At 35.8% G+C, this 72089-nt stretch overlaps 4 protein-coding genes and 1 non-coding gene across 5 annotated transcripts; 3 read left to right on the forward strand and 2 right to left on the reverse strand.

Annotated features, from left to right (window-relative positions):
* The first annotated feature begins 22783 nt into the window (after positions 1-22783).
* LOC131630528 (autophagy-related protein 8i) lies at positions 22784-24066 on the forward strand. The gene is made up of 5 exons (XM_058901311.1): positions 22784-23005; positions 23099-23154; positions 23239-23291; positions 23553-23671; positions 23793-24066. Exons 1-5 carry the CDS (start codon positions 22966-22968, stop codon positions 23879-23881), a joined length of 357 nt encoding a protein of 118 aa, XP_058757294.1. The 5' UTR covers positions 22784-22965; the 3' UTR covers positions 23882-24066.
* A 131-nt stretch (positions 24067-24197) lies between these two features.
* On the reverse strand, positions 24198-25795 carry LOC131602132 (MATH domain and coiled-coil domain-containing protein At3g58220). Its single transcript, XM_058874143.1, has 6 exons — positions 25743-25795; positions 25456-25585; positions 25202-25371; positions 24795-25086; positions 24540-24706; positions 24198-24422 (listed from the first exon to the last, which is right to left on the reverse strand). The coding sequence occupies exons 1-6, from the start codon at positions 25759-25761 to the stop codon at positions 24265-24267; spliced, it is 936 nt and encodes a 311-aa protein (XP_058730126.1). The 5' UTR covers positions 25762-25795; the 3' UTR covers positions 24198-24264.
* Positions 25796-26189: 394 nt separating this feature from the next.
* On the forward strand, positions 26190-28548 carry LOC131630544 (signal recognition particle 19 kDa protein). Its single transcript, XM_058901324.1, has 3 exons — positions 26190-26423; positions 26529-26628; positions 28230-28548. The coding sequence occupies exons 1-3, from the start codon at positions 26247-26249 to the stop codon at positions 28367-28369; spliced, it is 417 nt and encodes a 138-aa protein (XP_058757307.1). The 5' UTR covers positions 26190-26246; the 3' UTR covers positions 28370-28548.
* Positions 28549-29003: 455 nt separating this feature from the next.
* LOC131630537 (kinesin-like protein KIN-12C) lies at positions 29004-41234 on the reverse strand. The gene is made up of 33 exons (XM_058901320.1): positions 40693-41234; positions 40456-40611; positions 40029-40112; positions 39808-39927; positions 39588-39701; positions 39406-39498; positions 39130-39290; positions 38981-39055; positions 38760-38847; positions 38609-38667; positions 38456-38519; positions 38300-38365; positions 38049-38210; positions 37774-37878; positions 37368-37603; positions 37213-37282; positions 37064-37117; positions 36916-36974; positions 36137-36203; positions 34063-35776; positions 33863-33936; positions 32493-33782; positions 32296-32403; positions 31987-32147; positions 31607-31694; positions 31437-31511; positions 31041-31280; positions 30604-30702; positions 30441-30515; positions 30299-30357; positions 29936-30047; positions 29746-29853; positions 29004-29647 (listed from the first exon to the last, which is right to left on the reverse strand). Exons 1-33 carry the CDS (start codon positions 41158-41160, stop codon positions 29516-29518), a joined length of 6636 nt encoding a protein of 2211 aa, XP_058757303.1. The 5' UTR covers positions 41161-41234; the 3' UTR covers positions 29004-29515.
* Positions 41235-44475: 3241 nt separating this feature from the next.
* Positions 44476-44548, forward strand: TRNAA-UGC (transfer RNA alanine (anticodon UGC)). The gene has a single exon. It is a non-coding gene; the product is annotated as a tRNA-Ala (tRNA).
* Positions 44549-72089: the final 27541 nt, after the last annotated feature.

The following is a 72089-nucleotide window of genomic DNA, read 5'->3' on the forward strand; positions in this document are numbered from 1 at the left end:
TTATGAAGTAATTATTAAATAGTATGAAATAATATGAAATAAAAATGAGTTTATTAAATAATATTCAAATATTTGATTTATTAAATATTTAAACTATCTAATGTTTCAACCATAAATTTAAACAAAATTTTTTGATTCAAAATTATTTAGTTATTTAATCATTTGAAACTTTTTCTTTAAGATTTAAATTTTTTATAATAAATAAATATTTGTTGCTAATCCAATAACAGTAAATATATAATTTGCTACTATTATAATCATTTTAAAAAAATGTTTCAATATTTTAAAAAAATTCGTGTAAAAAAATTTAACACAATTTTTTTCAACACAAAATATTTTGATTATTATTTATTATATTTAGATTTTAAAACAAAACTTAACTTTACTTTATAAAAGACAATTTACTCTTTTAAACTAAACTTTTGTGTTATTATCCATTATATACATAAGTATTGCAAATTATAACAAAAGAATAGAACTGGTTTAGTGGACAGCAATGCATGTAATGGGTATAAGGTCATGGATTCTAACCCTCTTGGCCATTTAAGCGATAGCCATCTAAGCGTTTTTGTAACATAATTTTAACGTTAGGGACTAACGCCAACAAGAACCTAAGATATAGGGACTCATACAAAGGAACTATTTAAGCCTTTATTTTAAAATCCAATAGTTCAGATTCACTATCCTGTTCTCACATAAAAATGTCATTCTCATAAGATACGTCATATATATATATATACACACACACACACGTACACATCAAGGTCTTCATCCGTAACAGCTAACAATGTGATTGAAGGAACTATGTTTGTGTGGACTGAGTAAAGGTGTTGTTCTTTATTCAATAATTTGTTTCTATCGCTGATCATGCATCATTTGTAAGGACCGACTTAAGGGAAAAAAATTTGCTACATTTTACAATGTGATTCCTTTCACTGGATTCTAATGGTAGGAATCCTTATCGCCTTTTAATTATATTACAAATAATGGATTCCTATGCGGAAACCTTTTCTTGCCCCAAAGCAACGCGTGGAATCCTGGACCTCTACGTTAACAGTGAATATAAAACTTGGGCAAGCAAATTCCCCGATAGTTTGTAACATAAATAATAACATATAAGCTAGATCAAATATAAGAGGAGCCCTCAGGGGAAATATTCAATAGTAAATAATATTCCCTAGAGCTAACCACTAAGGGCATGGTTATAAATAATGAAAGAAAAAGAAAGGATATGAGGAATCTGCAGTTCATTAACCTTCTTCAGAAGCTAGTTTTAACTCTAGGATGCCCTTGGGTGAGTCTCCTCCTGATTAGCATCCTTTGTCACATTGTTGCCTTCATTCTCAACTTGAGTATTCTTTGCAAGAGAGGAGATAGACTCAACGACTGGGGATCGCCCGTGTTATCCACGAGTTGGTCGCTACAAACAACTTTGAACACATCCATAAGACTTAGATGCAGCCTAGGACGGAGGAAGGTCATATAATTCATTTCCCTCGCAAAAGTAGATGTCATAGGTCTATACCAATTTATCCTTGAGTACAAACACTCATCCTTTAGCATCTTTTGAATGTTAGAGGATTGGTCTAACGATTATTTCAATTTATGCTCCTTGATAGCAAACTCTTTGATTTTGATAACAAACTTTGTTTCTAGATTAGGAAAGAGGTTGGTGAATGAACTATAATGTAAGTAAAGGTGGATTTCACACTACAACATCTATCTTACTTCTTCATCTCATTTTTCTTTTTAAAAATTCAAAACTTTTTTTGAGCTTACATATTCGGTGACGCACTGGAGAGAAACTAACTCATGGGAGAGATACTCGCAACATGCATCACTTATCGAGCATACCTTTTCCATGAAGATCTAGATTCACCGCCGCCCGCAAATCCACCTGTTATCTTATTCAGCGTATGACATGTGGTACTCTGTCATCGTTCTTCATGCACGCTGTGAGCCCTCTTGGCTATTTCTTAAGAAGGCCTCTCTATATCAGCTTCCCGGTATCCTATTTCAAATGGAAATAATCATCAGTGTGATGACCTTGCACCTTGTGGTATTTGTATCGTTTGTCATTATCTATTATTATCATGTCCCCCCATGGGCGGGTTAGGTTGAAGCATGATCTTTGTATGACAACCCTCTTGTAGAATTCTTACTTGTTTTATGTTCCACAATGTGAAAACGAGGTTGTGGATCGATCGGGTATTCCAAGTCATCATCCTCTGGTTGAGGATGATGTTGATTTTGCTGCAGGGTGTGCATGTTGCGTTGTAACAAATCATTTTGGTAGCGCGAGTTTTCCCCAGCAGCGAGTAGTCATTCCTAGGCAACTTGCGGGTCTTGATTACTACCTATTGCCCTTGTAATGTAAGGATGACGAGCTCGTTGCTTCGCAATTTTGTGCGGCCCATACAAGTTTCATGAGAGCCTTATGGTGGACGCCAAATGTTTACGCAAAGAATACTAGTTGAACAACTTCTCCAGTGTTGGTCCGAAAGAGCCACACTAGGTGACTTTTTCGTATGAATTGAGTATCTCTTTTAGGTTTGAAGTATGCTCCTATTAGTACTTATTTCCCTAGCCTGAGATGAGACAAAAAGTCATAAATACGATTAATCCTCGTGAAGAGTCGTAATAACCAATTATTTGATCATTAATTATTACATTTAAGAGACATGTCTTGGCACGCTGATGTCACATGACAAATGCCCATAAAGGCTTATCTTAGATACCCCGACCATAGGGCAGTCTACATCGCAGCTAGACTTGGTTATATGACATGCCTGACTCACACCTATACTTTGTCCATTATCCTTGTGTTTACCCGCCATTGCAAGATGTATACGCAGTTTACACTCATTTAACCCAATTAAGACATATTAGTTGAGCTACTTCATCCACCCCATAAATATTTTTAGATTTTTACTTTTTTTAAAAATATTAATTTTTTTTGTCTATTTAATATGCCTTTTTATAAATAAAAAAAATCTTTTTAATCGGGTCTTAGCATAATCTCTCCATTTTTGAGTAACTACCTTTTCTCTTTAATATATTGTCTTATTAAAAAATATATATATATTTGAAGGGAAGGGATTAAGTGCCTTTTAAATTTTATATGTAACTTTGACAACATGCATGTGTCTCTTAATTTATTTTTCTATCGTCTAAGTATTTTTTTAATTATTTTTTTTTAAAATACACTAAAGACACCAAATATTTAGTTAAGACATTTTTTTTTCCACTCAAATTTTGACCGAAAGTTTGTGAGTATATATTTTCAAATTTCTGTTATAAAAGACATCGTATCAGTATATACTAGTAGTGCGTTTGGATTAATCTAAAACTAAATAAATAACGCGTTTGGATTGATTTGGAAAGAGGCCAGAGTTTCGTGAGCACACCAATTACTTCTTTCTACGCCATTTGACGTGTGTTAAAATGCTGCCAAAGTTAGACCAAATGCACAAATATGGGTCATATTTGAATTTTATGAACCATTTAGACTAAAAAGTAAGAACTAACTCGGAAGTTTAGTGCTACCAAACGCACGAGGTAAGTAAGAAGTTTTGAAAAGTTGGTCATATAATTTAAAATTGACATCAAATTTGACTATTGATTATTTTGTAGTGCGTATAAGATGGGGTGGGTGGGTTATTGTGACACATCTTTCTCAACCGATGACACCAAGTGAAAATGACCGATTTTGCATTATTTTAAGTAAGATGTGTATTAGTAAAAATCTTTTTTGGTTTTGTCAACTAATTAGAAAAACGTGTGCAGCAATGTGTTTTGTTATAATAATTTCATGCCACTTCAAGTCCTTTAAGTAGGTGGGAATGGCAACATGGCAACACGAAGACCATTTAGTGGATCCGTTTGCTATAGAATTTTTCTTCTTTATTAGGAGGTTAACTAGTAATAAAAAATCTATTTTGTTATAATAATCGCATGCCACTCCAACTCCAACTTAAGTAGGTAGGCATGATAACACGAAGACCATTTAGTGGATCTGTTTGCTATAGATTTTTTCTTCTTTAGTAGGAGATTAACTAGTAATAAAAAAATTATAATTAATGAACATAATATTTTTATATACAATTCAGTCAAGCATGTCTATTTTTTTACTACAATTTATTATGAAAATATCTCATTACACCTCTTAATTCTCTTAATTATTTGTTGAAATTTTAATTATACATCTGTTTTCGTAGATGCACCTTTGGAAGTTTTTTTTTTTTTTAAATTTGTTTCTTTTTTTGTAGGTACATCTACGGAAGCGTTAAAAAACACAATAAATGTTAGCTTAATTCGAATTATTTCAGTTCAACAATTGCTCCGTAAATACATCTACGAAACGTGTTAAAAACATAGTATTCCGTAGATGTACCTACGAAACATTCTGCAATCTTTTTAAATCATATACATTTTACTCAAAAACTCAAATTTTATAACAAAAAGGAAAAATCTAATTATAGTAAATTAAAGTAATGCAATTTAAAGGCAATAGTAAATAGTACACAAAAAAATACATCGTATAAATCGCCAGCCTACATGTTGAATACATAATCAAAATAAATTACATAAATGAAATCAATATACAGATATAAAAAAATCATAGGCATCACTACTATGTGTGTCAGACATCATCCTACGCCTCTCATCTGCCTCTAACCTCGCCTCCGCCTATGCGTCCACCACGCCGTTTGCTGGCTACTCTGCCTTTACTGTCAAGTGTCCCACCTATCTTGGCATGATGTTGATGGTACAAAAATGACTCATCTGCTAGTCTAATCATACCATACACCACACGTCTGACATCAGACCCCTCTGGAAAGAAACCATCTACAACGTTTGTCCGCCCCATGTCAGCTATCTGACGACACCGAGGAAGAACATCCTGAGTGTGGTCCAACCGAGCTTGATGAGTCCGCAAAATCTCCTTATGAGCTAGTCTGGGTGTTGATCCCGGTGCAGTGGAAATCATGTATGGATGTGACTCTCTGTAGTACCGAGTGATGTACCCGTCAGCGCATCTCTAGTCTACCTCTGATCTGGTCGCCTGAGCCTCGTCAAGAACCATGTGATGCTCCATGTTTGCAAAGGCATCATTTAGCTGTCGATAGGTCATGACAATAGGAGCAGAGTTAGAAGGGTGACGAGGTATCGTCTACTGGTAGCCAAACTGACGCATGACGCGCTCTGAAAGATAAGGAACAATAATGATCAAACTGGCAGCTAACCACCCAGAATATAAAGTGATGTCATCCCACGGAATAGTCTCATGGTGATCATCATAGCAGTCATATCGGACGTCCTCTGCGGCCATGCGGTCAAGACAATGCTTGTAAGAATCCGACACCTAGTTCCCTCTGAGGGGGACGAAGGCTCTAGCACGCAACATGGCCTTAGTGTAACCTAACACCTCTCCTCAACCAATAATGTCCGGGAAGTGTTGTAGTATCCAACCCTGAAAAATAAAACACGGGGATCAAACTTATTATCACAAATATATAACAAACTTTGAGAAAAAGTATAAGGGTATAAGATTGTTATCACTATAAGGGTACAACTGTCTGCCATAGTCCTTGCCTTCCAAAGGCATCCCTCTCCGATTCTGTGGTAGGTGTACGTCAATGTAGCCGCTCCCAAGTTGTACTCCTAGACACGTGCAGTATCTGATAATTACGTCAGGTAAACGACGTCTGTGTGTGACGAGCTCGTGTCCACAAACACCTAGGTGCCTAACAAATATAGAAAGTAACATCTGAATGCCCGCTGCCTGGGTATATCCGCCTCATCATCGTCACCAGCAGCTAGAGATGGAAATAGGTTGGGCCTAACTAAGCTTTGGCAAGCCTAAGTCTGACTTGTCAAAAAAAACTGAAGCCTAAGCCTGACCTGTAGCCTATCGTACGCTTAATTTTAGGCCTGAGTCTGGCCTTTTCGAAGGCCTGGTTAGCCTGTTAGCCTACATAAAAGCCTATTTGTTTTAGACATATGTAAATAAACAATTAAAATAATATTTAAATAGACTAACTAACTAACTAAAAGACCCAGGGAATAAAAATTTATTTGCATTGACTTATTTTAACTTATTTATTAGCATAAGTTCTGGAAGACTATTTGTTTATGAGAACTTATGAAGACAATGTCCATCAGGTGTTTTCATCTTATTTTCACAAGTTCTTCAAAATAACCAAGTTTTATTTATGTATTTTAATTCAAAGTATAAAACATAACTTAATGATAATAAAAAATTATTCATATTTATTTTAATAGGTCGGCCTGATAGGCTTAAAGTGTTTTTTTTGGCGTGAGGCCTAGCCTTTTTAACTAAATAGGCTTATAAAAAAGCCTATGCCTTTTATATTTAAAAAATGTGTGGCCTGGCCTGAGCATGTATAGGCTAGTTTGTAGGCCTCTATTATCGGCCTGACCTATTTCCACCCATACCAGCAGCAGCCTGTGTCGTAAGGAGCTCGGCATCGTACTGTCGCCTCAAGAAGTGAAACATAATGTGCACCCTACGGGTCCTCTCAACCTCCTCAAGCACGTCCTCAAGATCAGCCCCAGCTCCTCAATCAGCATCTCCCCCGCTTCCTCCTTTGTCAACCTACTGTGACTAAGGAGGATACCCCTGATAGATATATGCAGGACGCATGCAATATCGTCAATAGTGATGGTAATCACATCGTGAGGAAGATGAAATGACGATGTCTTTGGATGCCACCTCTCTGCAAACGCCATCAACATCCCATTATGTATCATCTGGAATCCGGCCTGATAGAGGTCTCTCGACCCAAAAGTTGTGAGGACATCCTGGAACCATGCCTCGTCAGGCTACGCGAGAAAGACAATCTTCCGGCCGTGGTTGTACCCTATCCTGAAATTTTCCAAAAAAAACACGGTTAATAATAAGCAAAGTTAGAAATAATTAATCAGAAACCGAAGAAAAAAAGTAATAAGTAATAACCAAAGAAAATTTACCTCCCTCTCCCAGATATGCCTGGATGAATGATCTGCATACCCTGTCAACAGGGATGCATCTATAGAACCCCCCAGATACCAGACAGGCTCCGACACCTTATCATCCTCGTACAACTCAGGAGGTGGCACTAGAGATCATGCATCGACCGTCACTAGCACAAGCACAAGTATAGAAGAATTGCCACGTCGACGCCTGTGGGCAGAGGGCATCTGTGAGGAACCCTCAGCATCATCCTGAGGCCTTCATGATGAAGTAGTAGATGGAGAAGGCCCCACAACTAGAACGGATGGAGAAGACTCCTCAATTGGAGCGAATGGAAAATGCCCCTTAACTGGAACAAATGGAAAAGGCCTTGTTGGAATGGGTGTAGCAGGTACATCTGTTGGAGCCGCAGCTCCGCCAGTAACCCGTGATACTACATGCATCCATTCACACCACATTGATGCATGTTGTGCAGTCCTCCCATGTAAAATGTGTTTTGGATGATCGACCATAATGTTTGCATTGTGATACAAATAAAATCGAGTTAGATACTCTTTAGTCATAACAAGAAAAGAAAAATATATATATTTTCTCTTCCGTAGATGCATCTACGGTAGTACCTTACGTTTTAAAACACTGAGTTTCTTCCGTTGGTGCATCTACGAAATGACCCAACGTTCCATTCTTCCGTAGATGAATCTACGGAAGGTTCTGAAACCTCAAAAACGCAACAATGGCATCTGATCACTGTTGCAGAAGGTTAAAAACCCCATTTTGGTGGCTTGGTCGTCCATTTTACACATCAAAAAGTACCTACATTGTCTCTGAACTATATTTCTAAAACTATCCAATCATTTCTACACCTAAAAATTGAATTCTAACTCTATTACAAATACTCTAAAATAACTCGGAAAGTCCAAAATTTACCGATTAAATTAAGTTTTGAAATTGTTGGAATGTGTTGATAGTTGATGTTGACGTTATCGGTCGAACTCGAGAGAAAGAAAACAAGTTTTATGGAAGTTTGATTTTTGACGTTTGGAGAGTTTGAGTGTTTGGAAATGAGAAAATTGAAGAATGGGAGAGGAGAAGAGTTTGCCGTAAATATAACATCAAATGCTTCCGTAGATGCATCTATGGAAGCTTCTGTTTGTACATCTACGCAACAAAACAATGTTAAACAAAATAAAATGATGCTTCCAAAAGTACATGTACGGAAGTTAAGAACATTTTAGGAAACTCGCATGGTGCAAAAGAGACCCAAAGGATAAGATAAGATATTCTCTTTATTATTTGAATTAAGCAAATATCCGTGCGATAGCACGAATTTGTCTATATAACTCAAAATATCATTCATATCCATGCGAGGGTATGTCTATATAACTAAAAAAAATATAGAATGATTCACATCTTTACTTAATTTAGTTAAAATTAAACAACATATAAATAATATAAAAAAATATTTTTTATGGAATCATTCTAAACTTTCAACATAATTGAATAAAATGATCATGATTAAAGTTATTTTATTTTGAATGTCTATATTAAATTGTTAAAATTAATTTTAGAAATTTAAAATGAAATTTTTTTCATGGTTCAAATATTTATCTCATATTTCTTTATATAACAGTGACACAAAAATTCACATATTTTTTCTTATTTAAGGGTGCGTTTGATTTGCAAAATATGAAGTACTTGACAGAATAGTACTAAACATTACAGAACAGTACAAAACAACTTGTTGTATTATACTGTGTTTGATGGTTAATGCACTGGACAATTTTTCACGATTTTGTAATCTTGAAGTTGGATCGATGGAAAAGGACGGAATTTTACAATTCGTATTCAAGAGTGACTAGAAAGAGAATAAATATTGAGGGTTTTATACCTTGTACATACCACAGTCATATAAACAACTACCTGGGTTGGTATCAGTCCACACCCTCATCAACGGAACATCGAGCCCACAATGGCATTCGTTCCCCAAAACATTGACGTTATTTGTGGGAATCAATATATTATTCCCTCGATTCTCTACTAGAAATCGTCGTTTTTCTATCGCAACTTAGCAACAGCCGATCTTTTTCTTATTTAAATAATCAATCGATTTTGTGAAAGTCGTAGTATCGAAATCTACTCGATTATCCGCTCAACTCAGCGTTGCAACATCGACGACACTAAACACTCTTGATCCCGATATCAAGGTTCCAAACCCTCCTACAGTCGAAGATATTTTCAAACATATTATGCGTTGTTTTTAATCCATACGAAACATGACATGATTTCCATTGCATCATGAAATAAGTTCACTATCAAATATAAAAGTTGGCATTTGGCATCGAAAATTTGGGAATGAATTAGAAAGCTTAACAAATAAAACACAACAATAATAATAAAAAATTACAATACATATAAATTAACATGTTTCACACGTCAAACACATCAAAACTAATTTGTAACAAGGCTAAAATGAATGTTGTTGAAGAAGGAAAAAAAGGTTTAAAAAATATGAAAACTAACGAAGAGAACTTGAACACAAAGAATGTGATCATAACATACTAGAACGACGTTACGACGGTAGAGAGCAACAGTGGTGGCGGACGGCAGGAGCATATTTTGGTGAAATCAAATTTTTGTAACTGATGGTTTCTAGTTTCTATGTTTTTGGAATTCGGTTCTAAATGCATGTTTTGCTGAAAGTAAGGAAATGTAAACAAAGATGGGAATGGTTGGACCAAGATAAAATTTGGGCTAAATGATTGGTATGATAAAAGTTTGAGAGCGTAATTATAGTCATTGATTCAGTTCGTCGATTTGACGTTTCTTAAAAATTAGTATCGATAATTGAACCAAATCACATCGGTTCTCATTGATTCAGTTTGATTTTAAAATGAACTAAAAATAGTCGATTTTTTTATTTGGTTTGATTTGAACTATCAATTTAATTGATTTTTCTGATCCGATTACACCCCAATAAATTATAAAGCAATGAGAATTTTACATCGACGACAAGAGTTGAACTCAAAGAAAGGAGTTGAACTCAAAGAAATGAGCCAACTTTCATTAGTCCATTTGCAATATATATATATATATATATATATATATATATATATATATATATATATATATATATATATATATATATATATATATATATATATATATATATTGTTTGAATAATATAAATTGCTTCAAACTCTTTAATTATATATTAAAATAGTAATTTTAACTTTCACTAACTTAATTATTATTAAAATAATTAACTTAATGAAAATCACATAGTTTAAAAATATATATGTATCTCAAAATTAGTCGAGTAAATTTCCATATAGTACTCATAAACAAATTTTTATTTCAGTTACAGATTAATTCATTTGACTTTTTTACGCAAAGATAATTAACAGAAATCAAATTTAAAAATATTTAATATTAACTGTCGTTTTTATAATTCTCATCATGCGATCAACACAATTTTATATTTGTTACTTTTTTAAAGGGGGTAGAATTAGAAAAATACCACGTGCTGATTTAGAAGCAGCCATTTTGTTTTTGAGGAAGAATGACAATAATGAGAGATATATAAAAGTGAATAAGACAATATTAGAAAAGAAAAACTTAAACAATTTGCATTTTCTACACATTCTTAAGCTAATTATCCAAGTATCCTTTAAGCGAGTGATTTGTACATTCTATAAGATTCTTCCATTCTATTCCAAACCCAAGGACAAAGACTCAATTACGGTTATAGCAACAAGTAAGAACATGTATGACTCAGCACAAAATATACGATTCTCAAATCTAACATATCTTTTACCGTTATAGCTAATCAAACAATGATCCCCATAATGCAGGTGCTTCAATAGAAGCGGTTAAATCATCCACCCTATATAAACTCCATATGCGTTGGATTCAGATATTTTTTCATTTTTATTCTAAATTATCTCTATAATATTTCACTAATTTGGACATCAGAGTGCTAATTGTAACACCCGTATAATTTTAATATTAATTTAATTGGAATATTGAATTAATAATTAGAATTATTGGGATTTTGTGAAGATAATAAATAAATAATGGTTTATGGCATTTGGGCCATGTGAGTAAATAGTAAAAGAAGGAGGGTGACTTTATAATCCTTTTACTAAATTATTATTATTATTATTTTCATAAAGCATTTGGGATTTGGGAAAGGAAGAAAGAACGTGAGAGAACAAAGGGTGGGGAACACGAAGAACGTGAAGGAGAACTGTAGAGGGAGAGACCAAGGATCAAGAACTCTTGTCTAAGGTAAGGGGAGACTCTCCATTTAATCTCTATTATCGTGTTATGGATAGTGATGTTGATTAGGAGTATTGTTTGGATAATAGATTCTATATTCTGAATTTTACTCTGTGTTCATCATTAAAATTGAGCTGTTAATCCCTAATAACTGATAGATTTAGGGTATGATGAACGAAATTGATTATGGAATCATGTACTATGGTTATGGACGAAATTGTATGCTGTTTAGATGCAATTTTTCTGGTTTTTATACTCAAATTCGTGGATTGGTATGAGTAAAAACGAATGGGTTTTGGACTGTTACGAATTCTGCAGGTTCTGGGCATTTTCTGGTGTTTCGCGTATGAAACAGTGCCATACGCGTATGGGATGAGGTCATACGCGTATGGGGGACACTCCCAATGGGCTATACGCGTATGATACGCAGTTGCCCTGTCCCAAATACCACGTACTGGTGTTTTGCGTATGGGAGCGTATGAGGATGTCGTACGCGTATGGAAATTTTGAAAGAGGAAAATATTTCTGGTGATACGCGTATGGCAAGGCTGATACGCGTATGAGTTGGTTTCTAGGCTATTTTGAGTTCTGGTGAATTGCGTATGATACGCGTATGAGGCAAGGTGATACGCGTATGGGCGCGTATGGGTCATATGATACGCGTATGACGTTCTGTGTGTGAAAAATTCTGTTTTGTGATTTTTTTCTGGAAAGTTCAATGATGTGTAACTTTCGATTGGTATGCCTGTTTTGTATACTGTTTGGTACTGTGTAAACCTTGTGATGTGGTTCTATGGTTTACTGATGCTTTAATTGTATTGGATGATGTGATGTATATATGAACATGCTTAGTATTGATGATGATGATGAAATGAGTATAGATGATGCTACTCATAGTATGATGATGAAGTATGTTATATATATGTTGCATGCATTCATAAACATGGGCTGAATCCTATATGATGAGAGGATTCAGCGAGGGGCAGAATTCCCATTGTGTGGAATTTGTGCTGGCAGGGCCGTATCTGGATGATGATAGATCGGTCGGTGGATGATTTCCACTGGTGATGATTGGTACCACATGCATAGTGTCAGTTTCATACATGTGCATGATTTGTTTGTAGCATGATTGTATATGTTATGTGTTGACTAGCTGTTATCTGTGGATATATGAATGGTGATTTGTCTGAATATGAAACAATTGGGTGAATGATATGACTATGATATGTTATTGTTTATGATGTGATAACATTGGTTAACTGTGATGAGACTCACCCTTACTTGTTGTCATTTTCAGATTGAGGATAGCGGCGCGACTTGGTGAGGATTAGCTCATAAGTCGGTTTTTAGTTATAGTGTCGGTGTCATGCTCTGGTAGATGTAACACTGGGAACACGTCTGTTTTGAGTTGGTTATAACTCTATTTGGTTTTGTTGATTGAGTCGGATATATTAATGATAAATGTTGACTCTGTGTTTTTAATTCCGCTGTGTAAAACATGATTTTATTTAATGAGTTATAATTTCAGTTGTTTTCAGTGTATGCATGACTTATACCGATGCGTGTTTTATTATTTATGAAATTGTGATGCCTCTCTACATGTTACTCTGATTTAATAATTATTATTTGCCGCGGGTTATTAGAGGGGTGTTACAATAGTGGTATCAGAGCATAGTCGGTCGTTGTGACCAGAGTCTTAGTGTCAGTCCTTCTGTGTATGCGACTAATACGAGCTATTTGTCGATACTTTTGTTCTGATTAGGTTGTTTGTGTTAAGCAGAACAATGGCTGGAAGAGGAGGAAGAAACGATGATGCGATCGCTGAGGCTCTGGGCATGATTGCTGGTGTGCTAGGAGGGAATGCCAATGGAGCTGCGATTGGTGCTGACAGACAACTGAACAGTTTCCAGAGGAACAATCCTCCATTGTTCAAGGGCACGCATAATCCTGAAGGTGCTCAGAAATGGCTTAAGGAGATCGAGAGGATTTTCAGAGTCATTGACTGTGCTGAGGATCTCAAGGTGAGATATGGCACCCACATGTTATCTGAGGAGGCTGATGACTGGTGGATGTCAACCAGAACTGAGCTGGATGCTAGTGGCACAGCAATTACTTGGACTGTATTCAGGAGGGAATTTCTGAGGAGGTATTTTCCTGAAGATGTCAGGGGAAGAAAGGAAGTTGAATTTTTGGCACTAGTTCAAGGCAATATGTCGGTACCAGAGTATGCTGCCAAGTTTGTGGAACTGGCAAGGTACTATGTACATTACAATGATGATGAAGCCAGTGAGTTCTCGAAATGTGTCAAATTTGAGAATGGTCTTCGTGATGAGATCAAGCAGGGCATCATGTACCAGAGAATCCGGAGGTTTGTTGATCTGGTAGATTGTAGCAGGATTTTTGAGGAAGATAACATCAAGCTGAGGTCATCTCACTCTCGCGAGTTGGTTGACAGAAAAGGAAAGAAACATATGGATCGAGGTAAGCCATATGGTAGAGGTAAACATGTTGATTGGAAGAAACCCAGTGGGGGAGATTCCAGTGCTCGTATCAGATGTTACAATTGTGGTGAGATGGGACATCGTAGGAATGAATGCAAGGTTGATCAGAAGAAGTGCTACAGGTGTGACCAAGTGGGTCATATTGCTGCTGACTGCAAGAAGAGGATTGTGACTTGTTACAATTGTGGAGAAGAAGGCCACATCAGTCCTAATTGCCCTAAGCCGAAGAAGAACCAATCGGGAGGAAAGGTTTTTGCCTTGACAGGATCAGAGACTACTCCAGAGGACAGGTTGATTAAAGGTACGTGTTTCATTCATGGCACACCTTTAGTTGCAATTATTGATACTGGAGCAACTCATTCTTTTATTTCTTTGGATTGTGCTATGAGGTTGAATCTTGAGATATCTGATATAAATGGAAGTATGGTTATTGACACTCCTGCGTCGGGTTCAGTAACTACTTCGTCTGCATGCTTGAATTTTCCGGTTGACATTTTTGGTAGGGAATTCGGGATGGACTTAGTGTGCCTTCCGTTGAAACAACTCGATGTAATCCTGGGAATGAACTGGTTGGAATTCAACCGTGTTCATATCAACTGTTTTGCGAAGACGGTGATTTTTCCTGAAGAGGTTAGTAATGATAATCTGGAGATGACAGCTAGACAGGTGAATGAAGCTATCGGAGATGGTGCAACAGTGTTTATGTTGTTCGCATTGATGAATATAAAAGAAAAAGTGGCGAGTAGCGAACTACCAGTAGTGTGTGAATTTCCAGAAGTTTTTCCAGAAGATGTGAATGAATTGCCACCGGAAAGAGAAGTGGAGTTTTCTATTGATTTGGTTCCAGGAACTAGTCCAGTGTCAATGGCGCCGTACCGTATGTCGCCTTCTGAATTGGCTGAACTGAAGAAGCAGTTAGAGGAATTGCTTGAGAAGAAGTTTATTCGTCCTAGTGTTTCGCCGTGGGGTGCGCCTGTATTGCTGGTAAAGAAGAAAGAAGGTTCAATGAGGCTGTGTGTAGATTACAGACAATTGAACAAGGTTACTATCAAGAATCGGTATCCATTACCGAGGATCGATGATTTGATGGATCAACTGGTTGGAGCACGTGTATTTAGTAAAATTGATCTGAGGTCTGGGTATCATCAGATACGTGTGAAAGATGACGATATTCAGAAGACTGCTTTTAGAACGAGGTATGGACATTATGAGTATTCTGTAATGCCGTTTGGGGTTACTAATGCACCTGGTGTTTTTATGGAATATATGAACAGGATCTTTCATCCTTATCTCGATAAGTTCGTGGTGGTGTTTATAGATGATATCCTGATATATTCTAAGAATGAGGAGGAACATGCAGAGCATCTCAGAACTGTGTTAGAATTGTTGAAAGAGAAGCGACTTTTTGCCAAACTGTCGAAGTGTGAATTTTGGTTAGAAGAAGTCAGTTTTCTTGGACATGTGATTTCTAAGGATGGTATTGCTGTTGATCCTACAAAGATAGAAGCTGTGTCTCAGTGGGAAGCTCCGAAGTCAGTATCTGAGATTCGTAGTTTTCTAGGCCTTGCAGGTTACTACAGAAAGTTCATTGAGGGATTTTCAAAGTTAGCATTGCCGTTAACTAAATTAACCAGGAAGGGACAAGCCTTTATTTGGGATGCAAAGTGTGAAGAAGGATTCCAAGAGCTTAAGAGGAGATTGACTAGTGCTCCTATTTTGATTTTGCCGAATCCGACAGAATCATTTGTGGTTTATTGTGACGCATCACTGATGGGTTTAGGTGGTGTATTGATGCAGAATCAACAAGTGGTCACTTATGCGTCGAGACAACTCAAAGTGCATGAAAGGAATTATCCGACTCATGATTTGGAGTTGGCAGCTGTAGTGTTTGTTCTGAAGTTGTGGCGACACTATTTGTATGGTTCGAGATTTGAGGTGTTCAGTGACCATAAAAGCCTGAAGTATCTCTTTGATCAGAAAGAGCTGAATATGAGGCAGAGAAGGTGGTTAGAATTTCTGAAGGATTACGATTTTGGTTTGAATTACCATCCGGGTAAGGCAAACGTCGTGGCTGATGCGTTGAGTAGGAAGACTTTGCATATGTCTATGCTAATGGTAAAGGAATTGGATTTGATTGAACAATTCAGAGATTTGAGTTTAGTGTGTGAAGGTACTCCTACTAGTGTTATATTGGGTATGCTGAAGCTGACTAGTGGTATTCTTGAAGAAATCAGAGAAGGTCAAAAGGCTGATGTTGGATTGATTGATAAGTTGACTTTGATTAATCAAGGCAAGAGTAGTGAATTCAGAGTCGACGAGAATGGTGTACTGAGGTTTGGTGACAGAGTTTGTGTTCCTGATATTGATGAACTCCGAAAGCGTATTTTGGAAGAAGGACACCGTAGTGGATTGAGTATTCATCCTGGTGCTACCAAGATGTATCATGATTTGAAAAAGTTGTTTTGGTGGCCTGGAATGAAGAAGGAAATTGCTGAGTTTGTATATTCTTGTTTGACTTGCCAGAAGTCAAAGATTGAGCATCAGAAACCATCTGGGTTTATGCAACCGATGTTTATTCCTGAGTGGAAGTGGGACAGCATCTCAATGGATTTTGTGTCGGGTTTGCCGAGAACTGTCAGAAATTGTGAAGCTATCTGGGTTGTGGTAGACAGGTTGACGAAGTCTGCACATTTTATACCGGTGAGAATGGATTATCCGATGGAGAAGCTAGCTCAATTGTATATTGAGAAGATAGTTAGTCTACATGGTATTCCTTCAAGTATCGTGTCAGACAGAGATCCGAGGTTTACGTCTAAGTTCTGGGAAGGTTTGCAGAAAGCTTTGGGTACTAAGCTGAGATTGAGTTCTGCTTATCATCCGCAGACTGATGGACAGACTGAGAGGACGATTCAGTCATTAGAGGATTTGTTACGTGCTTGTGCGTTAGAAAAAGGAGGTACTTGGGATAGTTATCTGCCTTTGATTGAGTTTACCTACAACAACAGTTATCATTCGAGTATCGGTATGGCTCCGTTTGAGGCTTTGTATGGTAGGAGATGTAGGACACCGTTGTGTTGGTACGAATCTGGTGAGAGTGCTGTGATTGGTCCTGAAATTGTACAACAAACTACAGAGAAGATTAAAATGATTCAGGAGAAGATGAAGACTTCTCAGAGTCGTTAGAAGAGTTATCACGACAAAAGGAGGAAAACACTTGAGTTTCAAGAGGGAGATCATGTGTTTATGAGAGTTACTCCTATGACAGGGATTGGTCGGGCATTGAAGTCGAAGAAGTTGACTCCGCGTTTTATCGGACCGTTCCAAATTTCTGAAAGAGTGGGGGAAGTGGCTTATCGTATCGCTTTACCGCCGATGCTTGCAAATTTGCATGATGTATTTCATGTGTCTTAGTTGAGGAAATACATTTCAGATCTGTCCCATGTGATCCAAGTAGATGATATACAGGTGAAAGATAACTTGACGGTTGAGACTTTACCTGTAAGGATTGAGGATCGAAGGCTGAAGCAATTGCGTGGCAAGGAAATAGCTTTGGTCAGAGTAGCTTGGGGAGGACCTGCTGAGGGGAATGTTACCTGGGAGCTAGAGAGTCAGATGAAGGACTCTTATCCAGAACTTTTTACCTAAGGTATGTTTTCGAGGACGAAAACTCTTTTAGTGGGGGAGAGTTGTAACACCCGTATAATTTTAATATTAATTTAATTGGAATATTGAATTAATAATTAGAATTATTGGGATTTTGTGAAGATAATAAATAAATAATGGTTTATGGCATTTGGGCCATGTGAGTAAATAGTAAAAGAAGGAGGGTGACTTTATAATCCTTTTACTAAATTATTATTATTATTATTATTATTTTCATAAAGCATTTGGGATTTGGGAAAGGAAGAAAGAACGTGAGAGAACAAAGGGTGGGGAACACGAAGAACGTGAAGGAGAACTGTAGAGGGAGAGACCAAGGATCAAGAACTCTTGTCTAAGGTAAGGGGAGACTCTCCATTTAATCTCTATTATCGTGTTATGGATAGTGATGTTGATTAGGAGTATTGTTTGGATAATAGATTCTATATTCTGAATTTTACTCTGTGTTCATCATTAAAATTGAGCTGTTAATCCCTAATAACTGATAGATTTAGGGTATGATGAACGAAATTGATTATGGAATCATGTACTATGGTTATGGACGAAATTGTATGCTGTTTAGATGCAATTTTTCTGGTTTTTAGACTCAAATTCGTGGACTGGTATGAGTAAAAACGAATGGGTTTTGGACTGTTACGAATTCTGCAGGTTCTGGGCATTTTCTGGTGTTTCGCGTATGAAACAGTGCCATACGCGTATGGGATGAGGTCATACGCGTATGGGGGACACTCCCAATGGGCTATACGCGTATGATACGCAGTTGCCCTGTCCCAAATACCACGTACTGGTGTTTTGCGTATGGGAGCGTATGAGGATGTCGTACGCGTATGGAAATTTTGAAAGAGGAAAATATTTCTGGTGATACGCGTATGGCAAGGCTGATACGCGTATGAGTTGGTTTCTAGGCTATTTTGAGTTCTGGTGAATTGCGTATGATACGCGTATGAGGCAAGGTGATACGCGTATGGGCGCGTATGGGTCATATGATACGCGTATGACGTTCTGTGTGTGAAAAATTCTGTTTTGTGATTTTTTTCTGGAAAGTTCAATGATGTGTAACTTTCGATTGGTATGCCTGTTTTGTATACTGTTTGGTACTGTGTAAACCTTGTGATGTGGTTCTATGGTTTACTGATGCTTTAATTGTATTGGATGATGTGATGTATATATGAACATGCTTAGTATTGATGATGATGATGAAATGAGTATAGATGATGCTACTCATAGTATGATGATGAAGTATGTTATATATATGTTGCATGCATTCATAAACATGGGCTGAATCTAGACATGGCAATAAAACCCAGACCCACGGGTACCCACCCGAACCCGCCCCGAAGTTGACGGGGAAAACCCGCTTTGACTGGGTTTGGGTTCGGGTTCGGGTTTTCCCCGATTAGAAAACATGGGGATGGGTCGGGTAATGGGGACACTAGTACCCACCCCAAACCCGTCCCCGAACCCGCCCCGTTTATTTTAATATGTACATTATTATTTATATTTCATAATTTATATTATTAAATATGTGGCTAATGTTTTAATAATTTAATTTGTATTTATTATTTTAAATATTTGAAATATATGTATGAAATTTTTTGAGATTGTTTTATTTTGTTATTTATAATGTAATTTGATTTTTAAAAAAGTAAATATTTTTATTAAAAAAATTGATTTTACGAAATATATGGTGGCGGGGCGGGGATACCCGAACCCAACCCGAACCCGTTAAGGACGGGTTTGGGTTTTAATTCTCCATCCCCGTTTGGGTTTGGGGCGGGTAACGGGGATTGATTGGGGCTTCGGGTTTGGGTTTTGGGGAGGTAAAAACCGTCCCCGACCCGCCCCGTTGCCATGCCTAGCTGAATCCTATATGATGAGAGGATTCAGCGAGGGGCAGAATTCCCATTGTGTGGAATTTGTGCTGGCAGGGCCGTATCTGGATGATGATAGATCGGTCGGTGGATGATTTCCACTGGTGATGATTGGTACCACATGCATAGTGTCAGTTTCATACATGTGCATGATTTGTTTGTAGCATGATTGTATATGTTATGTGTTGACTATCTGTTATCTGTGGATATATGAATGGTGATTTGTCTGAATATGAAACAATTGGGTGAATGATATGACTATGATATGTTATTGTTTATGATGTGATAACATTGGTTAACTATGATGAGACTCACCCTTACTTGTTGTCATTTTCAGATTGAGGATAGCGGCGCGACTTGGTGAGGATTAGCTCATAAGTCGGTTTTTAGTTATAGTGTCGGTGTCATGCTCTGGTAGATGTAACACTGGGAACACGTCTGTTTTGAGTTGGTTATAACTCTATTTGGTTTTGTTGATTGAGTCGGATATATTAATGATAAATGTTGACTCTGTGTTTTTAATTCCGCTGTGTAAAACATGATTTTATTTAATGAGTTATAATTTCAGTTGTTTTCAGTGTATGCATGACTTATACCGATGCGTGTTTTATTATTTATGAAATTGTGATGCCTCTCTACATGTTACTCTGATTTAATAATTATTATTTGCCGCGGGTTATTAGAGGGGTGTTACACTAATCTTGTCAGTCAACCCTGTTCTACTGTATCGAAAGTAATCACTACCACAACAAAAGATCTCATTATGATCTCATTTCCTATTCTTTGTTCCATAACAAAATATTGACGTTGTCGGTAGGAATCAATATATTATTCCCTCGAATCTCCACGAGAAATCATCGTTTTCTATCGTAATTTAGCAACAATCAATCTTTTTCCTATTTAAACAGTCAATCGATTTTGTGAAAGCCATAGTATCGAAATCTACTTTATTATCCGCTCAACTTAGCGTTGCAGCATCCACGACACTAAATACTCTTGATCCCGATATCAAGGTTCCAAATCCTCCTACAGTCAAAGATAGTTCGATCCTAATCACCTTTCCTTCTGCTCATACTCTATTGAATCCAGTTTCTTCGACGAATCATAAACAAAAGAAGAAAATTGATTTTTCTCATAAACAAATGAAGTTACAAGAGTGAAAGACAAATTAGTGGCGGAGCCGGAAATTTTAGGTAATCTGGGCAAACAATTTACACCTTTGTTTTTACTAATTTTACACACTGTTTCTACTAATTTTGCCCTTGATTTTGTCTAAAAAATTTGTCCTTAATTTTGCTCAAAAATTTCACACCCTGTTTTTACTAATTTTTCCCTTAATTTTGTCTAAAAATTACAAATTTTACCCATAGTGTTGTCTAAAAATCAACTTTTAAGTGGAGAGTATACAACAAAAGGAGGGGTTGAGCCCGGGCGCGTGCCCGGACTCGCTGGGCTGTAGCTCCGCCCCTGAAGACAATGTCATGTTCCTTATTTATAATACAAAAGGCGTCAAAATCAACGATAGATAGTCAATAAAAAAATCAAAAGCCACACCCAACAATCAGGATGAATTGTTAATTGTGTAATGAAACTCAAGTGCACTCAAGTGCCATGCGTGCGTCACTTCTATACCTTAGCGCGCGAGGATATGTGGTGACCTTTCTCGTGGAAACGTTTTGGCTACATGATGGACATAAATGCACATGTTCCCAACACAAACTACTCTCACTCAGCATAACAACGAGGCCTTTTTTTATAAGGTGCATCCTCTCAACAAGGCTACCTCCTCAACGAAACACGCTAAGACCGATCTCGGGGCCTATTTGGATTGATGGAAAGGGATTAGATGGAATGAAATGAAGTTGAATGGTATCATGTTTCTTTGTTTGGCTTTACAAAAAAATGAATAGAATGTGATGAAATCATATTCTATCCAATATTGGCTATATTAGTCCAATAGAATGAAATAAATTAGTAACACAATTACAATTTTATCCTCCAATTTTTCACTTTCATTAATCATATTAATGTTTTTGAAGTAATAGGTAAAAATAGAAAAAAAAAATTATAATGCATTCTGCTCTGTTCAATTTACGGATAGTGGAATGTGATATTAGTTTTGCTCTATTGTAAAATATTCAAACAATAAAATGGAGTTTATGTTCTATTTTAGTCCATTCTGCTTCTTTCTATTTTGTTCCGCTCTGGTTCGTTAGTTTTAAATTATCCAAATAGTATCTTAAAGACTTAAACATCAACATTTTTAACTACATTAGTGATAACATGGACTGAGAAAAAATTGTTTTAGGATGACAAAACCTCCAATAAGAACAACTCAATCCTCCTGAAGCATTTCACTGATTGAGGAATATGTACCTTCACTTTAAAACATTACACTTAACCACGCCACCACATTTATCTCCTTCATTGATATACATATGAAGATCCTCGACAATCCAAGTTGGATCAACCAAAGCAGTTCTAATTGTCACCCCATATATAAGTGTAAGTGTAACCTAAGTATTCTTTTCATTTACACTTGCATAATTCTAATTCTCTCAAATACTAACTTGATGACTAGAGTGTTAACTTTCCAGACACCTCATCGTTCATCACCGGACACCTCAATCTCCATACTATAGGTTATTCCATAATGTTCATCTTCTACGTCCCACACATTCTTTATTCAAATACATAATAAATTCTAATGACTCAATTTTTGAAAGAGAGATATAAAAATATACATGGACTTTCTTGAATGGTGATATTTTTAATTAAAATTAATTTTTGTTGTATTTTCAATTTTATTATTTTTTCAATTATGGTTAAGGAGTTGGAAAAAAATGATTTTGATTGAAAAATTATATATAAACTAACTTTTTAAATTAATTTTGATTATTAAGTTATTTAATTTTTAATTCATTTTATTAATTATTTAATTGTTATTTAGTACATTGTAGTTCAACCATATATGTTTTGCTTAGGAGTGGTAAATTGGGCCAGGTCTATTGGGCATGTCCATTTTGCCTGCACTTTTGTACGGGGCGGGCCAAAGTTTTAGGCCCTCACTCTCTAATGTGACCGCCCCGCTCCGTCCTATTTTTTATGCGGGCTTTTGCGGACATGTGAATTAACATAAATTTTACATTTTTAGACTTAAAAAATGTAGTGCCCGCAAGTCTAACCCGCCCCGCCCCCACTTTTTGTGAAGCGGGACAAATTTTTAGGTCCGCACCCTCAACAATGCCCGTTCCACTCCATTTTTTTTACGGACCGGACCTAAACGGGGCAGACATGTCAGTTTGCTTTGCCACCCTATTTTGCTGCCCTAGTAGTAAAGAGAATATGTAAAATAGCATTCTACAACAAGGCCCAAACAACAAACACTAGGCCCTCACAAAGCCCATCACAAAAAGCCCATCCAAATATATAAATAAGAAAATAATAAATTTTTCTGGTACTTAACGTGTTTCTGTTGATTGACATTGACTTACACGTTAATGCCAGAAAAATTGACGGTGGACGCAACGGAATATTATAGAATAATTTCTCCCAATTCCATTTTTATTTCAACTTCAATCACAATAAATAAACACACGTCAATTTCGTTCTCTGTAGAATCAGCTCCATCATCAACAAAATAAAAAACTTCAATTCAAATCAATTTCATCCATAACTCATGGGCAAGATCAAATCCTTCAAACAAGAATTCACACTTGGTTTATTTTCATCTCAAATTTTCTCACATTTCAATATCTCTTATCATCATTATATTGCATTAATTAATGTTTCTTGATTTTAATTCGATCCAGATGAACGACGCAAGGAATCACAAAGCATCTTAGTTAAATATCCAGATCGAATTCCTGTATGATTTTCTCTTTACCTTCACTTTTACTCTATTTTTTCAAAATGATTTTTTCATTTATTTATCTTGATTTTATTGTTTTAGGTCATCATTGAGAAATATTCTAGAACAGACCTACCTGAATTGGACAAGAAAAAGTAGGTTTTGATTTTATGATTTTTTTGCATTTTTTTCCTGAATTAGGTTATTTAATATTAGTATTTACTTTTTCTGCCAAAAACCCTAACCTGCATTAGCAATTCTTTTATTTTGGGACTTTTCCAATTATGCATTTCAGAATTGTCAACATCATGATTATAATTTTTTATTTTTTTTTATAAGCGTAATTGTTAGGTTAGTATTTTCTCTTTCGCCAGGGATCGAACCCTATCTGATCTTTTTATAATTCTCTCTTTTAGGTATTTGGTTCCTCGCGATATGTCTGTTGGGCAGTTTATTCACATTTTAAGTAGTAGGCTAAGTTTGACGCCGGGGAAAGCTCTGTTTATTTTTGTGAAAAACACGCTACCTCAAACCGGTAAGTGCAGCTTACATTATCGATAATTAGTTGTTAGCAACGATTATGTCTTCTTAGATTTGACTCTTCATGGAAGCTAATATATGTTTTGAATGTGTGTTTGTGATTCCATCATCTACAGCTAGTCTTATGAACTCCATCTACCCAACTTACAAGGATGAGGATGGGTTTCTGTATATGTGTTACAGCAGCGAGAAAACATTCGGTTAACTTGGTTGGTTGCATGACTTGCATTTGATGATTCATTCCTTCAAGTATTTGCTAATTGTTGTAAATAAATTCAGTACATAATGTACTTGTATGTATGAATGACATGACGTTACCAGAATCTTTGGTGTGTACAATGATTAATTGTATTTTAAATAAAATGTACATTGCAAAGATTTAGTTACCAATATTTTTTTTCATGTTAAAAATAGAAGACTTGAAATATATATTAGTGTATAAATGTACATAAATTGAATCCTGTTAAAGCCATAGAAATCAGTATGGATAAGGTGTAATGGCTTTGTAGAATTTGCAGGAGGAGCATTACTGGTAATTTCTTGGATTCTTCAATTTATTATGTGCTTCTCCAAATCATTGATACAGTTTCAGGTTAAGACATCAACCACTCCAAGAACTGTAACCTCAGCATCTATATAGCAGGTGTCCTTCACCAGAAACCCAGAGTATTGACTAGTGAAATTACTAGTCAAAAGAAATCCTAAAAAACCATGTTCATGACTTGAGGCGCTAAACCAATTAATAGCTGCAAGTGAAGGACAAAATATACAGAACTATAAATTAGCAAATGAAACCTATGCTTTTTTGTAGCTAGCATTTTTATTGTGTATTGCACCGCACTTCAAAGTGTAACAAATTTTACCTTTTCCAATTTGATGTTTGCCTAGCTTTTGATCAAATATGCGTAGTGTACTCTGTGTATATATTTTGGAACCTCGTGCAAGGGCTGTTGGGTTAGCTAAAGTTAGGTATAAAGCAAGATATTTGCCCAATTCAATGCCTTTTCCTTTGGGATAAAGTTTTATCTGCCTGCAAAAATTAGCATTATTGTTGATAACTTGTCAATTTCAAGTTGAGTTCAAACAAAACTCTTTGAATGGAGGTAATGTATTTGTACCACTTGAAGTTTCCAACATTGAATGGTTCAGAGTCACAACATTCTGAATCCAACTTTGAGAAGTCCTTGATCTCCCAGACATGTTTGTAGGGCAAGGCATCCTTCATCATTGTCAAAGATTCTCCTTTACCTGTGTTTCTTTCCCTGCAAATGAAGACCTCTGCTCCAAATGCACATATATCATCCACGAGATAACCTTTAGAGCCAAGATTGAAATCCTTGAGAGGAATAAATTGATCAAACCCCCATTCTAGTTTCATTCTATGAAATCTTCTTTCCTTTTTGGCAGCATCTGTTAAATGCAGTAAACCAAAAATGGTAAGACATCCTACTTGTTTTTTGGGTGTAGTTTATACAACTATTGTACATAAAGTCTGCTAAATAATTTTTCATGGAAAAATAAATACCTTGGACAACTAGGTAATTGTCATTGTTGTGATCAAACAAAAACAACTTAAAATTTACATAAATTTCCCAACCAGGATGAAGTGAGCTTGATTCTTCCAACACTAAGTATAGTGAAATATGATCCCTTACATTCTTGCTTTTGTTTCCACTTGGGTGCAAAACTAACTTCCTGTCAGACATAGGCACATTTTTAACATACATTCACTCTCAATTAGATACCAAAATTAACATTCATGATACCATTTTTACATACCATTTAAGGCCTCCGGCTTCAAATTTACCCGATTCATATATCTCAATAGAATTTTTAGTGAGGAGTGAAAATGATTTTATCTTCATTATGTAATGAGCTGGTGAAGCTTCTACTATAGATCTAGAAATACCTGCAATTGTATTTTTATAATTAAATCACAAAGAATAATCTCATAAATAATAAAGATCATGTATAAATAAAAGACAAACGGACAACAACAAACTGTGTTGCTATCTCTTTAAATCACACATTATAGGCAAATATATTGTAGAGAGAGGGAAACAAACCATCATCTTTGGTATCCATGACTAGATGTATATGTATGATAATGAGTTCACAAATTTTGGCTATATTTTCGGTTTCTTGTTCTTGTTATTTATAGGGGTAGAGATTGTTTTATTTCATCAACCTTTCATTAAAGAAAGAAAGTTGAAATTTGTAGTAGGAATATATTCTCTACTATATAGTATTTGTTAAAAGTAGATTGGTATGTTGCTTATGTATATTCCTTGCTTAAATGTGTATATAGGAAGAAAATAAATACCAGCTTATAAAACTAACATAGGACTAATTATAGAAAATTAGAAATGAGAAAGGGAGTGTAAAAGTAAAAAAGTGAAGTGAAAAAAAAAAGTAATAACTTCCAAAAAATAATCTTGATTAGAATGGGCCGATATATATTGGGTTGGCCCAATAGGCCCAATGTATTTGTGAATGCGACACCGTTTTCTTCCTCCTTCACCATTGTCGATCATTACAGTGATAGATCTCATCTCAATTTCACAGTAACAATGGAAGGTGAATTGCCAAGCGTAAAGAAGTGGATTGTGTTGTATCCTGTTTATATAAATTCCAAAAAGACTGTAGCTGAAGGAAGACGAATCGGCATCTCCAAATCATGCGAAAACCCTACTTGTGTAGAAATTGGGGATTGTTGCAATTATCTTAAACTTCCTTTTGCGATCGAGGTTTTTTACACTGTTTTTCGTAATTCAAATTGAATCTGAATTTTAGTCAATCACAATTTGTGGATTTGATTATTGGAAAATGTATTGATTTATTGATGATCGCAGATAGATAAGGCTTATCCTCGTGATTTTATGCAAAGAGGGAGAGTTAGGGTTTTGCTGAAAAAGGAAGATGGGACTCTCATTAATCCGGCCATTTCTTCCAGTAAGTTACTCAGTAATTTATATACTTTTATGCAAATGCTTATAAATTTCATTTTGTTCTTAGTTATCTAGCCATTTTGTATGATTTGATATAAATTATAAGTGATGATTCAATCAATAGAATGGCCAGAAATGTAGGTGTTAAATTCTGCTACGTGTTGTTAGTGGAAGATTTGATATAGACTATAAGTGATGATCCAGTGCGATAGAATGACCGGAAATATAGGTGTTAAATTCTGCTAAGTGTAGTTAGTGGAAGATTTTTCTTAGAATAGATGGAGTCTCCATTTATTCTAAGAAAAAAATTCTGTCATAGAGTACAGAGTGGGAAAACAAATGGATGGAGTTTCACATTGTGTCATTAGGTAAAAGACTTTCCTTAGAAAAGATAGACTAGCTCTAAGTCACTAACCGCATACCCAAACATAATATTCATTCATCATTTATTAATACCTCATGGCAGAACCTTACGTTAATTAGATTGTTGGTGTAGATAATATGATAGGATATGAACATTGCAGGTAAAAGAGTAATTCAGCATTACGTTGATCTACACCGCTGATTACTTTGATATCTTTTTCCAACTCTGACGTTGGTATCAGTCAGCATTACGATTGGCATTGAGTCACTCAGAATTAATTGTCTACTTTTAATGTTGCTGTCGTCCATGGGATGAACTTTTAAGTTAGGATACTTTGTCAACTTCATCATCAAATGTATCTACATTCATGTCACATTTTACCGGCATTCGTTATAATATTCCACCTTTATGGCCATGAAGTCTGAACTGGATGTTCTGTGTATTGTATTTGGTCATTGCTAAGATCTAAATGTGGATGGACTTAGAGTGGTATTGGAATTGGTCATTGTTAAGTTCTAAATGTGGATGGACTTTAGAGTGGTATTCGAAATTAGGAGTTAGATTGGTGTTAATGTTATGCCATTTTATTTAACATAAAACTAGCAGTATAACAATATGGGTTAATGATGTGCTCGCATAGAGGTGAAGCTTAAAAGCATGCGAGAAAACAATTGGAAATATTCTGTCATTTTCTTTCTTTCTTAGAAATGAAATTGAATCCCAAGGCAAGGAAGGGAAAATAGTAGCATTCATTATGCATATAATTTTAAGCACCTTGATCAACATAGGAGCTACTAAGGAACTACATATTTTTGGCATTTTTTATTCGTCTATATTGTATTATGTTGTGACCTATTTAAAAATTAAAGCCATATCATAAAGCATGCTCCAATGTTTTGACTGTCTAGGCCTAATCCTATAAGGTTAAAGACCACAGAAATTATAGGATTAGGCAGACAATAGATACGAAATATTTTCAAATTGATATTTAGTTCGATGTGATAATAATAACAGTATTTAGATTCCTAGCTTCTCTAAAGTACATGCATGTAATAATGATAATATCATGTTGATTCCTAGCTTTGTCATTAATCAATGCCAAGTCAAGAATCACTGTTCTTTTGCTATCAAAAGGATTAGAAAGTTTTTTTCTTGTGACTTTCTTCAAGATTCATAGATTTAATGAAGGTGAGATATATTGTTATCTTGTGTTATAATTTTTTGTTTGGATTTCTTTGCAGGAAAGCAACTAATGTTATCCATTGCTGAGATGGTCCCTAGACATCATGGAAGAACCAAGAAGCAGGAGACCGCATCAGCATCAACTACAACTGCTGGGCCTTCCAACAAATCTGGGAAAGGTGGGAAAAAAAGAAGATAATTATGTGTTTGAAACATTGTCTTCACATTTTGATACCAGTGTCATTCTGAGTATATTATTCATTACAGTTGGAAATGTTCATCCTAACTTGATTGAAATTTTACCAAACTTGTTTATTGGAAATGATTTGTGCTTAGGATGTAAGTTGTAACATCATGCTTAGAAGACTTCTTTTTATAGTCTCTGTTTTCTATCCTCTTTTTCTTCAAAGTTGCAACATCAAGTAAGTTGTAACATCATGCTTAGAAGACATCATGCTTATTTAATTCATCACCAAGTATAGTATAGAATAATGCTTTATATTTTGATTTCTTGTCGTACCTCAAATTGGGATTTTTTAAGTTATATAATACTTGAAAGTTTTACACGGACAATCAAATATGTATCCAACCAAATCATACTTAAATTTTAAAAATACTTTGGCAATTTGTTTGTTATGTTTTTATTGGACAATAATATCAAATTACATTTTCTTTCCATTTTTTTTTCACTTTTTTTTGAGAAAAATCAAAATTACATTTTACTTTCAAGAGATTAAAAGTATTATCAAAATAGTATTTTTTTCATAGATCTAGTATGCAATATTTAAAACTTTTAATTTTTGTTTAAACTGACAAATCTAAATGAAATAGTATTATCAAAATACTTTAAAATTATCAAATTGAAAAGACAATTACACCAATAATTACAATTCAATATTCAAAATATGATTATATCATCACAATATAGCCAACAAAACACAATTTTCATGACTATGGTACCTTCCGAGTCGGAGTATTTTTTGTGAAGATCAAATGGGTCGTTACTCAAAAATCAATTGTTCTTTCCTTTCCTTTTTACTTGGCAGAAAGCTTCGTGCCAAAGCTCCTTTTGTAGAGAAACTTTCCCAGGCATAGATGATAGAGTGGGCAATTCTACCCAAAAACACCACACTAGATTCTGCCAAAGCTCCTTTTGTAGAGAAACTTTCCCAGGCATAGATGATAGAGTGGGCAATTCTACCCAAAAACGACAATAATTTTTTACATTTTTTGGAACTTGCCAATGGTCTTACAATGAGGTATCATTTATACAGATGGAGGGAATCTGTACAGTTTACATAAAACATTTAAACATGTTGGATTAGGCTCACAAAATTGTGGTTGTTTAGTCGTGCAAATTATCACCAGAAGATTTGCGGTACTGAGTAAGCTCTTCGTTAACACGAGCAAGAAGTCTTTCAGATTGTGACAACCTGTTGGTAAATCTGACGTTACCCAAATGTTGAGCTCCCTTATCCTATAATCCACAAAATAAATTGCCCATAACTTAGAAGCAAAGTTTCATTGTAAACTGATAAAAGTAGACCCTATCAAAAATAGAAAATGTAAATAGACCTTAGTCTTTGAGGATTGTGGAACATGTTGAGAATTTCCTGTCCCAACTAGTGTTTTAACCGTGTCGTCCAACTCTGCGATCTTCCTCATGAGATTGGTCTTGTCCCTCTAAATAATTAATAAAATAAAAACATAAATACTAAACAGAAAAATTTAAATTCTTATGTGGTAAATTGGATTACAATCCTACCTTCAACATTTCATTTTGTGCAGAAAGCATCTGATCTCGCTCTCGGAGTTGTTGCACTGCAATTTGAGAGGCAAGCATATCTGTCTCTTTAGTTTTCAGGTCCAACATGCAGCTGAGTCACAGAGTAAATATAGTTAGTTAGATTAAAGGGTATAAAAATTGAAAATGGACTACAACTTTTTTTAGATTAAGCAATCGGTTTAATACAAACTTGAATTAATTGTGGAGTGTGTGCACATTACTTCATGATTAATCCAAAGAGTTAAAGTATATTAAAGAACTTATAAATTAAGAAAATAGATTAAAAAGCAAAATCAAGCATAGATAACAGATCAGTTACACATGGTTACGAAGCATACTAACCTCTCTCTTTCTTCAATGAGACCATTAATATATTGTCTAAGGTTTAGATTCTCTTTTTCCTAATGAGAAAGAAATGTCAACTAAGATAAACCCGTAATAAAGTTTACAGCAAACCATAACTTTAGCATAGAGAGAACCTTACCTTTGCAGAGAACTCTTCTTTTTGTTGATGAGCTTCCTCCACTAATTTCACGATTTGATTTTGGTCTATTAAATTCTGGAATATACCAGAAGCAAAAATGCTAGGCAATGAGAAATTGCAACCATCTAAGTTTCACAATTTAAAAAATTAATCTAAAACTTACTGCATAGTTGGTAATGTCCAATTTTACACCTAGAAGGTCCCGAATGACATCATGAGTCATGCTTTCAGTAGCAGCCAGCCTTGTTTGTAGCATGCAAACCTGATCCAATATAAATTTAGTCCATTATATGTATAATAATTATATGGATGATTTTTCTCACCACTGTTATATAGATAGAATCTATATGAAAAGTAGTTCTGTCTCAAGTAGTTCTGTTATTCCGACACCTTATAGATAGAATCTAATGAGATGTAGATTCTTGAGGCCATCATTTTCATATTTTATTCTTTTTCTTTTGGTATGTCTCAACTAAAATCCTTCCCAACCATCATATGAAAATGACATTGATTTTTTTTTTGTAAACGATACAGATGCATACACTCCCTAGCATATTCAGTTCTACAAGTGAGACAAGAGACTATAAAAAGGTTAAAGACCTCCTTTTGTCGGCTAGCTGCAAGTGCTTCTAGTTCTTCCACACGGAGCCTTGCCACTGAAAGTTCTTGGTCTTTCTCCTGATTCATCTGCTGAACAAGATTTGAAATGCATCTGAATGGTGAGCTAGAACCCCTAGTCCTTGTTGAGGTTTTCTCAATTTTCTCTGATGTTGGTACTGTGGATGTTGAATATGGCATATCTGTTTTCACTTCCCGGAACTTTGATTCCAAGCCCTTGTACTGAATAGAAGGATAGGGAAGCAAAAGACATGGAAATATAAGAGTAGCAGGATACAAACTTATGGTTTTACATATGTAGATTGCTAATCAAACTTGATCTTAGAATATAATGTGAAAAGAACTAGTAGATAAAACCTGAACTTATATTGAGTGTACCTTCTGTTGATACTGCAATGTTTGGGCCTCAGCATGCAATACAATTTCAGAGATGTACTCTTTGCATTTCTTAATCTTTAAAAACATACAAAATATTAGACTTCCAAAAAAACAATATAGTACAATTAAATTGTTTTTTAAAGATATTTCTTTCAAATCAAGAAGAATACCTCCCAATCTTTCTCCGCATTTTCCTTTTCAAGAAGCTTAATTTGAACCAATGCATCATGATGTTCCAGTACTTTACTGGGTAGTTGCCTGCATTAGGGTTTTTTATATGATTGATGGAGAAATTCATTGCAATAACAGTAAAAAAAAGTTTTCCCAAATAAATAGGATATTTACTTGGATTAAATTAGAAAATTGAAACCAGTAATAAATAAAAAAATAATTTTGACAAACTTGTAGTGTAAAAATTATTTGCAATTTTGAATCTGTGTTATTTGACTTATCTAAGTTTTCGTCAAAGTTAAATTGTTTCAATGTCAACATTTCAATTTGGTCAAGATTAAACTATAATAAAAATCAAGGAAAGGGTAGTAACTCCAACCTAGACATCTTCTCTCCACTTTGAACACTCAAGCTTTCTGAATCCGAGTTCTGGTGTAAATTCTCAACTAACAATAATCTCCTTTTAAAAGCTTGGAGTTCCACTTTTAGTGAATCACTAATTGAACGGTGTCTTTCTACCTCCTCATTCATTTCATTCACCTAAGGACAATGCAACATAGTCAGTAAAAAGTAAATACATAAAAGATTAGTTTGTTTAACATTCTGAACCATTTCAAAAAAAACTAGCCCGCATGGTATTATCAACATTGACATGGAACATTAACAATATTTCCCAACTTCAACTAACCTTTTTCTCTAAAACATTTATGGTAGATTCAAGTTCCTCAACAGAATGTTCCAAAATCTTGACTTCTTCTTCTTTTTGTTCAGCAAAGAGCTTACTAGACTCCGACTCCTACGAATGAGATTTCAATTCCATAAAAGATTGTTCCGACATTAATAATTTGAAACAAGAAATAATCACAATAATCGGCATAAAGATACCTGACGAGCTTCCGTGGCAATAGCTTCCTTTTCATCAACCAAGGAATAAGCCATCTCAAGCTTGTCATTCAAGACACGAACTTCTTCATGAAGTTGATCTCTCTCCATCATGACCTGATTTAGTTCATCCTCGATGCTTTGAAACAAGGAAAGTGATTGGTTTTCCAGTGAAGCTGACAAGTTAGCAATTTCTTTTTCCAAGCCTTTGATCACCTCTTTATGCTCATCCAATTGCCCTTCAGTTTCAGTTTTGTTGGCATATAATTCTTTTAAGAGATTAGTTAACTCCTCATTTTGATCAGCAAATTTCTCAATTGATTCTTTAGCAAGCTCAAGCTCATAATTTGATCGAGTTAAGACCTTTTCAGTGTCAGCAAGAGAAGCTTCAAGTTTTCTGTTTTGAATCAGTATATTATCAAGCTGACTTGATTTAATCTCTAGCTCATACCGAGCTTGGCTTAGAGAAATTATTAACTGCTCAGTCTGGTCCCTAATTTCCTTACTGTTAGAAGCCGATTCCTGCAACAACCTAAAGTCAAAAAGTAAGCCCTCTAGTAACTCTTGCTTCCTCTCCAAGTCCTTTTTCAGAGTCATATTTTCACTTAATACTTTAACATTGGGCGAGTCCGGTTCCTCTTGCGCATTTTGGATTAACATATGTTGATCTATATTACCTATACCCTCACTAAATGTAGTAGGGACAGCTTCTGCAGTTTTCGGCAAGTTATGTGACTCCCCTTGTCTGGCTGATTGCAACCCATGGTTTACACTAAAGCCAATAAATTTACTGGCAAGCTCTGTTAAACAGCAACTGTACGAAGCAAAGGATACAAAACCTCTATCCACAATCTGAGAGCAAATATCTTCTACAGATGATCTTAGGCTGTTCATAAAGCACAGTATCTCCTTCCCCATCAGAAAAACATCAGAATATATTACCATGAATTTCTTCTCCACATCAGTTTGCATTTGCAAAAAACACTTTTCTAGTGTGGAAATTGAATTTGTCATCTCTATCAAGCTGAAATTGAGGTGTTCCTTCAGTAATTGATTCTCTTCCCCTGTTTGGTGTGTTGAAAGTTTGAGCTTTTGAATCTCTTCTACCAGGCTTGCCCTATTGATCGTCAAGTTTTCACAAGCCTGCTTCCACATGGCAGTTAACTGTTTCGAATCTTCAAATGCCTGTGTCAAAGCATGTAGTGTAAGATCTGCTTCCTTCACAGCTGCATGAGCTTCCATAAATTTGTTTAAGAAGCGCTCATCAGGTTTAACATCGCTATAATCAAGCACCTGAATCATAGGGATGTAATTAAATAACATGAGACATGATTATATTCCGGACCAGTAAAAACTGTGATGATTGTGCATACCTCTGTGTCGCTCTCATAGCCAGCTTCATCATTCTGCACCCTCGCCCATGAAAATGGAGCCACCTTTTCCAGATCTGTCATTTATCATTACATGATTTAGGCTTTTGCATTACATTTCAGATGACTAAATATAAATACCCGTGGCATTTCAAAAAGTATTATTTATGAATGGAAACAGGGTAGTAGTAACAATACGATACCTTTCGGGTAAGAAGAGGATCCATCGTCCAATTTTTTTAGGAGCACGGACCAGCTATTGTAGAGTTTTTGGAAATCATCATATGTGGTATTTAATTCTCTCCTCAGACAGGACCTTTCTGCTTCGTTATAGAGTGGCCTTCTCGTGAACTCTGATGTATTTGATGAACTGCATGCATGATCTGATTGAACTATTATACCTCTTACAGAATTTAGGTGCATCTTTTCTTCAGTTATTTCTCCAGTTAACTCAAAGTCATTACTTGTGAATCCTTGTGACTTGCTTCCAGAAGCAACACTCTCAGTTTCAGTTGAAAAAGCGGAGAGTGAAGAACTATCAGTGCTCAATTCATCAGCATCTATGAAATCTTCATCTGCCAATTGGAATCTGGGCACATCTACATCTTTGCTAATACAATTCTCTATGATGTTCAATCTTTTATTCATTACAACAAGCTGTTCTTTTATCTGATTCATAGTGTGATGCTGGTCTGCAAACACTTGACACTTGTTTGTATTAGACGTCAAGGAGTCAACTGTATAACTTCCAGAACTTATCCGATGCATCTTTAAATCCCTTATTTCTTCCCTCATATCCTTTGTTTCTTTAACTGTATCTTGAATTAAATCCCTATAAGCAGAAAAAAGACTCAGGACACCAGTTTGGAAACCTGCTGTCTGCATTTCCATATCTACAAAACTGGATTTTATAGCATTCTCCATCTCCAACACTTCTAGTTTTGTTAACTCAACTTGACCCATAAGATCATTTAGAACCACATTATATCCAGCATCAAGATTCTCAGAAGTAGAACAACTTCCTGATCTGCCTTGCATATCTAGATTAGGGATGGAAATGTCTTCAGCATCATTATTCATGTGAGCTGCATTGAAACTATCAGAAAGCCATTTTGCTACAAGGAATGCAGCATCAACTTGTTTAGTTGCTCTACAAAGTTGATCGCTTTTATATTTTATTTCATTTTCCAGAGTCCTTATCATATTGGTCTTCTCATTTAGCAGAACTCTTAATTGAATTGCCTCTTCAATACCATTTTCACTGTCTAAATGTTCAAATGCACTTAAGGTTAGAGTTGCTTCCTTTAAGCAACATATTTTCAACTCCATTTTCATTATCATCTTCCGTGCATTCTCCAAGCTACTTTGCAGTTGATGAATTGTTTCCTCCTTCTCAATATACTTTTTAACAGCCATGCCAACATGTTCACTAATCCAAGCATTGACCTTTGGAAATGAAGAAGAGATGTTTTGAACTTGGCCACAAGCATCTTTGAGAGATCTAGAGCCTTCAAGAAGGAAGGTTGTCAGTTCCAAGATTGCCTTTTCCCAGTCCAAACAAAGTGACTTCATTTCCTCTTCCTTTTCTGCAACCACATTTCTTAGCTCTGCATTTTCTTGATCAATGGAGCATAGCCTCCCTTCTAACTCTGATTGAAGATTGGCAACCTCTTCCTGCAAATGAAGAATTGTGCTGGTTGTCTCCGTCTCAACCTCTTGACAAACTCTTTCCATCTGTTGTTTTTGAGATAACTGTAATGCCAATTTCTCTTGATGTTGGTCATTAAGTAACCTCACTTCTTTAAGATCCTTGCTCATTCTTTCCAATTTGATTTCTAATTCTTCGTTGCTTTTAAATTTCCATGTAGAGGATGGCATCTCATCTCCAGAATTACTTCCCACAGATATTGTCTCAACCTGAAAATTTAAACTGATTATGATATGCTTGATTATAAAACAAGGAAGCAACCATAAGAAAAAATATTAGAAAACAAGGAAGCACGCAGATGTACTTCCCTTCCCTAAAATGATGACCCTAAGCACATGTTAATCCATTAAATATATTTTGAATACAGATCCATAAATGATCATGGGTGGATATATCTAATTATATTTGCATACATTTTCAATAAACTTTTATTTTTATTTTCTTCCCAACTTTGATTTCAAACAATGAAATAAAAAAATTATGTTAGCTTTTGGTCATACTAACATAATCAAACATGACAGAACAAAGGCTAGCAATGCATTCACAAAGACAGTGGTATTAATACTTACAGAATTAGATTTCACTTGATTGTAGTTCAAATACTTTCCAAGTTCTGTCTGTAATTTACCTGCTTCTCTGGAAAAAAAAAAACAACCCGCGGGAAAAAGAAAGGAAGAAATCTGTCACCAGTCTACTACAATATAGATTTTGGGAGTGCAATAATAGTATCCCTATCACCACAACCCATAGTCCCATAATCTTGATATGGCAAAGGAACATAAAGAAACAAAATAGGATTCTAAATTGCCAATCAGTTGCATGTTAAGTTGTTCAGTGTTCACATACCAATCAAATAAATGCTTCGTTGTACTGCATAGAATTAGTTATGACCAAGTGTAGGTTAAGGCAACTCGGATGTAAGATTAGGCTAGCTATATAAGCACCCATAGACAGTTGTAACAGAATCATAAAAACTCGGTGTAACTGTTTTCAAAGGAATGAATCGATTTCTGCTCAATTATCTCTCATCGGGATGAATTAAATATGAATTTTTTAAACACCAAAAGCTCAAGATAAAAGTAACTAAAATAAGGACCTAGAAATCAAATTTGGAGCTTATTTTTTGTGCATGAACTTTTGATAATGTTATAAATATGCCTGCAAAAAACCATTCAAAAATTAAGCTGACTTAATAGCAGGGACTAAAATGCTTGCAGGATATTTTTGTAGGGACTAAAAGTTGGAGAGAAAAAAATCACATTGAGTAAAACCAAAATTTTGAAATTATTCAGACTAAAAACATATTTAATCCTATTATTAATAACAATGATATAGGCCAACTGTCTACCTAAGCAATTTAGAATTCATATTCTGGCAAACTTCCAACTCCTGTGTGGCATCAATGTCCTGAAAAATTCAAAGAGCATATAACAAGTGAAAATAGGAAATCTCTGTAAGCATAACTAATATTACACAAGTTATAAAAAGAAGTTGACCTCATTTTCATTTTTCATGGAGAAAGTACATTTTTCTTGGAGGTGAACCAGGAGCTGTACAAGAAAAACAAAATAACAAATATCCATAATCACACTCAGCTACATGAGATTTTAGGATAGGGTAGGACAAATTCTGGAATACAGCCAACCTGATCGCGCAATTCAGAAAGTTCAGTCAGCAACCTTTCCCGCTCTCCATGCTCATAGAAGTTTTGGAATCTGTTATTTAGCACTGAAGCAAAATGAGTCATTGGCATCCAAGGAATTATTAAATTTTAAGAGATTAACGAACAATGCAACTTACATTTGTAGTTGTTGTGAAAGTCTATCATTCTCCAAAGCAAATCTGGATGACTCTGAATTTTTATCAATCTTAGTTTTATGAAACTGAAACTCCTCTTTTAAAGCCCTGTTTTCCTCCTTGAGATACTTCTCAGCTGACAGTTGACCATCTACCAACAATTCAAGTTGTTTAATTTTCTCCTCGTAGTGGCTCATCATAATTGAAGTATGTTGAGCATCTTCTTCCTTTTGTTGAGCCTACAGAGAATGTGATACAGGTATTATTAGCTCATGACATTGAAAATATTGTAGCTTACTCACATGACCAACCTATAAATATTTATTTATAAGCCTATGGAGTAACAATTAATGCAATGCTTAAAAAGGTGGAATTCTGAAAGCTATTTTTTAGCCAAAACAATGCATACCAAGCCTTTCATGCGATCAATTTCGAAGTTTAAATTCTGGATTGTAGTTTCCGCCATTTTTTCTCTCCTCAAGGCTCCAACCAAAGCAGCTTTCATTCGTTTGATCTGCTAGATATCACAGCTCAAACTATTAGCGAGGCTTATCGTGATGATTATCGTAATTATTGGATAAAATCCCTTGACAATCTTATACAATCAACGATTGGATAAAGTTCTCTGATAATCTCACATGACTCATAATAAAAGACCCTCACCATTACTGACATATGACGTACCTCTTTGTTTGGAGTAAGTAGCTTGTCATCTGTCGTCGTTCTTTCTCCCATAGAATCGTGTTCTTCTGATGCTTCACTCAATCTACAGCTATCAGAATTTGGCTCCAAATTTGATACCAATGGTGGAAAAACTTTATTCTTTGTCAGAAAGGATAGTTGACCCTGGTCCAGTTATGTATATATAGTCATTCCTTTGATTTAGTATAGTATTGTGGAAAATATCAACAATTTTGAAATTCTTATTCTAATACCTTCAACTGTTGGATTTGCCACTGCAGTGCACTTATGTCACCAGAAGCGTCTTCATTCACTTTTGCCTTTGAAGAGTTTGAGGAAAATCAATTATTCATAAATTATGTCAACTAAAAAAAGTATAATAGGTAGCAAGCATTTATATAGGCCAGTACATTGTTTTGAATGAGCTTGGCTCGCTGAGCAAACTTCAGAGTGCTTAGTGTTTCGTTAGCTGAGCTGCATGGGAAGAATAATCAATATTAGTGATCAAAGAAACAAAGAATGGTTAAGACGTTCGACAATTTCAAGCAATGAATTTTACAAACCAAATGGATGGGCTGACATTTGCAATGATCATTGTTTTTGAGTTCCCACCTAGAGAATCCTGCACATACATTTTTGGGAGTAAAAAATGTTACTACAGAGAATAATGCACTAAATGGTAGGCAACATTCATCGCATTTTGTAGAACTCTACCTGGAGAAGAAATGTAAGCCTTGAATCCCTGTAGGGAACATGCCTAGGCTTCCCATGGGCTAAGTCGACCAATGTCATTATGACCAAGCTAAGCACATAGAAAAACAAAACCACAGTCAATCATTAATAACCATGTATTCTTCTGTTGGTGTTTATTAACATTCGATCGCAACATATTGCTTGAAAGTAAATTAAAAAACTGGTTCTTCATAGTTAGCTACCCAAGAGTTGATAATGATTTATTTATATTTGCAGCTTCTTTCAGACGTTCACTGTCAGCTCCAGAGCTTTTCTGCCTAGATGAAAGTGCAAGTTAACACATGTTTAAAAAAAAACAGCAATATATAAAAATTATGTTCATTGTAGTTACCTTTCAGAGCCAGCCAGATCTACCAAATTTAACCTTGCAAACCTAATGTGAGTCATAGAATCTTTCTCCCATCGGCTTTCAATATTACAAGTGAAAACACTGTGAGACCGACTGCTCTCACCGTTCATATGAGTTGCAGCCACCTTTCTATTTGCAGTGCCCTGTGATATTTTTTAGAACAATAACATCATGCCAAACATGATCAAGCTTCAAGCACTGATATATAAAATATAATGGTAAGTTCAAACTGCAAAACATTTGACCACAAAACCCCACCTGTACCAAAAGCTTCAGAACGTCATCAACTGTGACCACATTATGTTCAGTAAGGTTGTCAACATATACCCCCTTCTTCATATCTTCTCTGAGCTACAGATAGAATATTGAATTTTGAACTTTGTTACACAGAGCAATAACAATTATGGCAATCAAAGTAGATAGCGGGAATTATGGATTACTTGGAGATTTGTTGATGAAGGTTCTAGAAGATCAGTTATTTGTTCGTTGTATATTTCCAAAAAGGAACATTTGCAAATGTACTTTAATCTACAATCCTTTCTGTTCTCTTCTTCCTACATAGAAGACAAAAAATAGCAATAATGGTGAATTGGAAGCAGCATTAAATAAAACTGAAATGAACATTCTATTATCATGAAAACATTATTCTAGGTATCACACCGCTTTAATCCTCGTAAATAAATAGTCGAAAACTCTTGGTGTTATCCCACTATCTTCAGCAAGGCATCCTTGTGTTTCTTTTATCTCACCCATCATGGTATATGTTTTTCCACTGCCCGTCTGCAGAAAACCAGTCATAACTTCAGCAACAAACACCACAATACCCAACAAGTCATAACGAAAGAGCAAGACAAGATAAGAAATTGTCCCCGTTGATATACCTGACCATAAGCAAACATACAACTATTGTAACCAGACAAGCAATTCTCCACCATAGGCACTCCTGCAACTCTGAACAGATTTTCCTACACCAGTTTCACAACCAAAATAAGCAATTGTTTGAGCTAAACCATTTTTTTTACCTCTAAAGCACAGAAACTGACTCCGGACACAACACTCACATGTCAGCACCACTAACAATTTTAAAAAATGAATTTATTGAATGCAATTAATTGCATGTGTATGTGTGTCCAAAACAGAACATCTTCCACCAAAATTGAGGATGCTACCAAGTTTTTTCAACAATTTTTTTAGTACAAAATTGAAAACAAATGAACTATGAGCCATTTTGCTAAAAATAGCAACTCCAAAAAAGAAAATATATCACATAATTTGCATGCAACATTAACCCTATGCAAAATTCGAGACCTGTGATAAAGTTTCGCACGCTATGTGATCGAATGTTAATCTAGTTTCAGGATGACCGAGCCAAACCAATGTCTGTGCACTCTCCTGTTTCAAGCACCTTCCACTTCCTTGTGAAAATTTCTCCATAGTACTCAACGGACGAATCCTTATCAGCACCTGAACACAAAGCAAAATTCACATAAACCTAATTTCACACAGATTATAAGTGATATGATAGAAGAATCTCCAAAAACATACCTGCACATTATGATCAGTCCAAAACGAAGGATCCTGTTTAAGTTCAAAATGCTGAACCTCCGTCGCAATTTCAGTTCCTTTCACCATTCCTTTTCCTAAGCTCACTCTACTATTTCCTCCACCAAGTGAAACTCTCGAAGAATTCCTCGCCGGTGTACTCTGCGCCGAGCTAGGTTCGGAATGCAGTTTCCCGATCCGAACCGAAGCTCCACTCCCTAACCTATCGGAAGCAAAACGAGCATGCCGAAGAGGTTCGTGTTCGTGACACTGCGAAGGATCGGGAATGGAATTCAAAGGAGTTCGCGGTGGTGGAAAGTTGATTGGATTCTGAGATTCAAATTCGTTCTCATTTGCTTCCATTTGAGAGGCTCTTCGATTCGTGTTTCGAGTAGAAGTGGTTGTTGATGGTGTTGTTGCTGTTGTTTCCTTCAGCATTTTGCTGCGGATAGTGCTGTGATTCGGATTCATTGTTAAGATTTGAAGAGAAAAATAGAAAGTGTATTTGCAGGATGAGATTGACGATTGAGAGGACCCGCTTCAATTCAAATTCTACTTTCATAAATTGCAGTTGGGTCCCTCAACTATTTATTAATACCATTAACGTCACTCCCAAACTGATTTTAAATTTCAAACGTCTTACTTTTTTTTGTAGTATTTTTGTTGTGGAGAAATTCCAAATGTTTAAGAGGCAAAAGGTGCCAACGGTTTTTAATTATTTCAAATTACTATAATAATAAATAGAATATTGAAGCTAATTCGTTGTTGACTTTCTTAACTTAAACAAAAAGAAGAAGTTTCTTTATCAAACAAAAAAGTGTAATTTCAATGATGATATTGAAGCATAATTACTTGGGAGAATGTTTCACAGAGACTCCACTAAAATTATACTCTCATTTAACATACAGTAAATTTTTATTTAAGTGCTTATTCTTATTAATAGTGGTGATGGTGTGAGGCCCCTCTACGGTTCTCAGTCATCCAACCACCATCAAGTAAATAATATGTCAAATAAGTGTACTAGTCTAATAAATATTATGCATAAGTACACAATTACTTACTCTTTTTAAACAATTTTGGATGTACTAATAATAGTGGTGGAAGCCTTTTTTTTTTTTTAATGCGTAAGAGACAATATATGATATATTTATCATATTCTATTTTAATCTAGTGTTTGATGACACAACAGAATATAAGTTAATCATGAAACTTATCCTACCCTGTTTCATTAATTCAAATTGTTATACTGAATATGACCTGAGTTAAAATTCGGCAGGATATGATAAAAAAATTATTTACTAATTTACCTTTATAAAATATAATTTATAATAAAAAAGTTAAATATGAAAAAACAAAAATAAAGATTAATTTTATATAAAATTAAAAAATATTAATATTAATTTTTTAAAAATATATGTATAACTGCCATAAGGTAATTTTTTAACTTTATATAATATAAAAAATTAAAATTTAATAAATTGGAATATTTAAAAATAAAATAATTATTAAAACTTTAAAAATATAAATACTAATTTTAATTTTTATCAAATTAAATATATTTTCTTGCAAGGATAATTTTGTTATTTACATATTATATATAATATACGTACTTTTATTTTACTTATCTAACATATATAATAGAATTCATGATTTTTTCAAGAAAATCTTTCTCAATAATGTCAATGAATTTTTTTAAAGTATTAAAAAAAATTACCAATTTTAAAATTTTAAAATATTTTACAGAATAATTTGAAAAATATATAATTATTTTACAAGGATAAATTTGTTATATATAATGTTATTATATTTGGTATCTTGTGTGAACCAAATACATGATATGATAAGTCTTTTCTTATCTATATCACATCATACCCTTATCTTATTTTATATCATATTATGTCTTTATCATATCTTGCATACCAAACGTGCCTTATTAGTAAATATTATGTGCACCTTCAATAAAGAAAATACAACTAACATGAAAAATAATTCTTCAATATAAAAAATACTACTATTATTATTATTTTTGTTATGTTTGTTTCAAGAAATTACATTAAAATGTTTTTTCTCTATAATTTTTTTTAATCTTATCGCCATACTTTTTTTATCACAAATCTTATCGCCATACTTAAATGATGGGAATCTAACATTTTTACAAGAATAAATTTTAACTAACTTTAATTTCACGCTTTTACTCACATTTATTTTTATTTTAATATTTATAATTTTAAAATTAAATAAATTTTATAAGCATTTCCAAAAAAATTAGTTTGTAGTCAAACACATGAATAGGAATATTATTCTTGAAAATAATATTTTGAAAATATAATTGCAAAAGAAAACTTATTTCATAATTAGAAACAAACACATCTTATAAGATAGAAAAAACAACTTTTTATATCCTATAACTAACCTAAAATCGATTAAGCCTTCGAAAACTTAAATTGGTTATAAATTAGTAATTAATTATTAGGCAAAATATATATTTTGGTACCTTAACTATACCCTTGAATTTAGATTGTTCCCTTAATTTGTTTCGTATCACCTTGATCCCTTAACTTTCAAAATGTTTCATTTTTTGTCTAATTAGCGACAGAAAAACTTTGAAATCTGTCTTTAATTAGATTAAAAGGACTAAAGTGAAACGTTTCAGAAATTAAAAGACCAAGGTGACACGGAAAAAAAATTAAAAGAGCAATTTGAACCTAAGAGTACAGTTAAAGGAATAAAGTGGGTATTTCACTTATTTATTATAGTAAACCTAAAAACTAATAAATAATTCAATTGACTAATTTGATAGAGTGTAATTATGAAAGATTAAATATCATTTTTTCTCGCAGTTTTCTCTCATATTTTGTTATCTTGATTCTTTAAGTCAAATCTTTTTTTCAGTTGGAGGACTTCCGTCCTATCTTTCTGGTTAGATTCCTTTACAAATTTGAGGTAAAAGTTATCACGGTCAAGTTAAACAAAATAATTGATGAGCTTATTTCTCTTAATCAATTTGTTTTTTTAAAGTGCGGGTATTGGTTGGGGTATTGGTTGACGGGGTGATGGTAGTTAATGAGTAGGTTGTTTTTGCCAAGAAATCCAATATTGTCTTATCGTATCTTGCAAATATCGTATTGACATCTCTCCAAAGGACAGTAGCAGGAACAACAATTGTGGGGACCTTGGGTATAACCTATAAATACCCGCAATGTTGCAATACTCATTCAAATAGATGTGGGTACATAAGTCAAGACCCATAAGTCAACCATCGAGGGTACCATGATATCACCTCTAAAGTCGTATCTAACGACGTGCTCATCTCACAGTATGAAAGAGATAATATCTATCAAGATGCGGTCAAAAGAAAGCATGTATAGCTCAGTCGTCAAATTACTCTTGAGTAGGATAATAGAGCACACACATGGAAAATCCTTTGAGTAGTCGTCAATATACTCCCAATTGGAGATTACTAGTATGAAGGGTAGAGTTTAAAAAAGCAACATCAATTGTATGTGTTTGTAAGAGTTCTAGAAGTGAAAGAGAAAAGAAATAACTCATTCGAGTTTCAATATGTGAAAATGTAATTTTAAGGCTTGTTATGTTGGCGGAGAGAAATGTGAAAAATTGGTTAAGAATATACTAGTGATAATTATATCAGAGGACCCTACAAACTGAATTAATAATTCAAATATGATGTTTATTTTTCGAATGAAATAAAAGGAATGATCGTGTAAAATATCATCTTATTTATTTAGAAAATTATATTATAAATAAAACATCAATTAATGTCAACATAGGGATGTAGCTCAAATGGTAGAGCGCTCGCTTTGCATGCGAGAGGCACGGGGTTCGATCCCCCGCATCTCCAATTATTTTATGGAAATTTTTTATGTCTAATTGAAATGATTGCAGAATTTGGTCCTCTAATGCAAGAGCATATTCGTCGAATAAAAAATGATGAAATTCATAATCATTATCTTGGACATAGAATACAAAATGAATTATTTTCCATACTTGATTGCACTCCTGATATAAGTCATCTCAAAGTACGATGCGTAGATTTTTCTTCAACCCCAATATAAGTAGTTGAGTATTTTTTAGAATTTTTAATAGTAGATGGTACAATTGGAAAAGGTCTTTTTGATGCTATTATGAATGAACTAAATATAAGATTTTTATATGTTAATCCTAGATCATTTTATACACCATGTGGTTGTCATAGTCTAAACTTGGTACTTTGTGATATGGCAAATTGTTATTCCAAAACTACGTCATTTTTTGGAGTGGTGCAGCGTATTTATACAATATTTTCTTCTTCTACTAAAAGATGGAAAATTCTATTAGACCATATACCTAGTCTTACTTTGAAATCATTGTCACAAACACGTTGGAAAAGTCATATTGAAAGTGTAAAAGCTATAAAATTCCAAACTTCACAAATAAGAGATGCTTTATTGAAATTAGGTGAAGGGAATGATGAAACTAAAATAAAAAGTGAAGCTGAATGTTTGGCAACTTATGAGCTTGAAAATTTTGAATTTTTGCTAGGCATGACTATCTGGTATGAAATATTGTTCGCTGTAAACTCAGTTAGTAAACACTTTTAATCAAAGGATATGAGCATCGATGTTGCTATGGAGCAATTGAAAGGACTTATTTCTTTTTTTCGAAAAATATAGGGAAAATGATTTTGAAAATTCCATAATTTCGGCTAAAGAAATTGCAATCAAAATAGATATAGAACCTAAATTTCGTGAAAAACATATTATTCGTAGAAAGAGACAATTTGATGAGATTATTGACTATGAAGTTTTAAAAACTCCTGAAGAATCATTTAAATCTGACTATTTTTTGTATATATTAGATCATGCAATTACATCATTCCGAAGTAGATTTGAACAATTTAAAATATATCAAGATATTTTTGGTTTTCTATTTAGTATAGAAATATTAAGGTCATTAAAATTGAAAAGTTAAAAGAATATTGTCTTAACCTCGAATGTTCGTTAAAACATAACGACAACTCTGATATTGATGGATTAAACTTATTTTTAGAATTGAAAATATTAAGAGAAATCATACATGTCGAAAATGATACACCAATTGATATACAATTAATTATATAACAAGACTAAACTCACTCCCAAATGCATTTGTTGCTTATAGAATAATGTTAACGATTCCTGTAACTGTTGCTTCAGCAGAAAGAAGTCTTTCAAAATTAAAATTAATAAAATCTTATCTAAGATCAACAATGTCTCAACAAAGATTAAATGGATTGGCTATATTAAGGATTTAAAAATAAATATTAAAAAAAAATTGACTATAATAGTTTAATAAATAATTTTGCATCTCAAAAAGCTCGAAAAGTAAATTTTTAATAAATATTATAATAATTTAATATAATTTTTTATTAAAATATAAAAGGCCTCAATTCAAAGTTTGCTTTAAGCCTCATAGAGTGTTGGGTCGGCCCTGCATATATGTTTTGCTTGTGTGCGTTAAGCATACATGTGACTTTAGATTTTAAAATCTGGTCACACCCCTGGATATAATTTCAAGCATTGCCTAGGTTTATATTTCAGAACAATGGGGTGGATCAAGATTTCAAAATTCGAACACACCCGTGGACAATATTATGAGCCCATTGGTAGTGCTTAGAAATAAATTTTCATATCTCTTAACAGTGCATTCATTATTCTCATAATAAACCATACACGTAAGTCAGACATAACTAAGATAAAATTTTCATAAACTCATCCAGAAACTATACATCAACCATTCATAAGGATACAATGAAAAACAAGCATGTACAAATCAGTTGTTGAATTACTCCATAATAGGATAATATAGCATACACGTAGAAAATCCTATAGGTATTTGTGAACACACTTTCAGCCGATAATAAATGGAAAATGTTTGAGCTTGAAAATGGTTCAGATGAAGTATCAGTAAGTGTGTAACATAAATATTGTGAAATTTAATATCAGTAAGAGTGTAAATAAATTACCTGGAAAAGACAGTTACTTCATATCATTTGTCTTGTCTTCCATGAAATACATTCAATTAACTTGGAGTGAAGATAAAATAAACAAGATACCACACAGTTGTACTTTTGAATCCTTTTCTAGTCCGTGAAGTATTTAATATAGACAACATAGACATATGTCACACCTTTGTCCATAAAAATGCTAGTGTCAACAAAGATCAATAAGTATGTCTTCAATGCATATACTTTATGATATGAAACTTGTGTCTCATCACATGCAACATCCACAACCATATTTAAGTGTTAAATATAGTTTTCTGATAAGAATGATAATCTAGCATGACATCCCATTTTGTCTTCTATCTCCTCTCGGGCTTTACCCGAATCTGCCTCTAATTGTGTAACCATCAGATTGAGAGCCTCAAGTCTAATGATTATAGAGTGATCTAACAATCTTCTTTTGATCTAAAGATATATGAAGCATGATACAATATCAAGTGTGATAGTCATCTCAATGATCGGAAGGTCAAATGACGATGTCTCTGCATGCCACCTCTCAATAAATGTAGACAATGAATCATGGTTAGTATAACCATATACAGTCTTTACTAAAGTCCTTCATCCCAAATAGCTCCAACCTTTTATGGAACTATGGTTCATTAGGCTGTGTGATCTTGATATCTTCCTACAATGGTTTATACATTTCAACATGTCAGGATACTACAAAAATAAATACAACAATGTCATACAGTTAAATTAGTATAAAGTAAATATTTAAAAGAGTAATAAAACATTGATGATACATCTCCTTCCCACATGAGAGTTGCATCATGGTGTACATATAGAATAAGTAATGAAGTGTCTTCAAGTTCTCCCAAAATATTAGCAGGTGCTGAAACATCAAGTCCGATTGCATAATTTAGATCATGAGCATGTACATCAGCGTGAACTGAAGCAGCAAGTGCTTCACCATGAGTTGGATATACATGACCATATGAAGATGATCCCTCAGTAGTACATAATGGTTCTTCAATTAAGAGTTGCGAGAGACTTGTGGATTTATGTGCTTGTAGGTATTACCAAGATGATAGTTAAGTCTATAGATAGTAAAATTACAAGTCAACTAAGTAGATGTTTAGTTCTGGTTATGACAACACATAATACCAAATGATATCTAGTAAAGTCAAGTATCTAGTGAAAATAGCTCAAGCGGTCAAAGATGCACGAGATAGTTAATCAAGTTATCCTCTAGAATCAATATGCTCTTAAAGCTTAAGACATTTGTTTAAAGTCAACATTATGGTCAAACGGCCTTTAAGTGAAGACATATACTTGAAGGATCACATGTGGTTTAACCTATCAAACACTTAAAAGATGGTAATAACCATGAAGTATCCCAAGCCTCGTCAATAAGACTTAGGGTTATTATGTGATGATAAAAATCAAAGTTAATGATGTCAAGACTTGAAGCTTCAAAGTTATAAAAGAAAGGAAGTTGAAAGTGAAAAAAACAAAAGAATAGGGGTTGAACTGTGCTGACATTTACTTCTTTTTCTCTTTAAATCTCTTATCAGATTCTGGTCATAAGGATAGAATCTGAGTTAGAGTTTGATAGTGATTGCAGCGGATAGTATTAATCATCGATAAATAAGAAAGCAAGACAACACACAAGCAATCATCTTGGCTCATCCTACAAATCAGGAGTAGTCCAGTCCTTTTGCACTTCCAAGAGATTTCCAATATAACCAAATCTGATTGCAAGTTGCTCAAGCATAGAAGCGGGAGACTTCCAATGCCCATACACACCATTAAGGGACTTCAATACTCAAGCACACAAGCAAGAGACTTCTAATGCCTAAACACATAAGTAAGGGACTTCTGATTACTCCAGCACACACGCAAAAAACTTCCAAATGCTCAAGCATACAAGCAGATAAATGATAGTGTGTAATACGGTGAACTGACTTTATTTGAAATGTACGGTAAGCAAGAGTCGCCATCGACTTTTATTTTATCCAAATTAATGAAAGGCTAAAAGAACAGAAAAAAAACCTTTAAAAGAAATTTTGAGTTCGGGGGATAATTTATACAAAGGGAAGGTGTAAGGCACCCTTTGCATCCATGGTTTTCCATGGGCTCTTAATTGCTTTGCTCTTTAGTTTTGAAACCAAAAGTTTAGAAATGTAGAAGAAGAAAATAAGGACTTTAGCTCGTAAATAAGCGTAGCCTTATTGAAGTTTTTTTAAGAAAAGGGTAGAAAAAGGAATTTAAACCAGAGCATGCAATTAAGGGCAAATTACCTTGATATTTGTAAAAAGTGTTCTTTTAGCCTCTCAGGGCTATCCATACCATAAGAGGGTAGGAAGTCCTTTTATTTGGAGGTTGAAGGGTCGTCGCAATTATCGTTCGCCATAAGACTGTCCCTGCCATAGAGGGGCAGGTAGTCTAAGGGAAGGATCCGAATAGCCATCATTATTAGGCAACAAGAGGACACCTCAGCATTTCGTAGGCAACTTCGAGGGACGAGATCATATTAGCGAATCGAAGGCAGCATCATTGGGACTTATGATCTGAATGAACTGAGGGCAACATTGTTGAGGCGTCCTTGTATTCGAGGGACTTGGCTATTCTGCATTGAAAAATACAAGGCAACATGCAACAGGCAACAGGCAACGAGAGAGGTTACCAAAAAAGGTGTGTGGGTGCACAATCACGTGGTTAACTTCGATTACATTTATCTTGTAAAATTAGTGATTCTATGTTCAGTTCGAGGTTACACTCCCTAGATTACTAACCACACAGTTGAATAATATAAACAGTGTTAAGTGCCTTCAAGGCCACACAATACAACCAGGAGCAGCTACATAATAAACTATGGGAAAGGGGGAGAAAAAGTAATAAAGATAAGAAAACCCCACAAGGCAGACAGTTTTGACATAAGTAATAATAATAAAAAGGAAATTAAAATATAGTGAGTTTTAGGGTTACCGAACATTCGAGCTTTGACCGGTTGGTTAACCCTGAAAATTGGAAAAGGAAAAATAAACAACAAAGGGTGAGTGCAGGAGGAGTTCATTGACATTTGAAAGTAAACCCTAATTTATTTTATAAGGCAGAAAATAAATAATATTTAAAATAATAATTAAATCGGGGACTTAGCTTTTTTGATCTGATATGGCGCGTAGTCGGACGAACCCTGATGATAACCCTGAAAACTGCACAAGGGGAAAAAAGGGAAAAAAATTCAGTGTAGGAATGATCCTCGTAACCCTGATTAGGGCACAAGTTAACTATGGTTAATAGAATAAATAAAAATCAAATTAATTAAATCGGCCGAAATAAAATTTCGACTAAATAGCCTAACCCTAATATGTGTTTTAATCAATTAATAAAATATTAATAATTAATTAAACAATTAAGCAATTAAATTAATTTAAACATTTAATCATTTAAACCAAATAAAATTAACTAAATTAAATAAATAAATTAATTGATTAAGAAAAAAATTGAAAAAAATGATTTTATAAAAAAAGGAAAATTTAAAGAAAGTTTTAATTAGAAAAAAAATATTTAAAAGGAAATATATTAAATAAAACAATATATAAAATAAAATAAATAAACAAAACTAGACTATACAATTAAAAAGAAAAAAAATTGGCACTTAGCGAATTTAATCCGATGTTGCGCAGGTCTGGGTGTCTATGGTGATCCCTGCCATCGTGGCCTTCGGATCATGCCCTGTTTGTGATCTGACGGTGGAAAGATGGAGACGCATGATGAGAGCGTAGGGCATGCACGCGCTGGATCTGATGGCATAGCGTTTTAAAAAAATGGTTACGTCCTGGGGGATTCGAACCCAGGCATCTTCCCTCACAAGCGAACGCCTCTTGCCAACTGAACTGCTTTGCCATTCTGTTTAACACACGCGCTAATAACAACAATAAATTTGCTACGAATAGATTCAAACCAGAAAATAAGTCAAACCTGTCAACAATAAATTTAACAATAAATTTAAGCAATTTGCTACGAATAGATTCAAACCAGAAAATTTGCTACGAATAGATTCAACAATAAATTTAAGCAATTTGCTACGAATAGATTCAAACCTGTCAAATATAAATTCAAACCAGAAAAGCGCGCCCTCCTCCTTCTTCTTCCTTCAGACCAATAGATTTTGCTACGAATCATCCATGGCTTAGCTACGGCCTGCAATTTCATCATCATCAAAATAACAACAATAAATCAACAAGAAGGTAGCCACTCGACTCGGTTTTTCCTCCTGGATCCAATGGTGCCACTCGTTTGGCCAAATTCCTCCTGCATTAAGAACCCGCAATTTGCACCTTGAAAAACCTAACAATGGTGAAAACTCGCCCCCTGCACCTGGAACGTAATTCGACCATCCAGAAAGCTTCGAAACAAGATTATGAACATAAAAACACAATCCAATTCAATTAATAATGCATGTATGTATGAATTCAATCTCAAAATATTTCAACGCAAACCGTGAGGAATATGAGCGTGTTCCGGGCACCTCAAGATCTGGGAATGAATGGAAAAGCTCTAGGGACACTCCAGGAATGTTTATGAATCACCAAAACCTCTTGAATTATCTTGCAAAATCGAATCTGAATTTGACTTTTCTTTGAATTTTCAAGAACTCAATTAGGGTTCTTATGGCCAGAAAAAATCCTCCCCTTGCATCTGGAATCCCCCTGGTCTTATAGGAGACTGATTTAGGGTAATTTTGGAAAAAATCTTCCTCAATCTTGGATTGCAAATTGGAAGGAATTTGATTTGTAATTATTTCCAAAATTGGTCAATTTCACTTCAATCTCTTATCAATCTTGTATGTCACGAAATTGCCTCTAATATATGATATTTTGATGATTGATATTGATTAGAATTAGATTCAAAACAACCTCCTTCATAAATCTTTGATTTTTGTTAATTTTATTGACTTTTAAATGAATAAAAATTCAAATAAAATCAATTAAATCAAATAATTTCGTGGCTATTGGATTTTGGACCTTGGATATCATAAGAATGAAGATTGGGCCAAGAAATATTGGGTTTCTTTGGGAAAAAAAATCATTTTGGAGCCTTTTTATTTCACATTTTTCTCTCAAAATTATCCAACTTTAACAAGGCATATCTCCCTCAATTTTTAAGATATGGGGGAGTTCTAAGACTTTTTGGAAACCTCAAGAGGTCCTCTACAATCCACTTTGGAAGCTTTTTTTCATTTGAAGAATTTATCTTGATGATATTGGCTTTGACAAAAAACTGCTTTTGGTTGACTTTCAAAAAGGACCTATAATCTTTTAATCCATATCTCTCAAATGAAGCATTTTTGGACTTGGCTTGTGAGATACAAAATTGTAGATAATTCAATTTCCTTCAAATTGAGCTTTGGATGGAAAATTTCTGATGTTCCATGTGGAAGTTAGGACTGGTCAAAGTTCAGTTGACTTTCTCCTATGAAAACCCTAATTTAGAAACTTTTGAATTTGTTGATTTCTGATGTTTTCTTGATGAACCATGATCAATCCTTGATCAAATGGTGAATGATACTTCAAAATAAGGATTTTGACAAAAAATCAGGATTTTTGACTGTACTTTGACCACAGTTAACTTTTAGGTCAAACTAGTCGACTGTTGACTATTTGAACTGTTGTTTAAGCAATCTTGTGAATCAGAGCTTGAAAGTTGGCATGAGGATACTTTAAGGTATATGAGAGGTTATGAGGTCCGCTTGAATTTTCAGAACTTGATTTTTCTTGAAGAGAAGCAAAAACCCTAGTTGTGGGTTGTTTGTTTAGGAGAGTGTGCATCCACTTAGATCTTGAGCTGTTGATACTTGGATGAGCTTGAGTATAAAAATGTGATGGGCGAATTTTGGGGTATGACATAGTGATAGAGTGTTAACTACACTTTATATACAATAAGAGGTGTAAACATGATACAACACATAAAACTTAAGACTTGAGAACTTCTAATAATGTACAATTGGTAAGAAGTTATAAGTTAGCTTATGCTTTTTGTTTTGACATAATAACTTCTATTTTCTTGTCAAGGCGCAGTGCTATATGTTTCTCTAAATCTTCAGCTCCTTTTATAGAGTTCCATGAAATAGTCGTTGGAGAGAACTTCAGGCATAAGAGAGTCTTTGAGAGAGGCATCAACAAACCTGTTGCAAAGCTTATTGATATGGCTGATGTTGTTGCAATACCATTTGAAACTCCTTTTCTACAAAAGGAATTATCATTTTTAAATCTTCAGGCTTCTGCAACTTTCTGCTAAGTTTTCACGTGACCAGAACAAGACAAATTGACCTCAGAGTCTGATAGTGACCTATCAGGAATTCCTCAGTTCTTGAGTTTTAATTGAGTTCATGTTACGGTCCTTCAGAGTCTGAGCCCTGGCTTCTAATCCTCCAGACTCTGACTCTTTAGAGGTTGATTTGATCAAAGTCTGCAGACTTTAGGTTCTGACCATTAGAAGACGACTTGATCAAAAGTTGATTCTTCAAAGTATGATCTTCAAAATCTGCCTCTTAAGAGCTTCTTTTTAAATGTTTAGTGTACTTTCAAAACTGACTTTCAATCAACATATTAATCTTTGAACCCTCACACATGAACACATATTAGTCTACCCAATTATTCTTTAAATACTTTGTTATCATCAAAACCCGAGGGACATGGTATAAACCAGTTATGTTTTAACAGTCTTACCCTTTTTGATAATGACAAACACAAGTATTTAAGAACAATGGTTGTTGATTTGATTAACACTCTGACTTCAGGGTTAAAGGTTTGTAAGCTCTCCCTAAGTCTTATAATCCTAAGGAGGAGGTTTGTAAGCTCCCCCTTAATCAGATAGTCCTTAACGGTTAGGTTTGTAAGCTCTCCCTAAGTCCTAGCCAGGTAAACTAAATCTATCAATGAAGCACAATAAATAATATTAATCAATTAGATTCAGATGCTTAAATACTTATCCTTTTTCTCCCCATTTTGTCATTAACAAGAAGATAAATACATAAGAAAGGAAAGATACTGAAGAAAAAACATATTTGGGATAAAGTAATTCTGAATAAAAATGAGTTAAAATCAACCCTATGCTCCCATAGTCCATGAAAATTAAAATAAAGGTTTGGCTAGTATGATTGATAAAAGCATCTTTCAATTTTCAAGATGGCCAAACTTCGGTTCTAACACTTGAGCATAAATAAGAAGAAATAAGAACTGGGAAGATGTACATGAAGACCAATACCAACTTCTCTCTCCTACTTTTATTGGTGTACAAATATAGAAATTAACCAGGTGTTATTCCCAACTTTCTATAAAAAGGTGATTTGCATTATGAACAAGATCACATCTCTCTTCCTCCAAACTCCTCTTTTCAAGCATTATGGTAAAGACAAAGCAAGATAAGAACTTAAGGAGAGATATTTCTAAGGATGTTAGCAAAATCATGAAGAAGTAAGAGAAGTAATAAAAGATTAGATATGTTGAAGTTGCAAAAGCTTAGAGAACCATAGAGGGTGAAGGTGCAAGAACATCTACAGGGGCCTCTGATATAGGGAAAACTTTAGAGGTAACAATGAGAAACCCAAAAAAGAAGAAGGATCTTGCATAGGACTATGAATACCACTCAGATGTTGATAAAGACTATATCGATTGCCTCGTAACTTATAAAGGTGATGAATACCAAGTTTGAAGGTTGAAAATTATTTATCCTACAACTATTGTCTTAGGAGTATGGTTCTGAATCTTCTAATCAATTTCTTTGATCAATAAAATAATTCATTTTCTCATCATTTGTTATCAAAATGCTTTTAGACATTATCATACTCGATATAACCATCGATCTTGAGCTTTCGGAGCAGTTTTCAACCATTTTAGTCACAGATTTTTAAGACAAAATTTTGACTAAGAATCATCATGACATGATTATATTTTATTATAATAAAATACTAAATCCCAATTAATACAACTCTGTGTATGAGCAAGCATAATAGAATCTGAGAGATATGAAAATCCAACGTCTCTGTCATCATGGCCATCCGGAAAAAGTCTTATGTCAATACCTGCATGCCCAATCTCCATGAAACGATGACATCTAGGCAACACATCAACAACATGATCTGCCTTAGCCTGTTCTACTCTAGTATCTCCTGATGAGCTACCTCAATGGATCACTTGAGACATCTTATATCATATAAGGATGTGACACCCTGAAGAACCACCAGATGTATCCATATACATGGCTCTAGTCACTAAGAGCTATGGTACACTGTGCCTCCTCTAGTACCAGATGATTAAGACAATCATCAAACATAGCATTCATATCTCTACTTGTCATAGCGGGAGGAGCAGACAAATAAAAGGTCTTTGAAAATATATTGCACGTAGACGAACTACTACATGACTCACTCGGGAAAATAAGGATACATGAAACGTAAACCGCAAACCAACCATCTAAAGTATCAGACTATGTCGTCAAAGGGATGCGTCTCACAATGATTGATGTACGTATGGACGTGTATATCCTCTTCAACCAAGCAGTCAAGATACACTTTAAACGACTATGTTGTTTGGTTCCATCTGAGTGGGGCAAATGCAGAAGCACATGACATATCCTTAGTATATTTTGATACACTTTACCAACCGGATATATGTGGGAAGTGATGGAGGATCCAAGCCTGGAAATTGTTGGAATATATGAATCATTAGTAATGGCATTGTAAAAGTGTTATGAAAATTATACACAAACACTAAGAGATGCAAAAACATTACTATCAATAGTGTGTTGTCACTTGCTTGGTCTTCCACATACAGATAATTTAGAGTACAAATAGACCAAATAAGCAGCCCCTGGTTGCACTCGTGGATCTACTCGAAGTCATCCAAGTAGTCATCTAAGTATCATAGGTATACTACATCCACATAAGTGGCATTCTTTTCCATGCAGCTGGAAGTGTCAACGATATACAACACTTATGCTCTCGTAGTGTATTTTGTATGTTATGCATCATGCTCATCATCACTAGCAACTTGCACTAATCTAAGAAACTCATGTGTATACACCCTCTCCAAGAATTAAAACCTAGTATGACACTCTCAAATGACTTCTAGCTCCTTCATGGCATCCTCTATGTCAAATCCCAGATAGTATACCATCATCTCTAATACACCATCTCTATTATTCCTCTATGGTCTAAAATTTCTCCCCTGATCAAAAGATGCATTAGACACGAGACATCGTCCAGTGTGATAGACATCTCACCATGTGGAAGATGAAATGACGATGTCTATGTGTGCCATCTCTCTACAAACATAGACTAAATACCATGCTTAACCGTAACATAACCATTTTTGCATAAGTCTATCATCCCCAATAGTCACAAAACATCCTGACGCTGCTAGTCATTAGGCTGTTGTAGGTCAATAATCTTGCGGGCATGGTTCATGAAATTTAGATTATCACGGTCCTGCAGAATAGTAAATTATCGTAAGAAAAAAATTATAACAATCATAATTTAAAAAGAATGAATCCAACTAAATTTTACATATTCGTCCTAGACATGTCTGGCAGTATGGTTTGGGTAAAGAGTGGGCACTGACAAGTCTGACGCACCTCCTCCAAACCAATGCGGTGCATGCGTTGCCTGGGGTGCCTCAAGTGACTCAGCTACCTCCTGTGTTAGGGGGTGCCCCAGGAACCTTTAGTGCCAGAGGTACCTCTAGTGACTCTGGTACTTATGTTGTCTCAAATGCCTAAATAAGTGAAACTAGTTTCTTACGGGAAGATGGAGGCATAAATGCATGAATAGGTGTCACCCGTCTCATAGCCAACGCCTTCGCATCAACTGGGTTAGAGGTAACAGGAGCCCACAATGGTTGACTCTTTTTCTTTTGAACATATGTATGTTGTGCAATCCTCTTGTGTTTTAATCGCTCTTACCTATTAGCCATGATGCTTGTAAGTAAACCACTTAAGCGTTACATAATGAGTACAAGCAAAAAATACAGACTAATAAACTCCGGAGATGCATCTCGGGGTTTTGGAAATCAAAACATTGGAAATTTGTGGAGATTTGTCTCTCTAATTTCTTACAACTACCATCAGCGTCAATGGCGAAAATGCAGTCCCCCAAAATAAAAAAAACAATGCATTAATTAATAAAACTGCCTATCAAAGACGTTACTCATTTACATGACTCGTATAAAATACCTGTTTCATTACCTAATCATCAATTTCTACAAATTTATACATAAACTCAAAAAAGTTTTGAAAAAAAGAAAAAACTTACACATTTTGAAGTTGGTTGAATGATTTTTAGAGAATGTGAGCTCGTTGATGGGGTTAATGTTGATGAAAAATGCTTTGAAGTTTGTCGAAGGATTTTGAGAGAATGTGAATTGAGAGAGTTTGAGAAACTTGAGTGTTTTTTTAGGAGTGAGGAAGGAGAAAGGGTTTTGGCACATTTTTTGACTAAATAACATCCGAATATGCATTTCCATACAAAATTTTTCCATTGACCTAGAGCGTGATTCACGAGTGTATTGAGTTGGGGTGCATTTGGAGATACATTTTCAGAATCTGGAGTTATTATTGTATTTTCACAAGGGTGTGGTAGTAATCCATATGATTCATTAAGTATTTCACTATAAACAATTGAGTGTCTTGTGAAATCTAATAAAAATGTCAAGAAACCATGCTATGTAGGTATTTTCCTGCCAAATTAAGCATCATACAATTTATCAATTTTTCTGAATGGCTAGTGGAACTATTTCACACAAAATCTATAGATTTCAAACTACAAAATGTTCCAAAAAAACTTGATAACGATAGTCACTTTTCTTCAGTTTTTCAACTTGCGGACTCCTCCCATCAAATGCATCAGCCTGTATCCAACGTTCAAAGCAAAAAGCTATTCAAACTTCAATCACATGCACAAGTAATTTACGACCATTTCCATGCATTTTTCAAACTAAAAAACAAAACCCCTATCCCAAAGTCACTTATCTTTCCACTTTTACTCAAACCTTGTTTTTTCTATTATTTTCTCTACTATAAATTCTTACTTGTAAACCATGCATCTTCATCTTCCACTACCATTCACCATCATCAGACTTGTTCTAATAACACTTCATCTACAACTACAACCATTCCCATTCTCACTTTCTCTCCCTGTAAAACCTCGTGTGGCACCATTCCCATAAAATACCCTTTCGCCTTATCTCACATAGGAGGCAAATCATATGGTAACTCATATGCCGCCAATTCCTTTAAATTCCCTAGGATCCCTAAAACTTCTTTTGGATTTGTTGTTTCCTCCTTTACAACACTCATCAACCCTTTACTCACCACTTGACAAAAAAAATCAGTTTCTTTAATAGTCTCATCAAGCTCCTTTACACTTTGTATCATCACCAAAAAACTAGACTTCTTTCCTCCTAGATTCTTATCAAAGTGCAAAACAAAAGCCACAATAATTTTATGTGTGCCCCGTGTAAACATCATCACATTATCCCATCCTCAATAAGTGATATCATTATCAAACTACCAAGGTCTACCAAGTAAAATATGACAAACATCCATATCAAAAACATCACAAAGAAGTCTAGTTTGATAATGATGGAGATAGGAAATTTGCAGGCCAGTGTACTTGGACTTGGGAGTCCTTGCTTACACAACCATAGGTGTATGGCCTCCCGTGGGATTATGCGGATAACTTCAAATAATCTACCAATTTTTGCGACACCAAATTCTCTGTGCTGCCACTATCTATCAGGAATTTGTGATACAAGGCGCAACAGAAGCAAATTATCGCACTGCCCTTCATCTTTGGATGCTAGTAAAATTCTCTGCAACACAAATTTACCATCTCATCATATTCTTCCTCTGCGAACTCAACCCTTGCATATTCATTGTTCTCAAATGCATGTCCATCTCTTTCATTTTCCTCTTACATTTCTTTTGCAGCAACATCGACTCTCCTTGTTGGATAAACATTTGATATGTGACATCTTCCATTACAACGATAACACGTGTCTCTAGTGGGTTTAGCAAATGAATTACTATGCCTATAGACTGGTGTTTTACCTTCATGCACACCGCTAGGTTTGCTAGTCCCCTTATTATCATGGTTGAAATCCCTGGTTGTTGCAATCTTTTTCTTTTCGCTTGTTGATTCAAAGTTAATCTAAGGCGAATACCTAAAAGATGAGAATTTTGAGGAGATTTCTCCATTTGTTATGCTATCAAAGCTAGACAGGATTCCTTAGCTACGGTTCATATAATATGTAAATCCATATTCTGCTGCAAGGATCCTTTTAGGCTAGTGATTTGTCAAGCCACTTTTTGGCTATTTAATTGTATCAATTCATTACACTTCGAAAAACACAGAAACTCATCTATGTAATGTGTCACAGTTTTCTCGCCCTAAACACACTCGATATACATCTTATAAAGAATTTGCTCATAATCCTCTCGTAAAAATTGCTCAAACATCAATTATTTCATTCTTCAACAAATGATGACTGACCCCTTCCTTTGCCTATGCATCTCAACAACGAGTTTATTCCACCAGACAACATCAATACTCTTTAGTATGATTGCCACCATCTTAACTTGCCTGTTCTCATGGACGTCCTCAACATCGAAGAACCAGTCGACGTCGATATACCAATCCAAAAACTCTGCCACTCCCATCGTTCCATAGAATAATGTAATATCAACATTCACTACGCCAAAAATGGGAAAAGAAAGGACTTTTTTTTCCTTTAATAGCGCTTAAAAGCGTTGCCTATGGTGGCGTTTCTATAGGTATAGACAATGCTTTTTTTACGCAAAAGCGGTGCCTTATGTATACTTTAGGGAGAGTTTTTCCTTGAAAATCGCTTTCTAAAGTAGGTCTGTAGTAGCGCTTTTTCCTACAAAAGCACTTTCTAAAGTAGGCCTTTAGCAGCGCTTTGTCTAGCTTTTTATGCTTTCTGTTGGCATCTTTATCTAGCTTATTTCATTATTCAACAAATTATGACTGACCCCTTCCTTTGTCTATGCATCTCAACAACAAGTTTATTCCACCAGACAACATCAATACTCTTTAGTATGATTGCCACCATCTTAACTTGCCTGTTCTCATGGACATCCTCAGCATCGAAGAACCGGGTCGACGTCGATATACCAATCCAAAAACTCTGCCACTCCCATCGTTCCATAGAATAATGTAATATCAACATTCACTACGCCAAAAATGGGAAAAGAAAGGACTTTTTTGCCTTTAATAGCGCTTAAAAGCGTTGCCTATGGTGGCGTTGCTATAGGTATAGACAATGTTTTTTTTTTACGCAAAAGCGGTGCCTTATGTATACTTTAGGGAGAGTTTTTCCTTGAAAATCGCTTTCTAAAGTAGGTCTGTAGTAGCGCTTTTTCCTACAAAAACACTTTCTAAAGTAGGCCTTTAGCAGCGCTTTGTCTAGCTTTTTATTCTTTCTGTTGGCATCTTTGTCTAGCTTATTTCATTATTCAACAAATTATGACTGACCCCTTCCTTTGTCTATGCATCTCAATAACAAGTTTATTCCACCAGACAACATCAATACTCTTTAGTATGATTGCCACCATCTTAACTTGCATGTTCTCATGGACGTCCTCAACATCGAAGAACCAGTCGACATCGATATGCCAATCCAAAAACTCTGCCACTCCCATCGTTCCATAGAATAATGTAATATCAACATTCACTACGCCAAAAATGGGAAAAGAAGGGACTTTTTTTTTTGCATATAATAGCGCTTAAAAGCGCTACCTATGGTGGCGCTGCTATAGGTATAGACAATGCTTTTTTTACGCAAAAGCGGTGCCTTATGTATACTTTAGGCAGCGCTTTTCCTTGAAAAATGCTTTCTTAAGTAGGTCTGTAGCAGCGCTTTTTCCTAGAAAAGCACTTTCTAAAGTAGGCCTTTAGCAGCGCTTTGTCTAGCTTTTTCTTCTTTCTGTTGGCATCTTTAGGCAGTGCTTTTTCAGGAAAAAGCGCTTTCTATTGTCTCCCTTTAGATAGCGCTTTTAAAAGCGTTGTCTAATGTATTTTTAAGGCATCTTTAGGCAGCGTTTTTCCTAAAAAGCGCTTTCTTTGCTTCACGTAAAAAATGACATTTTAAGCATTTTTATGTAAAAGCGCTGCCTATTTTTTCTTTTTTAGAAAGCATATTTTTGGGAATAATCCCATAAACATGTAATTCAAGCCTTACATTTCAACGAGCCTTTATTTCAACAAAGAAGCCGTTATATACAAAAATAGGCATTGTATACCATTATAATCCAATATATATACACCATTATAATTCAGTTCACATGTTTACAACAAAACTAAAATCAGCCCTAACAATAACAAAGTCATCCCTAACAATAACTAAATCAGCCCTAACAAAATCATGTTAGAACAAGATTTGTTCTGATCAATTATCTTAGTTTTGATGATAACAATAATATGAATTTTGCTTAAGATAATATGGTACTCTAATCCAATGCAATTTCCTTTTCAGGAAATATATAAAGAGTATGCATAATTCAGCGCTCAGAAGCTTTGTCTCAAGGGTTCAGCATGCAACATCAGAACATGGTCTGGCAAGACATCAGAAGATGGTCGAAGCAGAATCAGAACATGGGTCTATGGAAGCATCAGAAGAACAAGAGAACAGAAGCACTGAAGTTATGATGGTATCACGCTCAGAAGCACTTCAAGGTCAGAAGATCAGAAGATGCTATGCACCAAGCTGTTTGACTCTGATGATATTCAAACGTTGTATTCACAAACATCAGATCAGAAGGAAGTACAAGTGGCAAGCTACGCTGACTGATAAAAGGAACGTTAAAAGCTACTAAAGGCTACGTCAGTAGACACAGCGTGAACAAGGCTCGAGGTAGTTGACAAAAGCGTATAACATTAAATGCGATGCTGTACGGAACACGCAAAGCATTAAATGCACTCAACGTTCATCTTCTCCAACGCCTATAAATATGAAGTTCTGATGAGAAGCAAGGTTAACGATTCTGCACCAAAACAAATCATATTAAACTTGCTGAAACGCTGTTCAAATTCAAAGCTCAGAATCTTCATCTTCATCAAAGCTCACTACATTGCTGTTGTAATATATTAGTGAGATTAAGCTTAAACGTTAAGAGAAATATCACAGTTTGTGATTATCGCTTTTAAGAAGCAATTGTAATACTCTTAGAATTGATTACATTAAGTTGTAAGGAACTAGAGTGATCGTGTGGATCAGAATACTCTAGGAAGTCTTAGAGGTTATCTAAGCAGGTTGTAACTAGAGTGATCGTGTGGATCAGTATACTCTAGAAAAGTCTTAGAGGGTATCTAAGCAGTTGTTCCTGGAGTGATCAGTGTGTGATCAGAAGACTCTGGAAGACTTAGTTGCTGACTAAGTGGAGAACCATTGTAATCCGTGCGATTAGTGGATTAAATCCTCAGTTGAGGTAAATCATCTCTGCGGGGGTGGACTGGAGTAGTTTAGTTAACAACGAACCAGGATAAAAATAACTGTGCAATTTATTTTTATCTGTCAAGTTTTTAAAGCTACACTTATTCAAACCCCCCCTTTCTAAGTGTTTTTCTATCCTTCAATTGGAATCAGAGCGCCGGTTCTAAGGTGCAAGCACTTAACCGTGTTTAGAAAAGATTCAGGAAGAGAAAAACGCTTCAGTAAAAGATGGTTGATGAAAGTGAAAAGTCTACACCTGCATCTACATCTGGCTCTGCTGAGCAATACAACGGTAACAATGGTTATACTAGACCGCCGGTATTTGATGGTGAAAACTTTGAATACTGGAAAGATAAACTGGAAAGTTACTTTCTTGGTCTAGATGGTGATCTATGGGATCTTCTGATGGATGGTTACAAACATCCAGTAAATGCCAGAGGCGTAAAGCTGACAAGGCAAGAAATGAATGATGATCAGAAGAAGCTTTTCAGGAATCATCATAAATGCAGAACTGTTTTGCTGAATGCTATCTCTCATGCTGAGTATGAGAAGATATCTAACAGGGAAACGGCCTATGACATATATGAGTCCTTGAAAATGACTCATGAAGGAAATGCTCAAGTCAAGGAGACTAAAGCTCTAGCTTTAATCCAGAAGTATGAAGCCTTCAAGATGGAGGATGATGAAGACATTGAAAAGATGTTTTCAAGATTTCAAACTCTTACTGCTGGATTGAGAGTTCTTGACAAGGGATACACCAAGGCTGATCACGTAAAGAAGATCATCAGAAGCTTACCCAGAAGATGGGGTCCTATGGTGACTGCATTCAAGATTGCAAAGAATCTGAATGAAGTTTCTCTGGAAGAGCTTATCAGTGCCTTGAGAAGTCATGAAATAGAGCTGGACGCAAATGAGCCTCAAAAGAAAGGTAAGTCTATTGCATTAAAATCCAATATCAAGAAATGCACTAACGCTTTTCAGGCTAAAGAAGAAGATCCTGAAGAATCAGAATCTGAAGAAGAAGATGAACTGTCTTTGATCTCCAGAAGGCTAAATCAACTCTGGAAGACCAAGCAAAGGAAGTTCAGAGGCTTCAGAAGTTCAAAGAAATTTGAACGTGGAGAATCTTCTGATGACAGAAGATTTGACAAGAAGAAGGTCATGTGCTATGAATGCAATGAGCCTGGACACTTCAAGAATGAATGTCCAAAACTTCAGAAGGAAAATCCCAAGAAGAAGTTTCATAAGAAGAAAGGTCTTATGGCAACCTGGGATGAGTCAGAAGATGATTCAGACTCTGAAGATGAGCAAGCCAACTGTGCGCTGATGGCGACAGAAGATGACGGATCAGAATCTACATCAGAATCAGATTCTGAAGAGGTATTTTCTGAACTTACTAGAGATGAGTTAGTTTCCGGTCTAACTGAACTTCTAGAACTCAAGTCTCAGATTAGTCTCAAATACAAAAAGCTGAAAAAGCTATTTGAATTTGAAACAAAGAAGCTTGAGTTGGAGAATTCTGAATTAAAAGAAAAACTTTTAAAATTATCCAATAATGTTGGATCTCCTTCTGATTCAGAAAAATCCACTCCTAGTCTAAACCATATTCTGAAAGAATATGATTTAAGTTTCAGGAAGTTCTTATCTAGAAGTATTGGCAGAAGTCAGCTAGCTTCTATGATATATGCTGTGTCTGGAAACAAAAGAGTCGGCATTGGTTTTGAGGGTGAAACCCCATACAAACTTGAACCTGTTGATGAAATGAAATTCACATACAAGCCATTGTATGATCAGTTCAAGTATGGCCACTCCCATGATATTAGGCACACTTCACATGCTCAAAGTTTTCACATAACACACACCAAAAGGCATGTGACATAACCTAGGAAATATCATGAAACTCACATTAAAAATTATCATGCTGTTCCTCCTATTGCTTACAATGTTAAACCCAAGTTCAATCAGAACTTGAGAAAATCTAACAAGAAAGGACCCAAGAAAATGTGGGTACCTAAGGATAAGATTATTCCTATTGCAGATATCCTTGACTGCAAAAAGGACAAAGCACAACATGTCATGGTACCTGGACTCTGGATGCTCACGACACATGACAGGAAGAAGGTCTATGTTCCAAGACCTGGTGCTTAAGTCTGGAGGAGAAGTCAAGTTTGGAGGAGATCAGAAGGGCAAGATAATTGGCTCTGGAACTATAAAGTCTGGTAACTCTCCTTCCATTTCTAATGTACTTCTTGTAGAAGGATTAACACATAACCTCTTATCTATCAGTCAATTGAGTGACAATGGTTATGATATAATCTTTAATCAAGAGTCTTGCAAGGCTGTAAATCAGAAGGATGGCTCAATCCTATTTACAGGCAAGAGGAAGAACAACATTTATAAGACAGATCTGCAAGATCTTATGAGTCAGAAGGTGACTTGTCTTATGTCTGTTTCTGAAGAGCAGTGGGTCTGGCACAGAAGATTAGGTCATGCTAGTTTGAGAAAGATTTCTCAGATTAACAAACTGAATCTGGTCTGAGGACTCCCTAATCTGAAATTCAAATCGGATGCTCTTTGTGAAGCATGTCAGAAGGGCAAGTTCTCCAAACCTGCATTCAAGTCCAAGAATGTTGTTTCTACCTCAAGGCCATTAGAACTCTTGCACATTGATCTGTTTGGCCCAGTCAAAACAGCATCTGTCAGAGGGAAGAAATATGGATTAGTCATCGTAGATGATTATAGCCGCTGGACATGGGTAAAATTCTTGAAACACAAGGATGAGTCTCATTCAGTGTTCTTTGATTTCTGCATTCAGATTCAATCTGAAAAAGAGTGTAAAATCATAAAGGTCAGAAGTGATCATGGTGGTGAATTTGAGAACAGATCCTTTGAAGAATTCTTCAAAGAAAATGGTTTTGCCCATGATTTCTCTTGTCCTAGAACTCCACAGCAAAATGGAGTTGTAGAACGAAAGAATAGGACTCTGCAAGAAATGGCCAGAACCATGATCAATGAAACCAATATGGCTAAGCATTTCTGGGCAGAAGCAATAAACACTGCATGCTATATTCAGAATAGAATCTCTATCAGACCTATTCTAAATAAGACTCCTTATGAATTGTGGAAGAATAGAAAGCCCAACATTTCATATTTCCATCCTTTTGGATGTGTATGCTTTATTCTGAACACTAAAGATCATCTTGGTAAGTTTGATTCCAAAGCACAAAAATGTTTCCTTCTTGGATATTCTGAACGCTCAAAAGGCTACAGAGTATACAATACTGAAACATTGATTGTAGAAGAATCAATCAATATCAGGTTTGATGATAAGCTTGGTTCTGAAAAACCAAAGCAGTTTGATAATTTTGCAGATTGGGATATTGATATATCAGAAGTTGTTGAGCCAAGAAGCAACGCATCAGAAGCAGAGCTTCTCAGAAGCAAAGAATCTGAAGATCAAGTATCAGCTTCTCTGGAGAATCTAAGCATTTCTGAAGAACCATCTGTCAGAAGATCATCCAGACTCATCTCTAGTCATTCAGAAGATGTCATTCTTGGAAAGAAGGATGATCCAATCAGAACAAGAGCATTCCTTAAGAACAATGCAGATTGTCAATTAGGTCTTGTATCTTTGATCGAGCCAACTTCTGTTGATCATGCTCTAGAAGATCCAGACTGGATAATTGCTATGCAAGAAGAACTGAATCAGTTTACAAGGAATGATGTTTGGGATCTTGTTCCTAGACCAGATGGATTCAATATAATCGGTACAAGATGGGGCTTCAGAAATAAGCCCAGAATGAGAAGATGAGAAGTTCTTATGAATGGGTATCTTCTGAAATGAAATTGTTTTTAAGAAGTTCTGATTGAAATCAATTAGAATTGTGATTCAGTTTTTACTAACGTTTCATTGTCTAAGCTGATTCAGAATCTCTTTAAAAACAAAACAGCTGTAACTGGCTATCCAGATGGTAAACACGTGTTCACTACTCCTGGACAAGCGTGCGTGCAGTTGAGGGGACGTCTACTTAGGTAACTGTGCAAATCACGTCCTTTGTCATTATTATCTCTCCTCACGTCACGTAACATTAAATGCTTTTCATCATTAACTCTCTTTCAGTTTTCTTTTTATATTCTTCAAACGTTTCTTTTCCCTCCTATATTTCTCTCACTTTGCATACAGTTTCTTTTTCGTTCTCTCTCTTTACATTCATATCATAAACCCTAGCAGTTTCCAATATCTGCAACTTCATCATGAATCCATCGTCAAGCTCTGGGAATCAAGATAATGATCGGAAACAAAAGAGAAAGGCAACTGTTGATCCAGAAACCAAACCGAAAAGAGTAAGGATCACCTCCCTTGACGGTACCCCTCATTCACCTCCCTCTTCAAAGACCTTCACCACCTCTTCCTCCTCATTCATCCTCTCGGAACCACTCTCTTCACCATCTGATATCTCCTCTCCTTCAACCCATCCATCAGATATTTCTTCATCTCTCTCACACCCCTTTCCCACCAGAACACCTAATCCCTATAGTGTTGTTCTTCCCAACTCCAGGTTCACTGTCAACCCTCCAACCCCTACCACTCAATCATATCTGGAGCTTTTACATTCTGATGTAAATGGCTGGTTGGAGATTCTGGGTGCTGCTCACCTTAACCATCTGGATGAGTATGCTACAAGCAACCTTTGGGATACCTTTCGTCAGGATTTTCTGGTTAGGGCTACAGACACTCAGAGAAGGATCATGTCTGAAGCTCCTGGTATTCGTGGTCTTCGGTTGGAAATTGGTGAAAGTAGCTGTCACCATCTCATCATGAACAGAAGTGTTCTTGAGAAGAAGATACCTGCAGATAAGTTGGAAGAAGGAAATCTCTGCAGAGACATCGTGGTGTGGAAACCATGGTTTCCTGTGCTGACTGGAGATTTTCAGTGGCTGTTCAACTGGTTCAGAATGAACCCTTCTGAAAAAGCACCTCACATGGTCTTTCCAGTAGTGGTGTATCCTGCTGAAGTTGCTGGTCCTACTCCTCCAACAAACCTAGCAGCTATTCTTCAAGCATTGGAAGATGGAACTTCTGAGCTGCCTGAACCAGAATATGCTAAGGCTACTTCTGAGTCAGACTCAGATGAGGAAATGGAAGATGCACAAGCTGAATATCTCCCAGAAGATCACCCTGCTGAGATTGCTGTCCCTTTTGGCAGAAATTCAGGTGCCTCTTCTTCTGGTGAAACCTCAGCTCTGATGGAGACCTTGGAAACTCTTCATCAGAATCAAGCTATGCTGGCTTCTCGTTTGGACGCGCAAGAAGCAGCCAATGCTGAGTTTCGCTCCTTCATGGCAAGGCAAGCTACAAGCACTGACGGGATTCATGATGTTCTGGCGCGGATTTTGCGTAGGCTAGGATCTTAGTCCTTTGGTCTTTGTAGTTTTCTTTCCTTGTTGCATCTGTTTTCCTGCATTCCTCTCCTGTAATCCTTCTTGTTGATTATCAATGAAAAATTTGTTTTTACATTCCAGTAATTTTATTTGTCGTTTTATTCATCTGAATCTTTTGAAATATTCTTTTTGATGTTATGACAAAAAGGGGGAGAAGATAAATGATAAATGATTTGATTAATCTATCAGTTGCTGGGTAAAGCTCCCACACATTTACTAACAAGAACTGCAAGTTCTATATGGTTTAAGTGTTTTGCAGGTATAAAGAAGTAAAGAGAATCTTCAAAGCAAACACAGAAGCAAAACCATAAGGAGTGTTATTCTGTAAAAAGAATAAGCTCATGGAAACTGAAGCAAGCTGAGTGCTGTCAAGCTTCAGAAATCAGAAGCAAGAAAGAAGAATGAATCAGAAGCACTGATAATAGAATTTGATCCATATTTGTCTATTTGTTCTGACAAAATTCTATTTGCTCTGATACATTATTTTAGCCTATATGGCTCTGATACATATAATGTGTTCGAATATACATTTTATGTTCTGACTCGTTCATGCTGACTTTTGTCGTTTAGTTTTTGTTCTGTAACATTTCAGGATGTAGAGATGCTCTGATGATGCTCTGGTACATTCAACAATGTTCTGATACAAATCTAGCATGAAGTGATGTTGGTAGAAATTCAAAGCTCTGAAGCTATCCGAGGGAAGCAGAAATCAGAAGCTGCGAATGTTCTAAAGATCCAGAAAACTCAAGTTCTGAAGCTGTCCTAAATGGAAGCAGAAATCAGAAGCTGTGAATGTTCAGAAGATCAAAGAAATTCAAGTTCTGAAGCTGTCCTAGATGGAAGCAGAAGTCAGAAGCTGTGAATGTTCAAAAGATCAAAGAAATTCAAGTTCTGAAGCTGTCCTAGATGGAAGCAGGAATCAGAAGCTGTGAGTGTTCTAGGGATCTAAAGAAATTCTAGTTCTGAAGCTGTCCAATGGAAGCAGAAGTCAGAAGCCATGAATTCTCTGAAGACAGAAGCTTATATGATCGTCTCTACCGAAATAATCAGGGAAGTCTTTTATTAAAGTTCTTCGAGTATTTATTTCAGGGGGAGATTATTTATCTCAGGGGGAGATTGTTAATCTCAGGGGGAGACATATTCATATGCTTATGCTATAGCTGTGTAATTTGTCTTTTGCCGTCTGTTCTTTCTGATCGCAAATTCATATCATTTATATATGTTTTTGTCATCATCAAAAAGGGGGAGATTGTTAGAACAAGATTTGTTCTGATCAATTATCTTAGTTTTGATGATAACAATAATATGAATTTTGCTTAAGATAATATGGTACTCTAATCCAATGCAATTTCCTTTTCAGGAAATATATAAAGAGTATGCATAATTCAGCGCTCAGAAGCTTTGTCTCAAGGGTTCAGCATGCAACATCAGAACATGGTCTGGCAAGACATCAGAAGATGGTCGAAGCAGAATCAGAACATGGGTCTATGGAAGCATCAGAAGAACAAGAGAACAGAAGCACTGAAGTTATGATGGTATCACGCTCAGAAGCACTTCAAGGTCAGAAGATCAGAAGATGCTATGCACCAAGCTGTTTGACTCTGATGATATTCAAACGTTGTATTCACAAACATCAGATCAGAAGGAAGTACAAGTGGCAAGCTACGCTGACTGACAAAAGGAACGTTAAAAGCTACTAAAGGCTACGTCAGTAGACACAGCGTGAACAAGGCTCGAGGTAGTTGACAAAAGCGTATAACATTAAATGCGATGCTGTACGGAACACGCAAAGCATTAAATGCACTCAACGGTCATCTTCTCCAACGCCTATAAATATGAAGTTCTGATGAGAAGCAAGGTTAACGATTCTGCACCAAAACAACTCATATTAAACTTGCTGAAACGCTGTTCAAATTCAAAGCTCAGAATCTTCATCTTCATCAAAGCTCACTACATTGCTGTTGTAATATATTAGTGAGATTAAGCTTAAACGTTAAGAGAAATATCACAGTTTGTGATTATCGCTTTTAAGAAGCAATTGTAATACTCTTAGAATTGATTACATTAAGTTGTAAGGAACTAGAGTGATCGTGTGGATCAGAATACTCTAGGAAGTCTTAGAGGTTATCTAAGCAGGTTGTAACTAGAGTGATCGTGTGGATCAGTATACTCTAGAAAAGTCTTAAGGGTATCTAAGCAGTTGTTCCTGGAGTGATCAGTGTGTGATCAGAAGACTCTGGAAGACTTAGTTGCTGACTAAGTGGAGAACCATTGTAATCCGTGCGATTAGTGGATTAAATCCTCAGTTGAGGTAAATCATCTCTGCGGGGGTGGACTGGAGTAGTTTAGTTAACAACGAACCAGGATAAAAATAACTGTGCAATTTATTTTTATCTGTCAAGTTTTTAAAGCTACACTTATTCAAACCCCCCCTTTCTAAGTGTTTTTCTATCCTTCAAATCAGCCTTAACAATAACTAAATCAGCCCTACAAAAATCAGCCAGAAATCGCCAAAATCCAAAGAGTAGACGGGCTTGGTCCTGCAAGGTATGAATAGAACAACACGGTCAATTAAACTAACTTGGCTCCAACACAATTAAAGGTCCTGCAAGGTATGAATAAAACAACACGGTCAATTAAACTAACTTGGCTCTAACACAATTAAACCTAATTTTTCATAACAGTTTTCAACTTCGAATACTGTTCTGGACTGGGCCAAGGTTAGGCCCAACATAGTTTCGGCCCAGTAAACCTCAGAGGCCCAGGTTCCTCCGTGGCCCACCTCTGTGTCTAGGGTGCCCACCTTAGACATGCTCGGCAAGGCCGTTTCCACGGATCACATGGCGCCCGGCAGGACTGCTCCCCGCGAGCCAGTCAACGCCCGGCACGAACACTCCCCGCGAGCACCCTCGTTGCCGAGGACCCTGCTCCTTGCAGGGCTCCTTCATATCCGACCCTCCGAATAATACGGAGCCAACGTGGCCCCTAAAATACCGCGTCTCCCTTAAACTTCGGAGCGGTTAACCAGGACAGAGGGCATCCACGCACCTCCGATATTTCCGCTCAGGAAACCTGGGAGTCTCCTAGTTGGGCTTGGAAATCCAACCCAGTAGCGAGATCATGGCCCAGCGCTGGGGGCTATAAATACCCTCTTTCACTAGAGGGTCAGGTATTCACTTCTTTCTAACCTTTAGCTCGTACTTGCACTCCTTTGCTCGTCTACTCACTTTGGCATCGAAGTACCTTGCAGGTACACCCCCCTCCTCCTTCCCAGAATATCCATTCTGAGCAGCCAGCGACGATTCTTCTGATCAGGTACGATCAGTGGCGCCGTCTGTGGGAAACTTGCTTCCCCATCTTTAACAAACAAAGATCAAAGCTAATCCTTTCACGATCGTCATGGCTGACAACATCCCAAGCGCTGATCCCTTCCTCCTGCAACAGCTAATCGAGGAGTCCACCCGCGAGGGGGCGAATCGTCGTAGGCAGGAAGGAAATTGGCATACCCCCGCCGGGCAGATAAGGCCCGGGCGTGAGACCTCGCAACATAGGAGGCAGCAGATCCAGAGCATCCAGCAGCTGTAGGGCCTCCAACAGGTTCAGAATGTCGAACAAGTTCCTCCCGAGGGACACGTTCAGAACAGGGAAGACGAGCAGGCCCGAACCCACAATGGCCCAGAACATCCCCAACATGAGAATGAGACTGACGCCAGGGACGGGCATGCTGCCTCCTCATTCACCCACACCTCCGACAGGCGGAGAACCCGTCACGAAGAAGAGGAAGAGCAACTCAACATTCCCGAGGATGCTGACCCCATCACCTCCGTCTGCTCAAAGAACTACAAAAAACGAACAGTCTCCTCCGAATTCAGGACGACCGCATCCACGAGCTGGAAAGGAAGCGACGACACCGCTCCCCTCTACGGAGACACTATCGGTCGCGCTCCTACTCTTCCTCGCGCTCGCCACCGAGGAGACACCGTCGGCGTTCCCCATCTTCTTCACGCTCTCCGCCTAGAAGGTATCACCGCCGGAGATCACATTCCCGCTCTCCACCAAGAAAGAGCAGGAAGAATCAAAGACCAGAAGTCACTGAAGCAAGAAGCCTCTCCCCTGAACAGGATCACCGAGGCCCTTCCAAAGTTGTGCTGAAACCCCGCGAACGTCCCCCTCCCCGGGACAACCGCGCTAGCCCAGACAATCTCCAGAGAAAGCCCCGGCGAGGCAGACACTCAACCTCCCCGGGACCAAGTGACGAAGAGGACTTCCGCAGCCCTCTGTCCGAAAATATCCGGAGAGCCCGCCTCCCTCGGGGGATGGAGAAACCACCAGTGTTGGACCAATACGATGAAACCACTGACCCTGACGACCATATTCGGAGCATCGAAGCTGTCATGGACTATCACGTCGTCAAGGGCTCTATCAAATGCCGCATCTTCCCGACCACCCTCAGGAAATGAGCAATG

The sequence above is a fragment of the Vicia villosa genome, linkage group LG1, assembly GCF_029867415.1.
Source record: "Vicia villosa cultivar HV-30 ecotype Madison, WI linkage group LG1, Vvil1.0, whole genome shotgun sequence".
Taxonomy (NCBI): Eukaryota; Viridiplantae; Streptophyta; class Magnoliopsida; order Fabales; family Fabaceae; genus Vicia; species Vicia villosa.

Coding starts and splice junctions, on each gene's coding strand:
- LOC131630528 (XM_058901311.1), top strand. CDS start 22,966: ATGGGCAAGATCAAATCCTTCAAACAAGAATTCACACTTG. Junction 23,155..23,238: donor AATATCCAGATCGAATTCCT/GTATGATTTTCT, acceptor TTATTGTTTTAG/GTCATCATTGAGAAATATTC. Junction 23,292..23,552: donor CCTGAATTGGACAAGAAAAA/GTAGGTTTTGAT, acceptor TCTCTCTTTTAG/GTATTTGGTTCCTCGCGATA.
- LOC131602132 (XM_058874143.1), bottom strand. Junction 24,707..24,794: donor AATGTTGGAAACTTCAAGTG/GTACAAATACAT, acceptor TAATTTTTGCAG/GCAGATAAAACTTTATCCCA. Junction 24,423..24,539: donor CAAACATCAAATTGGAAAAG/GTAAAATTTGTT, acceptor CTTCACTTGCAG/CTATTAATTGGTTTAGCGCC.
- LOC131630544 (XM_058901324.1), top strand. CDS start 26,247: ATGGAAGGTGAATTGCCAAGCGTAAAGAAGTGGATTGTGTTGTATCCT. Junction 26,424..26,528: donor AACTTCCTTTTGCGATCGAG/GTTTTTTACACT, acceptor TGATGATCGCAG/ATAGATAAGGCTTATCCTCG. Junction 26,629..28,229: donor TAATCCGGCCATTTCTTCCA/GTAAGTTACTCA, acceptor ATTTCTTTGCAG/GAAAGCAACTAATGTTATCC.
- LOC131630537 (XM_058901320.1), bottom strand. CDS start 41,160: ATGAATCCGAATCACAGCACTATCCGCAGCAAAATGCTGAAGGAAACA. Junction 38,668..38,759: donor GGCTTACATTTCTTCTCCAG/GTAGAGTTCTAC, acceptor ATGTATGTGCAG/GATTCTCTAGGTGGGAACTC. Junction 38,520..38,608: donor AATGTCAGCCCATCCATTTG/GTTTGTAAAATT, acceptor CTTCCCATGCAG/CTCAGCTAACGAAACACTAA.